The sequence below is a fragment of the Cyprinus carpio genome, chromosome B14 (genome assembly GCF_018340385.1).
Source record: "Cyprinus carpio isolate SPL01 chromosome B14, ASM1834038v1, whole genome shotgun sequence".
Taxonomy (NCBI): Eukaryota; Metazoa; Chordata; class Actinopteri; order Cypriniformes; family Cyprinidae; genus Cyprinus; species Cyprinus carpio.
The window spans coordinates 3,756,379-3,828,467 of record NC_056610.1 but is presented as its reverse complement, the minus strand read 5'-3'; positions in this window follow the sequence as shown (position 1 = coordinate 3,828,467).

The window sequence follows — 72,089 nt, the reverse complement described above, 5'->3', positions numbered from 1 at the left end:
GGGGTTAGAGTTGGGAAAAGTGTCCCTCTACCTTTAGCTTGTAGCAGTACTTGGCCTTTTTGATGCCCTCCTCACGTTAGCCCTGGATTTGCTGTAGGCCTGAGCATCATCTTATCTGAAGGCAGTGTTGCATACTTTCAGCAGGATAGCCCCTCCTTGTTCATCCATGGCTTTTGATTAGGGTACGTTTTGATCTGTTTTTCTGTTGTAGCACTGTCAATGGTGGTGTTGATGTAATCCAGTACAGAGGAGGTATAGCTATCAATGTCCGTGTGAGAGCCACAGGCAGCCTGAGAAGCAAACAAACTCCAGTCCGTCTATTGAAACCTCTCCTGAAGTAAAGAGTCTGCTCCAGTTGGCCACACTTTGATGGTCCTCACTGATGGCTTCACACAGTTGATGAGGGGTGAATACTTTGGGGTGAAAAACAAAGAAAGGTGATTAGACTGTCCCAGGTGGGGGAGGGGGTCGCGATGTAAGCTCCATCAATGTTTGTGTAAACATGATCCAAAGTTTTGTCTCCTCTAGTGTGGCAGGAGACTGGGGAGCACTGGCTTTAATTTGGAGTGATTAAAATCACCCGTGACAATAAAAAGCATCCTCCGGGTGAGCAGTCTGTTGTTTACTGGTGGTGTCATGGGGTTTTTTCATGTTTGGCTTGGCATTAGCATCCGGTGGAATATAGACTGCAGTTATAATGGTGGAAGTGAACTCCCATGGCAGAAAAAAAAAGGTCTACACTTAACCATGAGAAACTCTAGGTTGGCTGAGCAGTGTCTCCCAACAATGACAGTGTTTGTACACCAAGCTTTGTTAACATAAATGCATAATCTGCCACTTCTTGTCTTGCAGAGTAATCTGCTGTCCTATCTGCCTGGAGCATGTAGCTTCTGGCTAGCTCAATAGCATTATTGGGAACGTCGCTGTGTAGCCATGTTTCTGTGGAAAACCATGACATTCCAATCAAAAAGTTTTGTTCACCAGTGACCGCACATTAGCGAGGAAAATGCTGGGTAAAGAGAGCCGGAACGGTGTTAGCTTTAGCTTAGCTCTTAGACCTCTGCACTTCCCCCGCCTTTGTTTACAATCTCGACACCGCCTGAGAGCACTTACGCCCCGCCGGGTAGAGTGAGTAGCCTCGGTTGTTCTGGAGATCTCAGGGATGAGTCGAGGATTGGTGATAAAACTGTTGGGGGAAAGTGCACACCAATATCCAAAAGCTCCTGTCAGATGTAAGATGTTAAGGCAAAGCTGTCCAGTTCGAACAGACCTGAGACGGGCAGGAAAAATACTGCAAAATTGCAAAAAAACTGTAGAGACGCTGAGCCTTGCGATGTGTACGCACCGCCATCTTGGTCTATCATTTTATTACTTGGTCAATCATTAATATGAAGACCAATCATATTAATAAGCAATAACTAGAGCAATAGTTTGTTTTTTCAAATTTTTTCGGGCGCTACTTTAATTCACTTGTTTTTTCCATGTGCTAAAAGATCCGGAGCTCTGGAAGGGGTTTCTGATTTCCAAAAGTTTTTCCTGTCTATATACAAGATAACAGCACATTTCCCTTTAAATTTGCCCAAATCATGTGTTCATTTTGGTTTATTATAATCTATGCTATACCATTCTGGAATCTCTGTTTTTCTTTTTTCTATTTTCATATTTTGAATTTACATCTGAATAATGACACCTAGATCCCCAGATCGGTCTAATAAAATGATCTGCAAACTTTGAATTTCCCAAACATCCTAGACCTTCAGCTAAACAATATGGTCTAAAAAGTTCTACCAAATACAGCACATTTTAGATAATCATGTGGATTTGGTATGGCAATTACTTTGTTTAAAGGAGATTTGGAGCACAGCAAACAATTGGAAATTCCGTCTCTGTTTCCTCACAGGGTTCTTTTCTTGTTTCCTGTAAATAGATAGCTTTATGTAATGAAGTTAATTTCTTCATATAAGATCGAAGTTCCATTTGCAATTGCTCTAAAGAGGGGCTTTGTAGGGACCCCTACAATATGGCACAGGCATGGGTCAACCCGTAAGCATTTCATGCTGTGTTAAGTGCGTTTTTTTCTATTAGTCTGCATGCAATAACTCATTAGTGCAAGAGGTAAAGCATCAATCCAGTTTAGCTTAGTACTTTCACATATTTTAAGTTTTGCCTTGATGGTTCCATTTAATCTCTCTACCATCCCTTGTGATTGTGAATGGTAAATACATCCTAGTCTCTGGTTTATTCTCAATTGTTGCATTATTTGTTTTACAGTTTTTTGTATGAATCCATTACCTGAACTGATTTCTGATGGTATTCCAAATCTAGGAATTACTTCTCTTCTTCTAGAAATTGAATTACTGTTCCTGCTCCCTGATCTACTGATGGTACTGACTCCACCCATCAAATCTGTCTATGATCACCAACATGTACAGTACCTTTTGCCTTCTACTGTCTTTATCATATACACACAATCCACTACTAAATGATTGAATGGTCCTTCTGGTACTGGTATATTGGTGTTGTTATTCCTTTTCTCACATTGTTTTGGCACAGATTTCACATGTGGACAAAAATTCATCCACCATTGCACGTAAATAAGGAGACCAATAACCTTGCTGTTTCATTTTCGTTATCACTTCACCCCTTGCGCAGTGATCAAAACCATGCACATCTGATATGAGAATATTCAAAAGTCAAGTTGGGGCAACAATTTGTCCTTCATGTGTACGCCAAATATATTGCATGTCTTTTTTGGCTCCCATTTGGTGCCACATAGAATGTTCATAAGGGCCTGCTTGTTGTTGAATTCGAATAATTTCATCCAATTGAGGTTGAGGTTCTATAAGTACTACAGGTGCTAGTACTGCTACCTGACACCCTGAGGCTTTCTTAGCTTCCAAATCTGCTGCATTGTTTTCCCTTAACCCTCTGAGGTCTAGGGGATTTTGGGGGCCTGGAGAAGACATACAGAACATTTGTTCACAAGACTGTCAAACCTGGAGCTTGTAGCCTAGAATTTTTGCTTCAAAATGATGTGAAAATCATCTTGTTTACTCACTCACAGAAAACAATAGATTAAATTTTCTAAGAAACTTTTTGTTTGTAAAGGGCATATGCGAGTAGGCATCAACTATCATGCATATTTGTGTGATTCACACCTGAGAAGACAAAGGCTGCATAATGAGCCATTCAGTCAGATGTGTGACTGAGAGGGAAGAGTTACAAGAAAGAATGTGAGGACAAAATAAATTTTATATATTTTTTATGTTTGTAGTTTATTTATTTATAATATATTTAAATATCCAACAAAATAATTTGAGATTCACTTGCAAGTGCAGTTAAACAGTTTATTAGGAACAATCAAAACTGACTTTCAAAACTGATTTTTAGCATCATTACTCCAGTCACACGATCCTTCAGAAATTCTTCTAATATTCTGATTTTCTACTCAAAAAAAAAAAAAATATTATTATTATTATTATTAATGTTGAAAAGAGCTGAGAATATTTTTTCAGGTTTTTTTGATAAATTGGAAAAACTGAAGAAGCTATCTCCATCCTGCTTCAATGACTACCGTCCTGTTGCACTTACTCCCATCCTCATGAAGTGCTTTGAACAGCTACTCATGCACCACATCAAATCTGCCCTCCGAATTTGGACGTCCAAAAATTACATGAAAAAGACATCATTCCGACGTCACATTGCACAGTGGGATGGTCAATTGTCAGTTCTCTTGGTCGTCAGGTCGACTGATGTATGTTGCTGAACTGTATTCAAATGTTATAAATATAAAAACACCACATTTTGAAATTTAACTGCAGTATGTCAATTTAGTTTATTTGTGTGTGCTGCGCTCATAGACTTTAGAAAACGGTGCTCATTTGTTTGATTTCTCCTCGAGAAGCTGCGCAAGCCTCAAAAGTTTAAGGTCCTTGCACCCTGACTGAGTCCGAAACTGTCGTATTTGTTTTTTCATATTCGTTATTTGGTGGCTCTCAATTGTCAAAAACACCCCTCAAAATATTTGCTACGGATGCGAAAAATGCAGAAAATCGAACCATCCGAATTAATTTTTATGACGGACGGAAGTTTCAGAGGCTGCAACCTATAAAACGTGAGGTCGTATTTAGTTATATATATATCAGAATCAGAATATAGAATATAGGCTACAGTTAAAGCTGTAGCCTCTTCCAGTTTGCATATCGGTCCAACCGCTCGACCGATGATGCCATCGCCACTGCCCTCCACTCAGCACTCACACGTATAGACAAAAAGGACTCATACGTCAGAATGCTGTTCATAGACTTCAGTTCAGCATTCAACACAATCATCCCTCTACAGCTCATTCACAAACTGGTCGAGCTGGGGCTCAACAATTCGCTGTGCAACTGGCTGTTGGACTTTCTGACTGAAAGACCTCAGGCAGTATGGGTCAGCAGCAACACATCCAGCACCATCACACTGAACACTTGGGCCCCCCAAGGATGTGTGCTGAGCCCCCTCCTCTTCACTCTGTTGACCCACGACTGCACACCGTCACACAACTCCAACCTCTTTAAGTTTGCAGATGACATGACTGTGGTGGGTCTCATTAGCAACAGAGATGAGACAAACTACAGGAGTGAGGTGGGCTGCCTGGCCGGGTGGTTGCAGTGACAACAATCTCTCTCTGAATGTAGAAAAGATGAAGGAGATTGTTGTTGACTTCAGGAGGAGCGCACACTCAGCATGTTCCTCTGACCATCAACGGTGCGTCTGTGGAGAGAGTGAGTAGCACCAAGTTCCTGGGTGTGCACATCACAGAGGACCTCTCCTGGACTGACAACACCGCAGCACTAGTCAAGAAATCACAACAGCGTCTCTACTTCCTCCATATCATGTACACCTTTTACAGAGGCACCATCGAGAGCATTCTGACTAGCTGCATCACTGTGTGGTATGGCGCCTGCAACGCGTCCTGCCGGAAGACTCTGCAACGCATAGTGAGAGCAGCTGAGAAGATCATTGGTGTCTCTCTCCCCTCCCTCCAGGAAATTTACAGAATCCGTCTCACTCGCAAAGCCCTCTGCATCGCAGGTGACCCCATCCACCCATCACACAGCTTCTTCAGTCTGCTGCCATCAGGGAGGAGACTGCAGAGTCTCCAGGCAAGGACCAGCAGACTGAAGGACAGCTTCATCCATCAGGCTGTCAGGAAGCTGAACTCGCTCCCGAACTTGCCCCCCCCACCCCCCACCCCCGTCCCTCTCCTGCCCCAGGCACCACTAAACTATGAACCACAAAACACAATTTCGATTCTCTGTATGTATGTACTGTACATGTGGAAGAATTGACAATAAAGCAGACTTGACAAAAAAAAAAAAAAAAAAAAAAACGCAAGACTGGATGCTGAAAATTTAGCTCTGATCACAGGAATAAATTAAATTGTAAAATATATTCAAATAGAAAGCAGTTATTTTAAATAGTAAAAATATTGAACAATATTACTGCTTTAGCAAACTGGTATTGTGTAATGTTGAAATATATAAATGAACATCACTTAACTAGCATTTCCAAATTGTATATTTTTTATGTGCTCTCAAATAAACTAAATGATAAACTGCATTATTAACATTATTGTGATGGTCACTGATACTAGAAGTACAGGGGGATGCTGTGGCCTAATGGTTAGAGAGTTGGACTTGTAATGGGAAGGTTGCAGGTTCGAGTCTCGGTGCTGACGGGAGCTGTAGGTGGGTGGGAAGTGAATGAACAGCGCTCTCTTCCACCCTCAATACCCATGGCTGAAGTGCCCTTGAGCAAGGCACTGAATCCCCAGTTGCTCCCTGGGCATTGGATATATATATATATATATATATATATATATATATATATATATATATATATATATATATATATATAATATATATATATATATATATATATATTTTTTTTTTTTTTTTTTTTTTTTTTTTTTTTTTTTTTTAAGTAAACCCAACTTGGAACAATTTTTCTTAAAATAAACAAGATAATCTTTGTTATGTGAACTTAAATATTTGAGTTCACTCAACATTCTTTACTTCAAATTTTTTTGAGAATGTTGAGAATGCTGCACAAAGTGACTGGTGCATTTTTTTGAAATTCTTTACTTTAAATCATACTCTAGATTGAATACTGTCACATGGAATTGATGTTGATGGTGTTGAAATTATGCAGCTAAGCAATGATATCTCAGATCATTATTTAGTATTGTGCAAACTTCATATAGCTAAAACTGTAAATTCTACTTCTTGTTACAAGTATGGTAGAACCATCACTTCTACCACAAAAGACTGCTTTGTAAGTAATCTTCCTGGTGTATCCCAATTCCTTAGCATATCCAAAACCTCAGAACAACTTGATGATGTAACAGAAACTATGGACTCTCTCTTTTCTAGCATTTTAAATACAGTTGCTCCTTTACGCGGAAGGTTAAGGAAAACAGTCTGACACCGTGGTATAATGAGGACACTCGCACCCTAAAGAGAGCAGCCCGGAAAATGGAGCGCAGCTGGAGGAAAACAAAACTAGAGGTATTTCGTATTGCTTGGAGGGAAAGTAACCTATCTTACAGAAAAGCATTACAAACTGCTAAATCTGATTACTTTTCATCTCTTTTAGAAGAAAACAAACATAACCCAAGGTATTTATTCAATACAGTGGCTAAATTAACGAAAAATAAAGCATCAACAAGTGTTGACATTTCTCAACATTACAGCAGTAATGACTTTATGAACTACTTTACTTCTAAAGTCGATACTATTAGAGATAAAATTGTAATCATGCAGCCATCAGCTACAGTATCACATCAGACAGTGCACTATAGATCCCCTGAGGAACAGTTCCACTCATTCTCTACTATAGGAGAGGAAGAATTGTATAAACTTGTTAAATCATGTTAAACCCAACATGTATATGCTATTCCATCTAAGCTCCTAAAAGAGGTACTTCCAGAAGTTATAGATCCTCTTCTGACTATTATTAATTCCTCATTGTTATTAGGATATGTCCCCAAAACCTTCAAACTGGCTGTTATTAAGCCTCTCATCAAAAAACCACAACTTGACCCCAAAGAACTAGTTAATTATAGACCGATCTCGAATTTCCCTTTTCTGTCCAAGATACTAGAAAAGGTAGTATCCTCACAATTATATTGCTTCTTAGAGAAAAATGGCATCTGTGAGGATTTCCAGTCAGGATTTAGACGTATCATAGTACTGAGACTGCTCTCCTTAGAGTTACAAATGACCTGCTCTTATCATCTGATCATGGTTGTATCTCTCTATTAGTGCTATTGGATCTTAGTGCTGCGTTCGACACTATTGACCACACCATTCTTTTGCATAGACTAGAACACTTTGTTGGCATTAATGGAAGTGCATTAGCATGGTATCATATTGTTCACAAGTGCAGTTTGGAGTACCACAAGGCTCAGTACTAGGGCCATTACTCTTCACGCTTTACATGTTACCCTTGGGAAATATCATCAGGAAACATTGTGTTAGCTTTCACTGTTTTGCTGATGATTCTCAACTCTATATTTCTTCACGGCCCGGCGAAACATACCAATTTGAAAAACTAACGGAATGCATAGTCGATATAAAAAACTGGATGACGAGTAATTTCTTACTGCTAAATTCTGATAAAAACAGAGGTGTTAATTATAGGACCTAAAAACTATGCATGTAATAACCTAGAACGCTGTCTAAGACTTGATGGCTGCTCTTTCAATTCTTCGTCATCAGTTAGGAACCTAGGTGTGCTATTTGATAGCAACCTTTCCTTAGAAGCCACGTTTCTAGCATTTGTAAAACTGCATTTTTCCATCTCAAAAAATATATCTAAATTACGGCCTATGCTCTCAATGTCAAATGCAGAAATGTTAATCCATGTGTTTATGACCTCAAGGTTAGACTATTGTAATGCTCTATTGCAGGGGTTCTCAACCTTTTGCAAGCTGGGCCCCCCCAAAGCTGGTTCATTGCAGTTGGGGCCCCAGTGCCCCCACCTAACCCACCCCCACACCCCCATACCAGATAGATAGATAGATAGATAGATAGCCCTAGGCTATTATTTTTATGCCCACATTATTGTTATTATTATTTTTATTATTATTATTATTATTATTATTATCATCAGTAGCGGTAGGTAGGCCTATTATCATTACTAGGCTGTTGTTATAATTGGCAGTAGCACCAGACTTCTAATGTGAGCTTGCAGGCATTATTATTATTATTATTTTGAGTAGTAGTAGGCCTATCATCATTACTAAGCTATTGCTATATGTTGTTATTATTATTATTATTATTATTATTATTATTATTATTATTATTATTATTATTATTATTATCATCAGTAGGCCTATTATCATTACTAGGCTATTGCTATAATTGGGAATTGGCACCAGACCTCCGATATTAATTTATGGTTTATTATTATTATTACTAGGCCTAATAGTAGGCATCATCTGCAACTTTTTACAGAAGCTTGCAGGTAGGTGATGTTAATGTGAGACCTGAGCCTGCTTTGCCTTGCAAAGATCCTCAATTCTTGGCTCAATGTTTGATAAACATAGCCTCGAATCACCCTCGATTTGTGCATGATTGCGGTATTTTGTTTTGAGTGCAGTCAACAAAATACGACCTCACGTTTTATAGGTTGCAGCCTCTGAAACTTCCGTTCGTCATAAAAATTAATTCAGATGGTTCGATTTTCTGCATTTTTCGCATCCGTAGCAAATATTTTGAGGGGTGTTTTTGACAATTGAGAGCCACCAAATGACGAATATGAAAAAACGAATATGACAGTTTCGGACTCAGTCAGGGTGCAAGGTCATTTTGCAATGGTTGAACACTCGCGCGAAATGCCTGTCGTGTTGCCTCGGCCAATCAGAGTGGCGTTTACTGGGTGGGTTATGATGATGTGCTGCCTCGACCAATCAGAGTGATGTTGACTGTTTTTTGTCTCTTTGGTTGAAATCCAAAGCCCTTGATAGAGTGTTGTTCTCGTCTGTTCTTTAGCTGCTGTTGGTTCTTTTTAAATTAGAAATAAGGAGGATAGGCCTAATATATGCTACCATGAAATTATTTTCTGAACTATAATTTCCCACAAGTTGCATTTCCAAATAAATAAACAGATACATGCAAAAATACATGTATGCATAAAGAAATAACTTGATTAGGCTACTTTAAATAAACCAGTTAAAGAAAAACAGGAAAATGTAAAAAAAAAAAAAAAACATGGCCTGAATAAACAAATAGGCATTCACAAAATAAATTGTGTTTGTTTATAAAAAATATGTATGTGAAGAGTTCAGATGCAAAAGCCTCTAAGTGCCATCTGAAATTCTTCTAAAATGATAATTTCTATAAAGCCTGTATAGTTAGGTACTTTCACTTTAATGACAATTAATAGGTAATTTGCATTGCCATTTAAGTGAAATTATTGAACTTAAATATACAAGCTTGATAAATATGATCATTCTAGAAGAAAATTTCAGTTGGCACTTAGAGGCTTTTGCATCTGAGCTCTTCATGTATTGATCATGTTGATCGGCCCTATAAACAAATATTACATATTAATCATGTAAATTTCCTGCAGCTGTTATAGACGTCCAAATGACGTCCAAAAAAATTTCCCAGTTCAAAGGTCAAATGTTGAACGTCAAGATGACATCCAAGTTGGGTCATGATTGGACGTCCAAACTAGGTCCACAAATAGACGTTCAGAAATGGTCATGGACCGACGGACCTAATATAGAAATGATCTGCACATCTATCCGACGTCCAATGTTTAGTGGGATCACTTAATTTACCATCACTTCGCGACTGAAAATGTGAGACTGATATGACAGTTCAACAAACAAGTTAATATTAAGTCACTTATATTTTAGACGAAATAATGACTGTTTTGGTCTATTTTAGCAGCGAAAATAGATCCGATGAATCCAAACAAAGATCACAACATAGCGCATCTCACAGAAACACTCAATCGTGTTTTGAATGATTCAGTGTTTTGAACAAATCGTTTGATTCAAAGATTCAATGACCCATTCACAAACATCTGTCTCATACTTGATGAATCAGCCGTTTGAATGAATCGTTTAAAATGAACGTCTCAATGACTCGTTTAATAAAACCACTTATCACCTGCATTTACGCTCACTATCGACAAACCAAATTTGTTCAAAAGTTTTTTTTTTTAAATCAGTCCAAACACATTTTAATTTTTATTCAGGAGTTATGTATATACAAAACTATAACTTATGACAGTAGTTTAGGGATAAAGAAAATAGCATTATTTTTTGTTCAGTTTTTTTTCCCTTCCTGTAGCCTACTCGCGCCCCCACCGGTTGCGAACCAGTGCACTACACCATTCAAAAGCTTGGAGTCTGTATATATAGAAATTAAAACTTTTATTTAGCACACATGTGATGATAAATACATTTATTATGTTACAAACGATGCTGTTCTTCTGAACATCCTATTCATCAAAATAAAAAAATCTTCTCAGCTCTTTTCAACATAATAATAATAATAATAATAATAATAATAATAATAATAATAATAAATGTTTTTGGAGTAGCAAATCAGAATTTTAGAATGATCTCTGAAGGATCGTGTGTGAAACGAAACAAACTAATGATGCTAAAAATTCAAGTCAGCGTTGAATGTTCCTAATAAACGGTGTAACTGCACACGCAAGTGAATCTCAATTTGTTTTGTGGGATAATTAAATATAATCTAAATAAACTACAAACAAAAAATATATACATTTATTTTGTCCTCACATTCTTTCTTGCAATTCCTCCCTCTCACTCACACACCTGACTCTAAGGCTAATTATGCAGCTCATTATGCTGTAACGTATGGACTAGATCATGATAACACATTCATTCTAATATTCAGAAAGATTTTAAATCTACTGACTGACCTCATGTAAATCACAGCTTAGAGCCAATGAGTCTGCATCAAACTGTGCCATTGACACCTTTAGGGGCCTGTTTGAGCATCACCAGGAACACCTCTACATTCCTACTGTAGCTCGGACTCACAAGCTTCAAAGAGATCTTAATCAGCTTCAGTGGCCAAAGCATGCAGAGGAAAAGACCTCTCCATGCCGCTCGCACACACACACACACACACACACACACACAAACCTTCTTGCATTTAACTCAGGATATAGACCTCATTCCAAATGTATACGATATATTCCTGTGTGTTTGTATGTTTGCCAGCTCATATTAGCATAGTTATTGTTCTCTAGTCGTGTTAGTTGACCTCTAAGTGCCTATATTCAAGCATAAGAATGTATCTTTATGTTTCTATCTGTCTTGCATATCTTCCTTGGTACCTGATTAAACCTCTCGGTTTGCCTTAACTAAATATCTCTACTATGTGAGCCTAAAATGCATCATACTATTTGTACCATAGTTTGGGTTACCAGATAACCAGTTAAACACTCCATTAATAAATTATGCAAATCAGGTGTCATTGAGACAAAGAAACATTTTCCCGCTGAAACTATATGCCTTGTTATTGGTCAATCCAACCAAAAGGGGTGTTACTGGGAAACCAGATAAAACCTCTTCCACACCCAAAAGGTCTTTCTCTTAAGTCTCTTAACTTGCGGTTCCCTGGAGACATCCATCACCTTGGACACCTCGTGACTCCCCTTCCGGGGAGTCCGATCTTCTGGCAGTTTTCAGCAACTTTTTTGATTCACTTCGGAGCACTCAACCCCTGGATGAAATGACGAAGGTTTCACTCCTAACAGGATTCAACAGGAATCTACGCATTATACATGCACAGGGACACTTTACTCAGCAACTGCAGAACCAATGCAAGTAACCGCTTGTTGCGCTTCTAGGCTTTGACCCCTTTTAATTAAGGTGATGAAATTCTTTGATGGTTCTTAACAGGTTGTGATTTAGTTTATGAGTAAATACTGCCATGACTCTCCACTCTCTTGTGCATGAGAGCTCGCTCTCTCTCCATGCCTTCTTTGCATTGGCCTCTATGTTTAATGTGTGTATGTTTGTGTCTAGTCAGATGTTGCATGTTCCCCTGTAGTGTAGTTTAAAAAACATTCAGATGTATTCACACTTGGTTGTCTGTGTTTGCTGCTCACAGAACGAGGTCACTTTAACGTTGCGGTTTCGTTACATGCTCTGGGAGCAATGAATTAGTAGTAAAATTATTTTTCGTGGCCAGAGAAATAATTTTACTTAGTCAATAAACGATTTACACTGTCTGCCCTGCGGACGAACAAATCATTTTATTGTACTATTAATGCTACAAGTAATTCCTGAAGATGAATGTAGTTAATAACCTGTTATGATTATGTACATCTCACTTTGAGCTAATTTGTTACTGTTAAAATACAGAAGGGACGGAGACAGAAGATAACAGGTAAGGTGGTGTTTATTGACAATAGCAGAGTAAATATGGTAACGAGTGTTCTTGAGGTGAGGGATAAGAGAGAGTAAACTGAATACTGTCCTTGAGATGAAGTATGATGAAGGTCCAGGAGGAATCCGTGAATAGGAGATGTTACGGGAAGGAGAAACACACACACACACACACGGTTGACACAGGAGGTAACTTGTGAACGAGGAAGACAGGTAATAATCCAATGGAAGTCCTTACGATCGGCAGGTAGGTAATCCTATGTGCGAACGAGACTGGACAGTGACTGTGTGCGTGAGAGTGTCTTTTATGTGCTGGTTGATTGGCTGCTGACGAGGGGCAGGTGTGTGCGATCATTACTCAGGTGAGGGAGTGCGCTGTGATTGGACGGGGTTGGAGCCTGGCGTGTCTGTGACAGATGCCCCCCCACCCCCCACGGCCCGCTCCTGAGGGCCGAGGACCCCGGCGTCGTGGTGGTCTTCCTCGAGGGGCAGGTCTGTCAGGATGAGTAGCATGGAAGGTGTCCAGTAAGTTAGGGTCGAGTATGTCATTGCGTGGGACCCAGGAACGTTCCTCAGGACCATTACCTTCCCAGTCTACCAGGTATTCAAGTTGTCCACCACGTCGCCAAGAATCCAGGATTTCTTGGACCTCGTAAGCCATTCCGTCGTCCAGGATGAGTGGAAGGGGGGCTTCAGCTGCATCTACACCAGGCTCTGTGGAGAGAGGAACAGAAGGATGGTGAGGCTTCAACAGTGACACATGGAATGTGGGGTGAAAGCGATACTCAGGTGGGAGTTGAAGCCTGTAAGTGACGGGTTGATCTGCTCCGTGATGGTGAACGGGCTAATGAACCTGGGACTCAGCTTCCGGCATGGGAGACACAGGCGGATGTCCCTGGTTGACAGCCAGACCTTCTGTCCAAGCTGATATGTAGGAGCTTCAGAGCGGCGAAGGTTGGCTGTCATTCTGCGTCTCCGAAGGGCCCGTTGTAATTGGTGATGGGTTGAGTCCCAGACCCTCTCTCGGAACCAGTAGTCGACCGCTGGTATGGCCGAGGGCTCTCCTGACCAGGGGAATAGTGGCAGTTGGTAGCCGAGTACGCACTGAAACGGGGTAAGTCCGGTGGATGGTTGTCGCAGGGAATTCTGTGCGTACTCGGCCCACCCAAGGAACTGGTTCCAAGAGTCCTGGTGGCCATGACAGAAGGTACGGAGGAAGACAGAGGTATTGAGGTCCTCTGTCTGATACGATATCTTCAGGGATGCCAAAGTACCGGAAGATGTGATTGAACATGATTTCGGCAGTTTCCATGGCAGTCGGTAGTCCCTTGAGAGGAATCAAACGACAGGATTTAGAGAATCTATCCACTACCACGAATATACAGGTGCAGTTACCTGACATAGGGAGGTCGGTTACAAAGTCCACTCCTAGGTGTGACCATGGTCAGTTGGGAACAGGCAGAGGTAGGAGCTTGCCAGATGGTAGATGACGGGGGCTCTTCGAGATGGCACATTCCTTACATCCTTGCACGTACCTTCTGACCTCGGATGCCATGTTGGACCACCAGAAGCATTCTTTTAGCAACGAGAGGGTTTCATTGACCCCCGGGTGGCCAGTGCCTAGTGAGGTGTGAGCAGTGTGGATGAGTGGAGTGCGTCGTGTCCTGGTGATGTACTGTCGGTCAGGGGGGCAACCCGGCGGAGTACTGGCTGAGGCATTGGAGGAGGGTATGGTCTCAGCGGACCAGGTAATAGGGCTGACCAACAGTCCCTCTGGAAGTATAGTTTCCGGTTCCTCAGAGATGGTTTCAGGAGCATGACAACGGGAGAGGGCGTCTGCCTTGACATTTTTGGATCCGGGTCGGTAGGAAATGGTAAAGTTGAAACGGGTAAAGAATAAAGCCCACCGGGCTTGAGGGGGATTGAGTCTCTTTGCCATCTTCAGGTATTCCAGGTTCTTGTGGTCCGTGATGACCTGGAATGGATGCCTTGCTCCCTCCAACCAATGCCTCCATTCCTCTAATGCTAGCTTAATGGCCAGGAGTTTGCGGTTGCCGATGTCGTAATTTACCTCCGCCGGGTTGAGCTTGCGGGAAAAGGCACATGGATGGAGTCTGCAGGGATTCCCCTGCTGCTGAGATAGGACCGCTCCTACTCTGGTGGTGGATGTGTCCACTTCTACGATGAAGGGTTTGTTGGGATCAGGATGTACCAGGAGAGGAGTGGTAGTGAAGGCTTCCTTGAGGGTGGCTAATGCCTACGTGGCAGAAGGGGTCCAGGACAGAGACTTGGGCTTGTTACGGAGCAGGCTTGTAAGAGGACTGGTGACAGAGCTATAATCCTGTATGAAGCGGTGGTAGAAGTTGGAGAATCTGAGGAATCTTTGAAGTTCTTTGATGGTTGTAGGGGTTGGCCAGTTCCTTATAGCATCCACCTTCCCCTCGTCCATCCGGATGCCACTGCTATCGATGTTGTAACCAAGGAACTGAACTGAGGGCTGATGGAAGGAGCACTTCTCTGCTTTCAGGTAGAGCTGGTACTCCCTCAGGCGTTTCAGGACCTCCGCAACGTGGTGACGGTGTTCAGTCAGGCTGCGGGAGTAAATCAGGATATCAACGATGTAAACCAGGACGAACTTATGGAGGAACTCCCGGAGCACCTCATGTATGAAGTCCTGGAATACGGAGGGGGCGTTGACTAGTCCATACGGCATCACGAGGTACTCGTAGTGTCCAGTGGGTGTGATGAAGGCTGTCTTCCACTCGTCCCTCTCGCGTATCCAGATGAGGTTATACGCGCTGCGGAGGTCCAACTTGGTGAAGACAGTGGCACCACGGAGGTGTTCCAGGGCTTCTGGGATGAGAGGAAGGGGATATCTGAATTTGACAGTAATCTGGTTGAGGTTTCGGTAGTCAATGCAGGGCCGCAAGCCTCCGTCCTTTTTCTCCACGAAGAAGCTCGAAGAGGATGGACGGATGTAGCCTTGAGCCAGAGCCTCCTCGATGTATCCCTCCATGGCCTTCTCCTCCAGGATGGAAAGGGGATAGATCCTTCCCCTTGGCACTGACTCACCCGGTAGCAGATCAATGGCACAGTCCCATGGCCGATGTGGGGGCAGCTTAGAGGCTCTCTTTGGGCAGAAAACATCACTGAAGGGGGCATAACAAGGCGGTATGTCCACAGAGTGTTTCTCCAGAAGGCTCTCAATGGACATTGCACAGACTGAGAGTGGTTGATGGAGCTGAGAGGACGGAACCGGTACCTCGGGAAAACAGTCCATGAAACAAGTTTCGCCCCACTTCAGGATTTTCTAGTACTCCAGGATAATACGGGGTTATGCTGCTCCAACCACGGGCACCCTAGGACCACGTCAGCGGTGGATTCCTCCAGAACCAGCAGATGGATCATTTCTTTGTGAAGAAAGCCGACTTGCAGTTGTATAGGCCCGACCCTACGGCGAACCCGTCTCCTGCTCAGCGGCTTTCCCCTTATTGAGTGCATCTGGTAGGATGATTGCGTGGCCATGGTCGGGAGGTGGAGCTGACGGCAGAGGGAGCCAGAGATGAAGTTGCCGCCTGACCCAGAATCGAGGAGTGCATTGACTGGAAGGTCAAGTCAAGTCATCTTTATTTATATAGCGCTTTAAACAAAAAAAGATTGCGTCAAAGCAACTGAACAACATTAATTAGGAAAACAGTGTGTCAATAATGCAAAATGACAGTTAAAGGCAGTTCATCATTGAATTCAGTGATGTCATCATGCATCAGTTCAGTTTAAATGGTATCTGTGCAATAATTTGCAATCAAGTCAACGAGATTGCTGTAAATGAAGTGTCCCCAACTAAGCAAGCCAGAGGCGACAGCGGCAAGGAACCAAAACTCCATCAGTGAGAGAATGGAGAAAAAAAACCTTGGGAGAAACCAGGCTCAGTTGGGGGGCCAGTTCTCCTCTGACCAGACGAAACCAGCAGTTCAATTCCAGGCTGCAGCAAAGTCATTGTACAGAAGAATCATCTGTTTCCTGTGGTCTTGTCCCGGTGGTCATCTGAGACAAGGTCTTTACAGGGGATCTGTCTCTGGGGCTCTAGTCCTGGTCTCCGCTGTCTTTCAGGGCTGTAGAGGTCCTTTCTAGGTGCTAATCCACCATCTGGGCTGGATACATACTGGATCCGGGTGACTGCAGTGACCCTCTGATCTGGATACAGACTGGATCTGGTGGCTACGGTGACCTCGGAATAAGAGAGAAACAGACATATGAGCGTAGATGCCATTCTTCTAACGATGTAGCAAGTACATCGGGTGTTATGGGAAGTGTTCCCGGTTCACCTAAATTAATGCAGCCTAAAAATCCTTTAATGGATTTGGATATTAGAAGTGTATTAGTATGTTATGTGTAAGCCAGGTTAAAGAGATGGGTCTTTAATCTAGATTTAAACTGCAAGAGTGTTACTGCCTCCCGAACAATGTTAGGTAGGTTGTTCCAGAGTTTGGGCGCTAAATAGGAGAAGGATCTGCCGCCCGCAGTTGACTTTGATATTCTAGGTATTATCAGATTGCCAGAGTTTTGAGAACGGAGCGGACGTGGAGGACTATAATGTAACAAGAGCTCATTCAAATACTGAGGTGCTAAACCATTCAGGGCTTTATAAGTAATAAGCAAGATTTTAAAATCTATACGATGTTTTGATAGGGAGCCAGTGCAGTGTTGACAGGACCGGGCTAATATGATCATACTTCCTGGTTCTAGTAAGAACTCTAGCTGCTGCATTTTGGACTAACTGGAGTTTGTTTAAGCGTGCAGAACAACCACCCAATAGAGCATTACAATAGTCTAGCCTTGAGGTCATAAACACATGGATTAACATTTCTGCATTTGACATTGAGAGCATAGGCCGTAATTTAGATATATTTGAGATGGAAAAATGCAGTTTTACAAATGCTAGAAACATGGCTTTCTAAGGAAAGGTTGCTATCAAATAGCACACCTAGGTTCCTAACTGATGACGAAGAATTTACAGAGCAGCCATCAAGGCTTAGACAGCGTTCTAGGTCATTACATGCAGAGTTTAGGCCCTATAATTTACACCTCTGTTTTTTCAGAATTTAGCAGTAAGAAATTACTCGTCATCCAGTTTTTCATATCGACTATGCATTCTGTTAGTTTTTCAGATTGGTATGTTTCGCCAGGCCGCGAAGAAATATAGAGCTGAGTATCATCAGCATAACAGTGAAAGCTAACACCGTGTTTCCTGATGATATCTCCCAAGGGTAACATCTAAAGCGTGAAGAGTAATGGCCCTAGTACTGAGCCTTGCGGTACTTCATACTGCAATTGTGAACGATATGATACCTCTTCATTCACTGCTACGAATTGATGGCGGTCATATAAGTACGATTTAAAACAATGCTAATGCACTTCCATTAATGCCAACAAAGTGTTCTAGTCTATGCAAAAGAATAGTGTGGTCAATAGTGTCGAACGCAGCACTAAGATCCAATAGCACTAAGAGAGATACAACCACGATCAGATGATAAGAGCAGGTCATTTGTAACTCTAAGGAGAGCAGTCTCAGTACTATGATACGGTCTAAATCCTGACTGGAAATCCTCACAGATGCCATTTTTCTCTAAGAAGGAACATAATTGTGAGGATACTACCTTTTCTAATATCTTTGAAAGAAAAGGGAGATTTGAGATCGGTCTATAATTAACTAGTTCTTTGGGGTCAAGTTGTGTTTTTTTTTTGATGAGAGGCTTATATCAGCAGCAGTGAGTGTCACAATAGTGGTGAGTGGTTTCATCTGATTAGTGGTAGGAAAGATGGCACTCACCAGGGAACGAGGAGGACGGATGGGGCATGTGGAGAGGATATGCCCCGGAGATCTGCAGTACAGACATAGATTCTGGGTCAGCCTTCTCTGCCATTCAGCCCCAGACAGGCGAGTGGAATCCAACTGCATGGGTTCCTGGGCTGGTTCTGGAGGGCTGACGGGCTCTGGTCGGCAGAGTGAGATGTTGTGCTGCGGCTGGCCCTGGTGCTCTTCGAGACAGGACTGCATACGAGTGGCGAAGTGGATGGAGAGTTGGATGAAGCGTTCGAGCCCGATGGTATCCTCGTATGCAGCGAGATGGAACCGCACACGGGGATCCAATCCTTGTCGATATGTTGTTATCAGAGCTTGTTCGTTCCACCCACTTGTGGCCGCGAGCGTCCGAAACTGCAGAGCATATTCATTCACAGACATTTTGCCTTGTTTTAATTTTTAAAGCTTTCCACCGATGGATGAATCCCAGGTGGGTTTACCGAAAAATTCCCTGAAGTGGTCAACAAAGCTGGTATATGATTGAATGACAGGATTATTCTGGGTCCACATGGAATCGGCCCATTGAAGTGCTTTACCTTTCAACTGTGAGATGGAGAAGGCCACTTTGGATTGCTCAGTGGGAAATACGTGCAGTTGCATCTCCAGGACCAGCGAACATTGCAGGAGAAATCCGCTGCAATCCTCCGCCGAACCAGAGAAGGGTGCTGGTTTGGCCATGGGACTGGAAGGTACGGATGGTGAGGTGGTGGTGGTGTCATTCCCGGAAGTGCCCGCTGGTGGTGAAGGTGCTGATGGGACATTGACTGTGCGACGCAACGTCCCCCCCCCCCCCCCCCAGCAAAGTACCAAAACAAAAATAAACGAACAAAATAAACAACAAATAATATGCACAAACGAGTATCCACAGTAGCACGGCACCACAGTAGCACGCTCGCTGACTTGGTAAATAAGCCACTCATTCTGAGCCTGGCCTCCCTTCTTATAGGCCAGGCTCCACCCCGTATCTGGAGGGTACCATTAGCAGGTAAGTATTTAATCTTACACTCCCATTTTAAACCATAAACTTCACATAAAACATCAATCATATGATAACACAAAAACCATTAACCCATTATTAAAATATATACTAATAACACAAATAATTAACATTCAATATATTTTCCCTTTTCCTCCACACAGTTCCCCACACAAAAACAACAATGGTTTTGTCGGACTACAATCGCATTGCGCCGGCGTGGCGTGGGCAGTGGCGTCAAAAGCAGGCACTGCTTGTTTGTTTGGTTTGGCCGGTGCAACGCAGAAGTCCCACTACTCCCAACACATACACATACACATACACAAGACAAGATGAACTAAAAATAAAACTTTAAACTAACAACAGAGCGTCTATGTGATTGATCCGGGGTATGTATACTGTAAAGGGGATGAAGAGAGTGTGAAATGTCCGTGTGCCATTCTGATTACGTGTGCACCCACTCTCCGATGGCTAAACAGCCGGGGTAGGAATGAGGTATGTGTGTATGTATATGTATTTAAATGTGTGTGCCAGTACTGCCGTTCCCAACAGTGAAGATCAACTCTCCACACAAATTTTGAGTGTTCTTACCACTAAGGGCAGACCAGGCGAACAACACTTAGTACTTAAATACACCTTGCAGTGCAACCTGGACACATTGTCAGTGATGCTCCTGGGGTCATAGTGTGTTTCGGGTCTTACAGTAGGTAGACATCCAAAACGTCACTTCTACCGCCGCTCGTACCGCCGCCGCGGCGTCTGCAAAGTGCATTTGCAGCTTTTGACCGCTGAGTGGCGCTTTAATCACAAATTTAAAACAAGCGCATCAAAGCACATTTTCGCAAATAGACGTCAGTTTTGCCTCGCTGATGTGTTACATTTGACGGCTGCAGTCAGGGAAAATGAAAGAAAAACACTATAGTTAAAATATTTAATATTCACAGATGAAAGTTTGGTGATTATGAAGTTATTTGAGTTTCTTTGAGCGTATTGATGTGTGATAGATGCCATCTCTGTGCCTGAGCCTGTGCTTATATTTTCTCTAAGCTACACAGTATTACACCATATTTTAGATTTGACACATTTAATAGGTGTGCAGTATTATTTATATAATATAAATTATGTGTTATATTATTCTAAAGAAATTGTGGTTTACTTTGCATCAGAGCATTAAAAGTGGCTATTTTAGTGAGCTAGGCTACATGGATCTATATGCAAAATGTCAATATTCTCATATATTAGGCCTATATTTTAATTTATATTTTAAAATTCCTTTAATAAAACAACATGCATTTTTGTTATTCGTTACCTGTCCTTTATTTTGACAGACAACTTCTTGGGAAAACATATTTGTCTGTAAGAAATTGTTGCGTGTTTTATAAATTATTTTCTTTATTTTTAGTAAAACGTGAGGCACTGTATAATTTCGTTCCTACTATTTAGTCCTAATTAAAACAAAAAACGAATAAATTAAACCTGCACGATTTAGCTAAATCATTGAAATTCTAAAGAATGGACGGATTAATAAAACTTCCTCACGATTAAACTCAAGTTCTCTCATTATAATCACCAAAGTGCAAATTATGTAAAAAAGAGCTTCATTAATAGACAACTTCAGTGATTTTAAAGCGTTACTTGCTTACATAGAATTTAAGTTAAAAAAAAAAAAAATTGCAGCCGCATTTAAATGCATGTATTTAAAATGCTCTGCGTGCAAGAGTGATGCTGAGTGCATGCGCAGCATTTATTCTCATTTGTTTTATCTTCATTACAAATCTTGTTTGGTTTTATTTTGGATAATTGCATGTAAAAAAATAATTTACGTTGTAATGCACATGCAAAATATGAATAATTATTCATATTTAAGTGTTTGTGCGAAAATTATTAATGCGCATGCAGGACAAGGAGGCGCCCTCTAGATCACTTGAATTTTTTTTCCTGATAATGAATTAACTTAAAATTGTGGTGTCTCACATACATGATAAATATATCTACAGAAAGCTTGAAATGTCTTTTAAACAAATCAATTCAGAACGAAAGCATTATGTAATCTGTGACGGTTGTATTTCTCTTTAAATGCGCGTTCATGTGGAGAGAGTCAGCACTGTGAATTTCATCTTGCAGCCAACAAGAAAAACATTTGTTTATTAATAAATAATTAAAATGTCTCCTTTTTTTACAATTATTGGGCTACTTCTGCTAATGCATGTGCTTGAGCGCGAAATATATTAAGGTTCATTATGGATTGTAGATGTAAATGTAGTATAATCCTGCGATTAGTTGAATAATGACAAATGAACGACTAGTAACTAGAAAAATCTTACATGGGAGGCAGACCTATTAAATAGCCTCTAGACATCTCTGGTAAAGTTTTTAAAGCATTTTATACGCGTTTGCACAAATTTTTCTTCCAGAACGGTCTTTAATGGAGAGATGCTTTAACACTGATTTTTCCTCTAAAACACACAAAAACGAAAATTGAAATAAAATTGATTCCTTCTCTGCAGATATTGTTGCCTCTGGTTTGTGCATTGTAAATAGGCTATAAAAAAAAAAAAAAAAAAAAAAAAATTTATATATAATAATAATAATAATAATAATAATAATAATAATAATAATAATGTCTCCAAAAACTCCAAAATGTTTTTTTGTCATGTCTGTAACGCATGTGTATTCCCAAATCTAAAAAAGCCTATAAAACATCAGACGGATCATACTGATGTCTGGACTCTGTTTAGGATTTAGAAAAACATAAAGAGATGGTTCAATATATTGGTTATAGGCTACATTCTGTGAGAATTTATATTTCATAGTCTAAAAAAAATATTGTTTAGACGAAACAAAATAAAATTAACGCAACAGTTTGCGAATTTATTTATTTATTTATTTTTGAGTTAAGGCAACTTTCTCTGAAGTTATAATAACTAATAAACTATATTGCGCTATACATTAGTCAACAATTGAAGTGGATCAAAACCTTTCTTCAAAGTTGCCCTAAAACCAAAATGACGAGTCCTATCTAAACCTGTTCTGCAAGTTTGATACCCTCATAAGACACTGTCCATATGAAAGAACAAGAGATTCACACATTTATATCAACCCCCACAAGTTATACAGAACTACCCCAACCCCCTCCAGCTGAACTGAATTCGGTCTGTTTGTTGGCTGTGAGGAACGGTGTGTTGTCATGTTACTGTGTTGAAACATGCCTGCACTCACAGCAGCCCTACTCTTTTTATTCATTATTTTTCCGCAGCCCATATTATTGTTTTCACAAGACCATAATAATAACAAATTATCAATTGATAATTAATCATTATTTTACGAAAATCATTGTTATTTGTGAACGTAGCGGTTGCGGAAGGCTTTAAGACCAAGCGGAGTCCTCCATCAGCTGCTCCCGCTTCACAGTGAGCGCGAGCTCTAACTGACCCACCAGCTTCAAAGTCCGCAAGTAGCAAGACAGAAAAACATTCAGTCTACCTGGAGGAAGACGTATTTCATTGTAAATTAATGCTGTTAAATAGAGAGTTAAATAGACAGAGAGAGAGAGAGCGAGAGAGAGCGAGAGAGAGAAAGAAAGAAAAAAAAAAACCGTGTTGGCTATTCCTAAACTTGGAGCTCATTACTGAAGTACAAATCCAAACACCAGAAGCAAACTCTCAGTGTTCTTTCATTGAAAAGTCATTTTGTTTATTCACAGGCTATATGGTTGAAATAATATTTTAGTTCAAAATTTTAAGTGCCATTGTTTAAAAATAACATTGTTATAAAATGCTTTATTGGCTAACGTTTCATAGACCTTCAGTTGTTATGCTTTAATATCCCATAACATTTGTAATTTCAAAGTATTTTCACCTCCTAAATCACTAACCTTTAAAGTCACAATTCTATAACGGTCAAATTTACTCAGGCCGATGGCACTTTTAATGACATTATTATTTTTTTTTTTTTAAACTGTTTTTAGAATAATTGTAGCTTACATAAATAGGTGAAGCAAAACAAATATGAATAATATTTGGATCGTCCCTTATTTTTTCCCTTATTTTCTTTAAAGAATAAACACTTATTTTTCTACAAAATAAACATGATAACATATTATTAATTCATAGAAATAATTTAAGCAATTAAAACCTGAATAACATATTATTAATTCATAGAAATAATTTAAGCATTTAAAACCTTTTTTTAAAAACTTGAACTTCAATACTATTTAAACTGACTTTAAAATCTCAAGGAGTTTATCAGAAGGAGTTTAAGTTTAAAAAGGGTTAAAATGTCACAGTGCATGTTAAATAGCCTAATTAGGCTGAACTTGTGTTAACCAATATAATTAGAACTAAACAATATAAATTAGATTTTTTTTTTTTTTTTAATGAAACAATTCTGATATAAATGGGACAGCAACCTTTATATCAAACATTTTTAAATTCAGAAATCCACAGCTGAGCAACGCGCGAGGCAGGTTTAGCGTGCGAAGTGAATGTGCTGCACAAAGTCAATTTTCAGATGCAATGAAAATAAAAAATTAAAAACACTGGATAGCCTAAGATTAGGCACAGACTCTGTTCCTAAGTATATAATAATTATAATTAACCCACAGTAACAAATTTTAACCGATTAATCGCCTATTTTTCGTTTGCTGCATGTTATTTTATTTATTTTTTTTTTTTTTTTTAAAAAACAGGCTAAAAAATAAATTAAGTTTTGTGAGAGGAAAAAAATATATATAACGTCATGTATAAGTTGCAATTTTATTACAATCAGAAATAATAACGGCTGGCCTAATGTGCCACGGTGGGATATTTTTAGTTCTCTTCACTTTACAACAAATCTTTAAATGTAACAAATTTATCAGAACAGAACAATAATTACAAATATATAATTCTAATGGATAAATAAAATTGCAGTATATAATAAATAGGCTTAACTATAAACAAACAAACAAAAAATAAATGAATAATTATTTAAAGCGAACCATAAGGTAAGGTAAGGCTCTTTCGTGAGCTCCCAAACGTTTCCATATTCATCGGGAGAAAATCTCAAAAGTTTCCATATTCGTGATGCTGCTTAGTTTCAAGGTCAACTATTATCATTAGGAAAAAAATAGGCTTTGTAGTTCAGGCGTTTTTCAGTATCGACGAAAAAAAAAAAAAAAAAATCCTAATTAACAAAAATATGCCAAAGTGGACCGCTGCTCGCGCTGGATGGCACTGTGAACGGCTACTGTTTTATTTCCAATGAATGTGCGCGAGGCCCCAGCGCGATCAAACAGCTGAACAGAAAATACAAATTTTTGGTCACACAGTAAAGGCATAATTGAAAAATGCAAAAGTGTTAGCAGTTTTGAAAAATCAAGAATAATAACGAATTAATCATAATTATTGCTAATGCTGGACCGTTCTCATTTCTATCTGCAAATGGAACCTGAAGGATTTTTTTTTTAAACCCAAGAATGAACGAAAGAAAACATTAGCTTTTTATCCGTATATATAGGCCTTATTATTTAATGACTGTTTAACACACAATAGCAAGCATAAATCCTTTGTTGGTAAAGGTCTTCTTTTAATTTTTTGATGACGGTAGACTGTAAGACTATCCTAAATTTTGAAATTAACTCACTGTACATTTTTTAATGGTTTTTTTTAAGATGGTACAATGTTATACTCATAATGTTATGTTGTTTTACCTCCTCCTTTTATCTGCATTTACAATACATTCAGTTCGCAATCCGTCCCTTTGCGCCACCTGGCGGTAGTTTCGCGAATGAATTTACACCACGACTGACCTTTGCAGTTAACGCCGCGGCCCTGCGGCGGCGGTACGCGCGGCGGCATTACTCATTTTGGTTGTCTACCATCTGTACATCAGACACTCTCACCCGGGCGACCCAGCCGGGGGTGATCAGGCCCTGACTTGTGTCCAGGTAGTGCCCTATGCCACGTGCTCTTTACCAGCCCACTGTGTGCCTTCTTCAGCAGCTCCCAGAGCATGTTCTTGGCTCCCCTCTTAGACCCAGGCCCTATGTTCTAGCAGAGTTGGCAAGCAGGTCCCTAGGCATCCACCAGGCCCCAGGTGTAGAGACATGGTTCAGCAGGCTCACACGCGGGGAGCTACCAGATCAGCATACTTGGCCCTCTTCTTTCCTTTGCTGTCCTCCATACGTCCTTCCCAGGTGACCGTAAGTTCAAGTAGCACCACCGCTTTTTACTTGGGGACAAGACCAGGGGGGGGGTGTCTGTCGGAGTGTGATGTGACTGCAATGGTTGTCTCCTCAATTGACTCCCTAGGTCCACAAGGAGGTGCCAGTCTCTTGCTGTTGCGAGCAAGCCCCCTAGGGTATTTTTAGGGGGCTGCGGCTTCTCGCCTGTTCGAACAAAGGCAATTACAGACTTGTTTGGATGATGCTGTTTGCTGATATTAATGCCAGTGCAGATGGCCCTACTGCTTCAGGATCTGGTCATGGTGCCAATGATAACAGCTATCTCCTAAGGCTTTTGAGCAGCAGCTGAGGATATGCTCTAATGATCCTCTTTTCTAGCAGAGTTGGCAAGCAGGTGAATCCACCAGGCCCCAGGTGAACAGGTTGGCAGGACTAGGGAGGACATCCTACACTGACGGACCAAGAACTTAAAATGGTGTGGTTCCGCCTTCCAGATTCTGCCAAGTGCTCTTGCGGCCCTTCCCCCTCTGGCCCCCCTTGACATGTAGCATGGCTGAAGGAGCTTCCTCCACCTCGGCCCAATAAGAATTCCGCTTTCTCCTTCCCCCCGTAGCCCAGCCCGCGTAGCCCCACCAGGGTGCTATGCCGCAGCCTTGCCTCTGCCCGTTCCACTGCATCCTGGGCAAGCCACTTTCTTCCTGTTCTGACCTCTACCCCTGCTGTGGAGACCTTGGTGTCAACTGAGTCTCGATAGAGCAGGACTTCTCTGGCTCATGTGACCTTGAACTCCTCTGTCAGACTGCTAAAGGGAAGCTGTAGCTTGGTGTTATGGCCAAAGAGAGCAATGCTGCTTAGGCTCCGTGGCAAGCCCAGCCACCTGCGCAGAAATCTGCTGACCTTCTGCTCGAAGCCCTCCACGGTGGTAATTGGGATTTCATAGATCAGCAGTGGCCAGAGGAGACAAGGAAGAATGCCATGCTGGTAAATCCAGCCCTTGAACCTACCAGGAAGTCCTGACTTATCCACTGCCGAGAGCTATGTGTCCAGGTCATCACTGGTACCCTGCCGTGCAGCGGTGTCCTTCAGGTTATAAGTGAAGGGTTTGCCCAGGCTCTTCACTGGCTTTTCCGACACTGATGGAATTCTGGTGTCTCCCAACATAAAGAGGAACTGATCACCTACTTTTCCTTTGCACTTAACTAATTATATAAGCAAAATCTTTTTACTTTATTGTTTAGTGGCCACCATGTTGCTTGTCAAGCCAGCCCAAAGTGGTCTTCCACCCCTTCTCCTTTCCAGCCCCATGTTGGCCACCAATTGTGGTGACACCTGCCGTTTCTATGAAGAATTACTTTTGAAGTCTTGGGGTTTTGATGCCAGAAAAATATACTTTTTATTCTCAGAAAGACAAATCAGTGTAAAGATGATCTGCAGAAGATCTGCCAAGTCCGTGGCTGACCAGTCTTTTATACAGTTTTTTTTTCTTTTAAGGCGTGTCATACATTTAGTACATCCTGTCATTGTTGACCTTTTTTTTTGGCTCCAATCTGTTTCCTGCAAGCAGACAGGAGCTCCCAGTTTATGTTACATTAAAGGAAGAGGCTCCATCATATATATCAGGGCTCCACACTGCATCCAAATGGTCGGATTTTGTGACAATTTTTTCTGCCGTTGCGACTAATTTTTGTGAACGGTTGCACTGGCATGACCACCGCGTTGTCCAAGTCCAACTCATAAGTACTGATGTTGCATTTGAGAAACATCAAATGGCAAACGAAACGAGAGCGAAACTAAACAAACAAACTTGTCCGAACTCAGAACAGCTTTACACGGGAGCCAAAGCTGATTTCGCAACACTGTTACTGCACAGATGCAACTGTGCTGCGAGATCCAGTGAGAAGCGTTTGAATTCGTCGCACAGTGACAAGGTTGCTGCGAGATCTAGTAAGAATCATTCAAATTCTGCAAAGAATTCTCTGTCATGAACAGCACTGACATACGTCAGGAAACCAGAAGCGGTAACGCTAACTGCAAGCATGGTGTTGTGGTAGAAATAGTCGAATTCATTACATCATTCATTTCGGTGTTTGTACAACCTTTTGAGTGAGCAATTCAAGCACTTTTTTAGTGACTTTCAAGCATTTCACACAACTAATTCCAGCACTTTAAATCTCTAAAATGGTCCAGTTTGAAAGTCAATTTTAATGAGATGATCAAAATATACTTTTAAACAAACACTTATGTAAAATAAAATAAAAATACATCAAAACACAATTATAACCAGTAGACGGTAGCAGAAGAGTACTTATTGGCTTATAAGCCAGTCATTTCTACTTTTCAAATCATCAGATTTTGTCAGAATTTTACTCTTTTTTGTGTATGAAGTAAGAAAAGTCACAGTGCCTTGAAAAACAAACTTTTCTTCAATTTGCTACTAAATTAAATATAATCCCTGAAGTCGGTCAGTTCCATATACTAAAAAAAAAATATTGGTACATTTAATAAGAATGGAATATATAAATTTTCAACCTGTTACTGTTGTTAATAAAAGTACATTTTGTATGTATTAAATTAAGCTTAGTGATTTACTATCAAATCTGTATAAACAATAAACAAAAGAAAAATAAACAAGAAATGAACATGTATTATTATTAGTAACTGCACTTATTATAGCAAAACCATAGTAATTTTATGATAAAATGATCTATATATTAATACTTCCGCACACCACCCCCAGCGCTACCAAAGCTGCTCCTGGCGCCACCATCTGTAGAACTTAGTGGCGCATGTACCGCTGCTCTTAAATGTTAGTCTGGAGTCATATATATATATATATATATATATATATATATATATATATATATATATATATATAATTTTTTTGCCTCATGCCAAAACAGGATGTGCCGCTTTACCATAAACCGTATGTCTGCACATTCCATTCTCAACTTAACCATATGTAAGCACATTACATCCTCATGCAGGGTTCTGTACACACAGGCAAGTACATGATTATAATAGTAAAATACCTTGATACATAAATGATTATATTCACGATTATACTTGAATAATTCATATTTTGACCAATAAAAATCTTCCACAGAGCACATTCCATTTGTTCCTTCCAAAAAGTCCAAACTTAACATCCAAATAAGGGAAATCAGTAATTATCACAGTTGCTAAACTGCAAAATGTGTTTGATAATAAAAAGTGTTAGTAAAAGCACATTAAAAGGTGTTACATTTGAGTACTTATGCTCTGAATATTTTTAGACCTTCCTGAATAAATAATTTATTCAAAATATAAACATGTTAATTCTGTTCTAAATATAAATCTATTGAAGGTGTCGTATGATGCGATTTCATATTTTCCTTTCTCTTTGGCGCGTTACAAGCTCTTGGTGCATAAAGAAGATCTGTAAAGTTGCAAAGACTAAAGTCTCAAATCCAAAGAGATATTCTTTATAAAAGTTAAGTCTTGTCCACGCCCTCTTAAAACGCCTCGTTTAAACACACCCCCACATGTCTACGTCACTGTGTGGGAAGATTTGCATAAGAAGTCTACGCAAAGAAAGAAGGCGTAACTTTTATTCTTGCTGTAGTATTGTTGTTGCTGCTGCCGCCATGTTGTGAAGATGCTGTGTGTTTCATTGTGGAAGCGAAACTACTTTCTTTGGCCTTCCAAAAGAGGATGATATCCGCTTCGTCATGCCTAGAGCTGACCTTGCTGGTCGCTGAGGAAATACATCAACTTCGCGCTGTGGATCGCTGGATCGGCTTTCACCGTGGACGATGCAGAGTCCAGCCCGGGGCCATCACATGTGGTTGCCACATACCCGCCGGCTGCTCCTTTGTCAAATCAGCCGGCCGTGCCATTCTGAAGTCAGCCAGCCGTTCCTCACTCAAGCCCGCCGGTTGCCACTCACTCTAGCCTGCTGGCTGTTCCTCACTCAAGCCCGCAGTGTGTGACGCTGTGTGAAGAATTTAATGGAGAACTGTTTCCTGAACCTCCAGAGTAGCCTACAATGGGTCTGTGCTCAAAAGCTGTTCTATAAAGTGGGGCAGTTCCAACTTTGCAAGGACAGTCTGGCACTTCTGACACACAGCCTGTAAGTAATTTTTTTATATTTAAAGAATTTGCCACTGAGTATTCAAACAAAAATTTTAAGCAATGTAGAGTAACGCTTGTTGTTTGCCATTTCTCCAATCACAAATGCAGACATGGTTTTATGTTTACGCGGCACGTTACGCAATGCAACGCTTAAAAACACAGTATAAGGATGCAAGAAATGCCTCATTTGTAATGGGTTTTATTGGTTTTGTCTTGTCGTGCCGGGGGACGGCATTACAATATGTTAAGGGGCGTAACATTTCCGTCAAATGCTTGAGGTATTCAGCCAATCACAACACAATGGATAGCTGGCCAATCAGCGTACACCTTGCTTTTCAGAACGATGAACTTTGTAGAAAAAAATTGATGCATTTCATAAAGACCGGGCAAAGAGGAACAACAATAATGTACATTATATGGAATTTTTTTTTTTTTTTAACCTTAAACTGCATAAACACATTGCATTACACCAAATACACAACATTATGTTCTTTTAAGCAACATCGTATAACCCCTTTAAGAATATATACATGTACATATATATATATATATATATATATATATATAAATATATATTTATATATATATATATATATATATATATATATATATATATATATATAATATATATATATATATATACATACATATAAAATCACAAAATCCATCACAAAATCCATCAAATAAACATATTTTTTGTTAATTCTAATCTGAAATAAAACAAATCAGCAAACCGATACCACCACATTTTATCTTTGATTGCTAATGTCCTTTCAGAGTTGAAGAAAAAAAATGGCCAAATAAATTCTGGCAGCAATGTTTAAATATATATATATATATATATTTAATGGTAAAGATGGCAAATTTTGTAAATGCCAGGGTGTATGAAAAGTTCTGAGGCTAGAAATATACTAAGAAAACTCTATTTAAATTTTTTTTTTTTTTAGAGCACACAGCACAGTGTGAGCAGGGTTTGCACTTAAGTGGGGCTGTGCTTAATGAAATGCAAAACCTGTGCAGCTAACAATTGGAGGCTTTTGTAGCAGCTTAGCCTGTTGGTCCAAGGCTATTCGTCATAATCAGCGGCACTTTTCTCATTAGTAAAAATCCATTACTCGTTGACTATCAGCCACCCAATGTTATCGGCGCAGCAGCAGCAATCCTTGCATGCAGTGCAGGGGATGAAAGGTGTCCCTGTGTGCCTTAATAAGGCTAGTGTTTCAGAAGTCCTCGGTCAAGTTAGCTGCGTTGCATCAATTCTCACCCACTGGTACAACAGGCTTACAAATTGAGGAGAAAATGTTCACAGTAGGCCGCTATCAAGCACAAAGCAATTCAACTGTCCTACCGTTCTGTGTATTTAGTATTTAGAGGCCCAAAGATGGAGTTTATTGTTAGGCTGTCAAGAAGACAAGTGAGGTCCCACCATGACACCACTGGGACGATGCCACTTAAACAATTTAAGCTGAGCTGACCAGTGTCAGTTAAACGATCGCAAATCAGACAAGAATTTCTGCCTACTCTCAGGCAGCAATTTTGTACATAATAATAATAATAATCCAACAATACTCCCAACTGATGTTCTGCATCAAGAGTTTTCAGCTTTTACATTTTAGTAATATCCATCACATTGATTTCATGAAAATATTTTCATATTATTATTATTATTATTATTATTATTATTATTATTATTATTATTATTATTATTATGTGTTTATAGTTTATTGGTTTATGTTTATGGTCTTTAAAATGGGGTAGCCATCATTAGAAAACATTTGATATACATGAATATGGTAAAATGTGAATGTTATTGTAAGTCAGCAATCCTTAATTTTATAGTAATATGTATCTGAGGTCTCACTGAAAAAAAAAAGTTATTAAAAATGGTAAGATATAAATTATCTTGTTTTATTTGTAAAATATTAATATTGCTGAATCAACCTATATTAGCATGCTGCTTTACATGATTTAATCTTGTAGTGATATCTCTTTAAAGTAACAATTGAAGTTTACTACTTTTTTCGTTGCTGATCCATTCACATATGTTTTGACTCATGTTAGTATAAAGCCCTTGCTAGCATGCGCTTCTAAATGGATGGTCATGAATGTGGCACAATGCTCAGTATGTACATCTAACCGGTGCTCCGTGATTTCACACCTTGATTATAACACATGCACTCATGCGCCAACGTGCTCAGAGGTCATTATGGCATGGCTGAGCAGTTTGTAGGCATGTAATTAATACTGTAGTGTTAACATTTCAGCCGTGCTGGCCATGGTGGTGAGTGAGTTAATCACCAGGAGAGCCAGTGCTATGAAATGACTCTCCACTTTTTACGAATGGCTCCCCATCTCTCCTCTTAATCTGTATTTTACGAGTGAGAAACTTTGCATTATGCAAATCGGTGGATGGGAACAGGTGACATTTCAACGGAGAACACGAGCAACAGCCCAGTCTGGTCTGGGACGCTGATTTAGACATTAGTATCTGTCATCGCTGAGTGCCCAAGCCTTGATCTGCACAGCAGAAAAAAAAAAAAAAATCTTGTTTAATCTATCAGATTTAAGGTGGAAATGGCATGAATGTGTTAAAATTTATATATATATATATATATATATATATATATATATATATATATATATATATATATATATATATATATATATATATATATATATATATATATGTGTATAATTAAGCAAATAAATCTCATCAAAAAAAAAAAAAACAAAAAAATAGTATTTTATTATTATTATTATTTGTTGTGAGGAGAACAAAAAAGGAGGTTGAATTGGTCTAGTTTTTTTTTCTGATAATGAAGTGTTGTTGATGGATGTTCTTGCCCAAGTATATTTTAGAAATCAGAAATGAGTATCATATGTATTCTATATATTTCTGAATTCTAAATATATTTTAATGTAACCACAAATTTTGAATAATTTAAAACCAAGAAAAAGCAGTCCTAAAAAAGGCACTGCAATTACTGTTATAAACCCATGTTTTAAAGGCACAATATCCCTGTTGAAAAAAAACAGCATATGCTGGTTAGGTATATTTTGAAGATGGGATGCTGGTTTCAGCTGTTTTAAGTTGGTCATTGCTGGTTTATGCTGGTCCTTTGCTGGTCTTAAGCTGGTCGGACCAGTTTAGGGCCAGCACATGACCAGCTTAAACCAGCAAAGAGCTGGTCGGACCAGTTTAGGTGCCCATGAGCAAGGCACCGAACCCCCAATGCTCCCCGGGCGCCGCAGCATAAAATGGCTGCCCACTGCTCCGGTTGTGTGTTCACAGTGTGTTGTGTGTGTTTCACTGCTCTGTGTGTGTGCACTTCGGATGGGTTAAATGCAGAGCACGAATTCTGAGTATGGGTCACCATACTTGGCTGAATGTCACGTCACTTTCACTTTTCACTTTCACTTTCAAATCTGAGTATGGGTCACCATACTTGGATGATTGTAGCTTTAAAACATACCTAACTAGCATATTCTGTTTTTTTTTTTTTTTTTTTTTTTTCAACAGGGATGTCATTTATTTACTGATAGAGAGCGTATTCAGAACAAGTTTGCCAAGTGGAAGTCATAGGAGTTGTCGTCTTCATCCCCACAGCTGTTGCACTCCAACTGGACTTGGTCAGAAATCATGTTCATGGATGAGCTAATGATTTATTAACATAGTAGAATGAAGCAGGGTGAGGCTGAAAGCCGTCGAAGCAAAACGAGGCCACTGAATTAGCGGGACATGGCTCAAAAACAGCGGATCTTTTACTATGCCACAGTCGACCGCTTCCGCTCCTTCAGGTCGTGAGTATGTGGGAGAAAAAGCAGCGCTGTTTTATCATACTAGATACATTTGAAAGTTCTGTTATAATGCTACTCATTCCAGTCATCACCGGTCTATTAAAACGCATAACATATTAAAGTGTCTTTGGTGTTTCCATGTTTTCTACAAAACAAAACCGGAAATCGAGGGGTTATGACATCATTGACAGGTGACACAGTGACACTATGGACACGGTCTGTGTCACTAGTTAAAATCTCTTATTTCTCTGGATTTAAACATTCTTCAAAACATTTAAGATAATGTAAGTACACAAGTCAGCAAAATATATTACACTGTTCTAGTGGTTTTTGGATATTTTAATAGAAAATCTTACATATTGTGCCTTTAAGTACCAAGTAAACAGTATGTGTTGTGAATCTGTCGGCAGAGATCCTTTATCTCCACTACCACCCTCTTCACATTGCATGAAACATGTATAGGCTCTGTTCCACCTTAAATGAGAGCATCAGCACAAGCTTGGCTGCCCCTGGCTAATGTTTGCATCCAATAAAGAACAAATCAGCACCCAACTTGGCTCATCTTATCATGCAGTCATAACTGATGATCAAAGAAGTCATAAAGATCCCATTTAATCTTTCGCCTATCTATCACACTGATGTCTTCATCGTCTTTGTGCAGCGGTAATATCAGCCCATTACCAAAGCAAAATAGATCTGGCATGCATACAAGGCGAATGAAGTGCTCACTTTGATGTGACAGCGTGATCAGTGAGAGCGGTAATCTGCAGGAATAAAAAAAGATCTCAATTATTCGCTGAGTATAATGTGGGAGAGCAGCTTTACGCACGCACATCTGCTTTCATATATTGTGACACGCACTGATAAAACATCCTTGACAATTTATACTCTCTCTGCTTGACTAATCTCGAACAGCTCCCAGCACCTCTAATCACTCCATCAGCCGCCAGAGTCCACATGCAAAAAAGAGAGCTTTCCAAATAGAGAGCTATTCAAGTGCTACCTAAATAAGAGGGATATTGGAAGACTATCCTCAATTCAAATTACATTTGTAAATGAGGCAAGCTCTTTTAATACAGAGGCATTAGGGATTTTTATCTTTCAGCCCGCAAATATAAAGGGACATTACAGGGATGACCATGTTGGCTGTTAATTAAAAGCTCAGGTAAATTACAGCAAATTCAGCCAAGAGGAGATGTTTGCTGTGGATCATTGCACCAGTGGAGACCATTATTGCAATAACTTATCTGTGCTGCACCATCAAAATGCATAAAATAACTGACAAAACAAACTTTTCAGATACTGCATGTTCAGAGGGGCACCTCAGCTGATGAGGCCAGAGGGGCAGTGACTCTAGCCACCAGGCCACCACCTTGTACACGTCCTTGCAGAACAAACACATACAAAATGTACAGAGCAGTAGGTCCCCAGGACTGCAGTATTATATCAAAACTTTGTTTTAAATTTTTTCTTAATCCTAAAACTCTCAGCTTGTATCCATGATTTTATATATATATATATATATATATATATATATATATATATATATATATATAAATATATATTTTTTTTTTTTTTTTTTTAATGGTGTGGTCTCAGTTGTTTGGACTGTAAGTCAGCCAGGGAAAAACCACAACTAAACAAGACAGAATCAATTATCACCAGAAGACTTAAAGGATTCATGCACTATAATATTCTGAGCATTAATTAATATCAGCACATGAGACTGTTTTATAATTACTTTTTTATATTTTATAATTACTCCTGCAGGCTAGGGAACAGCCCCTCAAGCAACTACCATTACCCCAATTATCATAAATTTCCCTATGCACCAATTAACAATATGGGAGGGCAGTGCTGCATGTATTTTAAGTGTTATAATTAAGCCAGGCTCTTTTGTTAATTAGCCTGTTCTGACTCTTTGCATTTATGCTACTGGTCTACTCATTACCAGAGTCATTTAATTCTATTAGCACCTTAATTAGATGAACAGCCATGTTCTGATGTTACAAGTCTTGTTGGAGAAGCACAGCATGATTAGCAAAGACAAACATGGCATGCAAATCGTGGATGTCACTGCTGGAGATGGAATGGAGCTATGGAGATGAGCCAGATCACCCAAAGTAACAGCAAGAGACAATAATGAACACAAATATAAATGGCTTTAATTACTTTACCAATACTGACAAACATCATTGACAAAATGGTTTAAATTTATGTGAAAATAAATGGAAAACTGTTTCAGATGCCGTAACAGATTGACACTTCTTTTAAATTGCACCATATTTAATTACTTTGTTGCAGTTAACTCAAAAGAATAGTTCACCCATTTAAATTTTTCTTGCAACCTGGGATCACTGGAAAAATGTACATGTGGCAACTTTTCGGCACAACAAAATTATGTTGTTTTATGCACATTTTGCAACACTTTTAAAGTGAAATGTTAGTGTCAGTTTTTCTGAAACATGAACGTGAATCTGACAACATTTTATTACAGTGGTTTTTGTTATGTATCATGGCAGTTCAGAAATGAAATGTCCACTGAGTGGCGCTAAAAGGTTAATGCTCTATCACAGTGGTTCACCAATACAGTCCTGGGGACCCACTGCTCTGCACATTTTGTATGACATTTTGGAATGATGTTTTGGAATTAGCAACAGAGATGTTGGATGAGATGCTTAAGATATAAATCCTACTCAAAATAGCATGTTAAGGACAAAACTGGAATAATGACTTGAAATATATCATCTGATCATCTGATCTGAGGTGTGGTAAGCATAGTATTAGCGGAATAATTGACTCCACTCCTTTGAATTATTAGAAAATAATGCACACCCGAGGAATAATGCACACTCCGCTTTGCATCGTGGCCGCATCACTACCTCGGGAGTGCATTATTTTTCTAATAATTGAATGGCCCATCGTCAATTATTCCGTACATAATCTGATCCTATAATAATTTGAAAAGGTATAAAAGTTGTTGGTTTTCTGTTGCCTCTAGTTTGTTTAAATTGGAACATGCAGTGAATTGTAGGTACAGGTACATTTTTGGAGTTTAGCAAAAAAATGTAAGTTGAAGCATGTTCTTTCAATAAGCTGATGTTGTATTATTCACTATGCACAGATCTCTGAAATACATGTTGCTGATTGGTCAGTTGTGGCATTCTAAAATGTGTTATTCCCTGATAACAACCATCATCAAAAGCAACTCTGAATAACCTACCGCTCATCCGGGTATCTTTCTTGATTCATTTAAATACAGATGCTGCAATCTTTTATAGTTTTTGATGTACTGAAAATGAAGTCAGAGCACCTCAGTATTAATAGTACTTTTATATTGTTTATGGGTTCATCTTCTTTCATGGATGATTTCTTTTTTTTTCTTTTTTTTTTTTGTATACTGTAATGCATTATTAGATAATAAACAGCTAAGATTTAAATAATTTTATCTCAAACCTATATCTCTTGTTCCTACAATTATTTATTTGGTGAAAAGCTATGTAATAAGTGGCATGACTGGCATGACTGGCAGAGCCTTCAGCAGACTACACATGGGTGACATGAGGGCCCAAATGGTATTTGCCAGAGAACACCAGAACTGGTGCAGTGGGCCCTGTGTTATTCCTGGTGCATGTGGCCAAAGTGTGCAGGCAATATCTGGATGACAAAGGTATTGACTCCACTGACTGGCCCTCGTGTTCCCTAGACCTGAATCCAATTGAGAACCTCTGGGACATTATGTATCAGAGCATCCAAAACCATGAAGTAGCACCACAGACTATTTAGGAGCTCAGTGATGCTCTGATCCAGGTCTGGGAGGAGATTTTCCAGGTCACCATCCGCCATCTCACTAGGAGCATACCAAGACATTGTTGGGAGTACACACAGGCACGTGGGGAAAATGTACACTTCTGATTTTCTTTGATACAATTCATGCGAGTTGGATCAGCCTGTAATATTTATTTATTTATTTATTTATTTTACTTTGATTTTCAGTGTGAATGCAACCCTCAGTTGACGATTTTGATTTCCATTGACCAATATCACATAATTTTGTTCTCAACGAGTTACACAATATATAAAGTAAAGATTTTTTACTTAATTTTTTCAATCTTTGAGATCCAGTTCAAGGCTTGATTTTATTTTTATTTTTTTGACATAATTTTCCTGAATATATCATGTAAAACCTAAATGATTTAATCTTTAACACAATTAATTTAATAGTATTAATGAAATGTGCTTGTTTGTTTTAAGTTGATTCTCAAAAGTCTGAGATTTTAAGTAAGGCCTGTTTGTATTTGACTTTGAGTTATTTTTTACAATTAAAAGACTGTATACAGCCAGGCAGCTCAAATAAGAAAAAACTTTACTGCACTAGCATTAGCAAAGCAACTGCTCATTGAACAAAGCATCAAGCCTCTTAGTGGTAGTATGTAGTCATCCATAACCAAGCTCTACTCTTCTGCACAATGGTAATGACAAAAACATCAACATAACTGAAACTCTTTCAAATGTCAAACATAACTGAAAATTAAACATTAATAGGCGTTTCCCTTTACTCAAAAACACATAAAGTAGCACTTAATTTCAATATTTACTCTCCATATACAGCCATATACAAAGCATGCTGTTGTAAGGATGACTGACTCGGTTGAGTATTTGAATCCATTTGCGGAGATGTTTATTGTGGAGAAAACCACACACAAGGATAAGGCAGATAATCGTGGTCAAATAACAAGCAAGGTCAATATCACAGCAAGCAGTCCGTACAGCAAACAAATCCAAATCGTAATCCAACAAACAAGGTCAAGAACAGGCAAAGAACATACACGAGGCAATCAATGTGGCAATGAGGGAAAACGCTTGGTAGAGACAGGGGGTTAGCTGGCAATACTTCGCAATCTGTTGTACAACTGAGCTGGATTTAAACAGGAAGCTACAGGAAGTGGAGGAAGAAGAAGAGCACAGTCAGTAATGAGGAGATTGCGCCCTCTGGCGGCTGGATGAATGGATGGTTGATGTTACAGATTCCTCCCCCCTAGGAACACCTCCTGGTGTTCTTCGTGGACGTCCCCTTGGTCGAGGTGCTGGACGATCCGGATGTGCATGATGGAAATCCCGTGTCAATGATGGGTCTAATATGTCCTTGGCGGCCACCCAAGATCTTTCTTCTGGGCCGTAGCCCTCCCAGTCCACTAGGTATTGTAGCCTGCCCCCCCGACGTCTGGAATCTATGATATCCTTGACCAGGTAAGCCGGAGCTCCATCAACATCCAGTGGTGGGGGGGGCTCCCTCTCCTCGGAGGCAGGACCGGAAGCAGGATGAGCGGGTTTTAACAGAGATACATGAAATGAAGGAGAAATGCGATAATGAGCTGGGAGCTCGAACCTGTATGTTACTGGATTAATTTGCTTTATTATCCGAAATGGGCCTACATACCGTGGACTGAGCTTCTTGCAGGGTAGCCGTAACCGTAGATCTCGAGTCGATAACCATACCCTCTGACCCGGCTGATAGTTTGGGTGGGGACTTCTCCTACGATCTGCTTGGGTTTTCTGGGCTCTGATTGCCCTCTGTAGCCTCACATGAGCGCTGTCCCAGACTCTTTCGCTTCTTCTGACCCAGTCATCCACTGCCGGAACTTCTGAAGGTTCACCCGACCAAGGGAACATGGGGGGTTGATATCCTAAAACACACTTGAAGGGGGTGAGTCCTGTAGATGAGTGAGTAAGGGAGTTTCTTGCATATTCTGCCCAGGGTAGGAATTCATTCCAACGTTCCTGTTCTTGACTACAGTAGGATCTAAGATATCGCCCAATTTCTTGGTTTACTCTTTCCACCTGTCCATTTGCTTGAGGGTGATAACCTGATGTTAAACTGACATTTATGTCTAATTGTTTGCAGAAGGCTTGCCATACTCGGGACGTGAATTGTGGGCCTCTGTCAGAAACAATATCCTCTGGTATGCCATAAATTCGAAAAACATGTTGAAATAAAGCTTGTGCTGTCTCCATAGCTGTGGGTAATGCTTTTAGTGGAACCAGACGACAGGACTTAGAAAATCTATCAACAATTACCAGTATGGGGGTGTGCCCGTTAGAGCTGGGTAGATCTGTGATGAAATCCACTGCCAGATGAGACCAGGGCCGCCGAGGGATAGGCAAGGGTTCCAAGAGACCAGCTGGAAGTTTTCGTGGTGTTTTTGACTGTGCACACATGCTGCAAAGATTTGACATACAAAGAGACATCCTTTGTTAAATTAGGCCACCAAAATGAATTGCGTACCAGTTCCTCTGTCCGCTGAATGCCAGGATGTCCGGAGCTCAGAGATGTATGAACCCATTGCATGATGCGCTGCCGAAGAGATCCTTGAACGTATTGGCGGTTAGGGGGGGCAACCTGATGGTGTGGGTTCTGTTAGTTGTTTTCTTTGAATTTCCTCCATTATATCCCAACGAATAGGTGCCAAAATGACTGATGGGGGTAGAATTGGTCCTTGGCAGCAAGAAGTTTCCTCTGACTCATATATTCGTGACAACGCGTCGGCTTTACCATTCTTGCTTCCTGGGCGATATGTTACTGTGAAATGAAATCTTGTGAAGAATAATGACCACCGAGCCTGCCTCGGGTTCAGACGTTTAGCACTCTTGATATACTCAAAATTTTTGTGATCTGTAATCACCTGAAATGGATGACGTGCTCCCTCCAACCAGTGTCTCCACTCAGACAGTGCTTCCTTGATGGAAAGTAGTTCCTTGTTTCCTACATCATAGTTTTTTCTCTGCTGTGGTTAATTTTCTGGAAAAGAAAGCACATGGAAAAACTTTACCAGGGTTTCCTGGTCTCTGGGATAGAACTGCTCCGATGCCGACGTCAGAAGCATCTACTTCCACTATGAATGGTAGGTCAGGGTTTGGGTGTTTCAGAATTGGAGCAGTGGTAAAGCTTGTCTTCAGGGTATCAAATGCGGTCTGGGCAAGCGTTGTCCATGATAGTTTCCTTGGTTTCCCCTTAAGCAAAGCAGTGAGTTGTGCTGCAATGGTACTGTAGTCTCTGATGAATCTCCTGTAAAAGTTAGCAAATCCTAAGAATCTCTGTATTTCCTTTACCGTAGTGGGACGTGGCCACTCTGTAACTGCCTCAACCTTCCTTGCGTCCCATCTCCACTCCATGATGACTGATCTTGTAGCCTAAAAAAGTGGTATGTGAGACATGAAATTCACATTTCTCAGTTTTAACATATAAGTGGTTTGCCAGTAATCGAGACAGAACATCTTTCACATGTTGGATATGTTGCTCACGTGTCTTTGAATATATTAGAATGTCATCAATGTAGGCGATAATGTGGTCATTTAGAATGTCCCGAAAGATCTCATTGATAAATGATTGAAACACAGATGGTTAATTGGATAGGCCGTACGGCATTACCAAGTATTCATAGTGCCCCCTGGTGGTGATAAATGCTGTTTTCCATTCATCACCTTCTCTGATCCTGATTAAATTATAGGCACTTCGTAGATCAAGCTTAGTAAAAATCTTGGCTTCCCGTAATTGTTCTAAGGCTGAGGGAACTAATGGGAGTGGGTACCTGTTCTTGATAGTGATGGAGTTTAGACCACGATAATCGATACAGGGGCGTAGGCCACCATCTTTTTTTTTCCACAAAAAAAAAATCCAGATGCTGCGGGTGATGTGGATGGGCGGATAAATAAAGCCTGACTCCAGAGCTTCTTCAATGTATTGTTCCATGGCCTGCGTTTCTGGTATAGTTAATGGATATACCTTGCGTTTTAGGAGGTGCTGTGTTTTAGGTAATAGGTCTATGGCACAGTCCCAATGGCGGTGTGGAGGTAACGTAGCAGCTTTGGCTTTGAATTGAAGACTCTTCCCGGTATTGGATTCAATGTTACTCTGGGGGAATCTTAACTGCTTCGTTAGTTATTGGACTTTCAACCCTTGTGGGAGACATGCTGGGGGGTTTTACTAAGCTTGATCTACGAAGTGCCTGATACCTTTAATTTAATCAGGATCAGAGAAGGTGATGAATGGAAAATCCAGCATTTATCACCACCAGTGGGCACTATGAATACTGGTGGTAATGCCGTACATTGATGCCTATCCAATTCACCATCTGTGTTTCAATCATTTATCAATGAGCCATAGCAGTTGTGGCAGACATTGAAGTTGTTAGGGGGCAGGTGGGATGGTTACGTATCAGATTATCAATACGGATCGTGGTGGTTATAAGTTGCTGTAAGTCCATATCCATGTCCTTACAAGCAATCTCTGATTGTAATTTGTGGTGAAGACCTCGCTTAAAGATTGGTTTAAGCGCGGCCTCATTCCAGCCACTTTGCGCTGCTATGGTGCGAAAATCTACTGCGTATTCTGCAGCAGTACGATTTCCTTGACACAAATCCAACAACTGCATAGATACATCTCTCCCTCCAGCTGGGTACTGAAAAACCTCAGTAATCTGCTTCGAAAAATAATCGAATGAGGTCCGTATCATATCATCTTGATCCCACACAGCAGATGCCCATTCGAGAGCTTTGCCAGTAAACAGGGACATCATAAATGAACATTTAGTGGTATCACGTAGAAAGGCCTCAGGCTGGTTCTCAAAATAAATGGAACATTGACCAAGAAACCCCTTGCACCTTTCCGCTGTGCCAGCAAATTTATCTGGTAAAGAAAATCTTACCGCCTCAGGTCGAGTCGCTGGGAGAGATTGTATGTAGCGGGTGAGATGTTTCATTAGCGGCTCGCAGAGATGAAAGTTGAGCTTGGAACTCCGTAATCCTCTCATTTTGATAAGCAAAGGCGGCCTGAAGATGTGAAATCTCCGCTGGATTCTGGTCAGGCGAAGTATTCTGTAAGGATGACTGACTCGGTTGAGTATTTGAATCCATTTGCGGAGATGTTTATTGTGGAGAAAACCACACACAAGGATAAGGCAGATAATCGTGGTCAAATAACAAGCAAGGTCAATATCACAGCAAGCAGTCCGTACAGCAAACAAATCCAAATCGTAATCCAACAAACAAGGTCAAGAACAGGCAAAGAACATACACGAGGCAATCAATGTGGCAATGAGAAAACGCTTGGTAGAGACAGGGGTTAGCTGGCAATACTTCGCAATCTGTTGTACAACTGAGCTGGATTTAAACAGGAAGCTACAGGAAGTGGAGGAAGAAGAAGAGCACAGTCAGTAATGAGGAGATGGCGCCCTCTGGCGGCTGGATGAATGGATGGTTGATGTTACAGATTCCTCCCCCCTAGGAACACCTCCAGGTGTTCTTCGTGGACGTCCCCTTGGTCGAGGTGCTGGACGATCCGGATGTGCATGATGGAAATCCCGGGTCAATGATGGGTCTAATATGTCCTTGGCGGCCACCCAAGATCTTTCTTCTGGGCCGTAGCCCTCCCAGTCCACTAGGTATTGTAGCCTGCCCCCCTGACGTCTGGAATCTATGATATCCTTGACCAGGTAAGCCGGAGCTCCATCAACATCCAGTGGTGGGGGGGGCTCCCTCTCCTCGGAGGCAGGACCGGAAGCAGGATGAGCGGGTTTTAACAGAGATACATGAAATGAAGGAGAAATGCGATAATGAGCTGGGAGCTCTAACCTGTATGTTACTGGATTAATTTGCTTTATTATCCGAAATGGGCCTACATACCGTGGACTGAGCTTCTTGCAGGGTAGCCGTAACCGTAGATCTCGAGTCGATAACCATACCCTCTGACCCGGCTGATAGTTTGGGTGGGGACTTCTCCTACGATCTGCTTGGGTTTTTCTGGGCTCTGATTGCCCTCTGTAGCCTCACATGAGCGCTGTCCCAGACTCTTTCGCTTCTTCTGACCCAGTCATCCACTGCCGGAACTTCTGAAGGTTCACCCGACCAAGGGAACATGGGGGGTTGATATCCTAAAACACACTTGAAGGGGGTTAGTCCTGTAGATGAGTGAGTAAGGGAGTTTCTTGCATATTCTGCCCAGGGTAGGAATTCATTCCAACGTTCCTGTTCTTGACTACAGTAGGATCTAAGATATCGCCCAATTTCTTGGTTTACTCTTTCCACCTGTCCATTTGCTTGAGGGTGATAACCTGATGTTAAACTGACATTTATGTCTAATTGTTTGCAGAAGGCTTGCCATACTCGGGACGTGAATTGTGGGCCTCTGTCAGAAACAATATACTCTGGTATGCCATAAATTCGAAAAAAACATGTTGAAATAAAGCTTGTGCTGTCTCCATAGCTGTGGGTAATGCTTTTAGTGGAACCAGACGACAGGACTTAGAAAAATCTATCAACAATTACCAGTATGGTGGTGCAGCCGTTAGAGCTGGGTAGATCTGTGATGAAATCCACTGCCAGATGAGACCAGGGCCGCCGAGGGATAGGCAAGGGTTCCAAGAGACCAGCTGGAAGTTTTCGTGGTGTTTTTGACTGTGCACACATGCTGCAAGATTTGACATACAAAGAGACATCCTTTGTTAAATTAGGCCACCAAAATGAATTGCGTACCAGTTCCTCTGTCCGCTGAATGCCAGGATGTCCGGAGCTCAGAGATGTATGAACCCATTGCATGATGCGCTGCCGAAGAGATCCTGGAACGTATTGGCGGTTAGGGGGGCAACCTGATGGTGTGGGTTCTGTTAGTTGTTTTCTTTGAATTTCCTCCATTATATCCCAACGAATAGGTGCCAAAATGACTGATGGGGGGTAGAATTGGTCCTTGGCAGCAAGAAGTTTCCTCTGACTCATATATTCGTGACAACGCGTCGGCTTTACCATTCTTGCTTCCTGGGCGATATGTTACTGTGAAATGAAATCTTGTGAAGAATAATGACCACCGAGCCTGCCTCGGGTTCAGACGTTTAGCACTCTTGATATACTCCAAATTTTTGTGATCTGTAATCACCTGAAATGGATGACGTGCTCCCTCCAACCAGTGTCTCCACTCAGACAGTGCTTCCTTGATGGAAAGTAGTTCCTTGTTTCCTACATCATAGTTTTTCTCTGCTGTGGTTAATTTTCTGGAAAAGAAAGCACATGGAAAAACTTTACCAGGGGTTTCCTTGTCTCTGGGATAGACCTGCTCCGATGCCGACGTCAGAAGCATCTACTTCCACTATGAATGGTAGGTCAGGGTTTGGGTGTTTCAGAATTGGAGCAGTGGTAAAGCTTGTCTTCAGGGTATCAAATGCGGTCTGGGCAAGCGTTGTCCATGATAGTTTCCTTGGTTTCCCCTTAAGCAAAGCAGTGAGTGGTGCTGCAATGGTACTGTAGTCTCTGATGAATCTCCTGTAAAAGTTAGCAAATCCTAAGAATCTCTGTAGTTTTCCTTTACCGTAGTGGGACGTGGCCACTCTGTAACTGCCTCAACCTTCCTTGCGTCCATCTCCACTCCATGATGACTGATCTTGTAGCCTAAAAAAGTGGTATGTGAGACATGAAATTCACATTTCTCAGTTTTAACATATAAGTGGTTTGCCAGTAATCGAGACAGAACATCTTTCACATGTTGGATATGTTGCTCACGTGTCTTTGAATATATTAGAATGTCATCAATGTAGGCGATAATGTGGTCATTTAGAATGTCCCGAAAGATCTCATTGATAAATGATTGAAACACAGATGGTGAATTGGATAGGCCGTACGGCATTACCAAGTATTCATAGTGCCCCCTGGTGGTGATAAATGCTGTCTTCCATTCATCACCTTCTCTGATCCTGATTAAATTATAGGCACTTCGTAGATCAAGCTTAGTAAAAATCTTGGCTTCCCGTAATTGTTCTAAGGCTGAGGGAACTAATGGGAGTGGGTACCTGTACTTGATAGTGATGGAGTTTAGACCACGATAATCGATACAGGGGCGTAGGCCACCATCCTTTTTTTCCACAAAAAAAAATCCAGATGCTGCGGGTGATGTGGATGGGCGGATAAAGCCTGACTCCAGAGCTTCTTCAATGTATTGTTCCATGGCCTGCGTTTCTGGTATAGTTAATGGATATACCTTGCTTTTAGGAGGTGCTGTGTTAGGTAATAGGTCTATGGCACAGTCCCAATGGCGGTGTGGAGGTAACGTAGCAGCTTTGGCTTTGCTGAAGACTTCCTGGAATTCAATGTACTCTGGGGAATCTTAACTGCTTCGTTAGTTATTGGACTTTCAACCCTTGTGGTTAGACATGGAAGGGGTATATGACCTTTTGACTGTATGCGGTGACCATTTGGTAAGTTCTCTGGAACCCCAAGAAATCTGTGGGTCGTGAATGGTGCCTATGCTGGGGTGTAGTTGTAAATCAGGATCAGAGAGTGATGGTTTGAGGTGACCTTTGCCAAAGTGTTGATGGCGGTGATGTGAATCGGTGGTATGCAAAACAGGGATGTTTGAGTTATAGCCACCAATTCCAGTGCCGATCCTGGCACTACATTGTACTTAACTTGCATAAGTGATGGTAACGAGAGTCAAGCACGATTACCTGAAGGCACTTTAGATGGTGTGGGCTTGTTGGGGCAGTGACCATTGATGACCTGGTTTAAAAAACATAGTCTCTGTAGACGCCGTCGTTCATCCTCCAGTGAGATTTTGGTAAGGCCGATTTGCAGTGGTTCAACAGGTTCCAGGCCACTAGCAGTTGTGGCAGACATTGAAGTTGTTAGGGGGCAGGTGGGATGGTTACGTATCAGATTATCAATACGGATCGTGGTGGTTATAAGTTGCTGTAAGTCCATATCCATGTCCTTACAAGCAATCTCTGATTGTAATTTGTGGTGAAGACCTCGCTTTAAAGATTGGTTTAAGCGCGGCCTCATTCCAGCCACTTTGCGCTGGTATGGTGCGAAAATCTACTGCGTATTCTGCAGCAGTACGATTTCCTTGACACAAATCCAACAACTGCATAGATACATCTCTCCCTCCAGCTGGGTACTGAAAAACCTCAGTAATCTGCTTCGAAAAATAATCGAATGAGGTCCGTATCATATCATCTTGATCCCACACAGCAGATGCCCATTCGAGAGCTTTGCCAGTAAACAGTGACATCATAAATGAACATTTAGTGGTATCACGTAGAAAGGCCTCAGGCTGGTTCTCAAAATAAATGGAACATTGACCAAGAAACCCCTTGCACCTTTCCGCTGTGCCAGCAAATTTATCTGGTAAAGAAAATCTTACCGCCTCAGGTCGAGTCGCTGGGAGAGATTGTATGTAGCGGGTGAGATGTTCATTAGCGGCTCGCAGAGATGAAAGTTGAGCTTGGAACTCCGTAATCCTCTCATTTTGATAAGCAAAGGCGGCCTGAAGATGTGAAATCTCCGCTGGATTCTGGTCAGGCGAAGTATTCTGTAAGGATGACTGACTCGGTTGAGTATTTGAATCCATTTGCGGAGATGTTTTATTGTGGAGAAAACCACACACAAGGATAAGGCAGATAATCGTGGTCAAATAACAAGCAAGGTCAATATCACAGCAAGCAGTCCGTACAGCAAACAAATCCAAATCGTAATCCAACAAACAAGGTCAAGAAAAGGCAAAGAACATACACGAGGCAATCAATGTGGCAATGAGAAAACGCTTGGTAGAGACAGGGGTTAGCTGGCAATACTTCGCAATCTGTTGTACAACTGAGCTGGATTTAAACAGGAAGCTACAGGAAGTGGAGGAAGAAGAAGAGCACAGTCAGTAATGAGGAGATGGCGCCCTCTGGCGGCTGGATGAATGGATGGTTGATGTTACAGCTGTCAACTAACAATCACTGTCAAAATAAATTGCAAAACTGAGGTAATTGAGCTAATTCTCTTAAAATAAATAGGAAGCCTTCTTTACTTTTTTCAGTTTTATCAGTTACTTAATTCAAGCCTCAAATCTGCTTAAGTTTCCTTTAAAAAATGAAGAAATCATATCTCTTGGTTTTATTGGTGAAAAGTTCTCAATATTTTCTATACAACACTGAACCACAATTTCTATAATAAAATATACACACTATTTTTAATTATCACCTTAATTTTTTTTATGAAAATTATAAGACCCATGATTCTTTTCTTTCTTTTTTACAGTGTTCAGAAAAAAAAAAAAAAAAAAAAAAAACTTTATTTGATCAATTTTGATCAAGTTTTTTGCACACATTTTCCAACTTGTGCTGCTTGGGGACAAAAAAATAAATTAAAAATAATTAAGCCCTGTTAACAAAATACTATTACTTTTTCAGAATATTAAGTAGGAAAATGGACACATTAGCGCTACAGTTGCGGCTTGCCATATTAGCCCAGCACTGAGACTGACATGTAAGATTAAGAGTAAGGGATTGGAGCAGAGGTAGTCTACTCTCACATCCCTGTTGACTACGATAAGAAAGCCCATTCGATGACATGGAGGGACAAACTCAATTAACTATAATGGAGAGAGGCCATTTCAGCCCTCTGTTGATGGATGACTACAGAATTCAGTTTTCTTGCTCAGAGAGATCTTAAAACCCGCTGAAAGAAGGAAGACAACAGGGACAAGCTGAATCAAAAGCTATCAATGAGAAATATCCTAATCTGTGTATTAAATGCCTTTTGGCCACAGTTTAATTTGAAGTGGTATACAAACCATTTCGGCAGAGTAACTCAAGCTGTTTTGTTGAGTGAAAGGATAAAGAGAGTAGGCCGGATAAAGAAGGCAGGCCAAGCTGGAAGAACGCTGGGAAAACATGTAGTGCTACAGGCAGTCATCACTGATCAGCAGTGTGAAGTGGATAATCAGAGGTAGATGGCATGTGCTCAAAACCCACTGGTGTCAAACATCTTCAACAAAGCCTTGTCCAATGCAACATATCAGCTGAAAAATAAAATCTGTTGCACTTCCTTATAATACATCTTATTTTAAATGTCAGTGCTTCTAAATAACTATTCTCAAGGAAGCTCATATTATTGCATTAACCTGTTGCTGAACATACATGTAATAAAAAAAGTACTGGTAATTTTCTGCCAGGACATTATCTAGTAATTTTATGGATATTTCCTTTGACCCTAAAACATATTGCTAGTGCAAAAGTGAAAAATTCCAAATACAGGTATAACACACCTGTAAAAAAAAAAAAAAAAAAAAAAAAAAAAAATCAGTAAGGAATATTAGTTAATATTGAAATACTACATTTTGGCCTATTTTATAGTGTATCAACTGTAAAATATTTTATGTATTAAATTTCAATCACATATTAATTTTTTATTTGAACATTACCGTTCAAAAGTCTAGGGTCAGAAAGATTTTTTAATGTTTTTGAATTAAACTTTATGCATTTATTTGATCAAAATACAGCAGTAATATTGTGAAATATGATTACAATTTAAAATAACTTTGCTATTTTTATATATTTATATTTTATTTAATGATGATACATTTGTTGATGATAAAGATACATTTTTACAGTCAATACTCAGTTCTTAAATGTTGCATTATCTTTTAGAAATCATTCAGAAATATGCTGATTTATTCTTATTATTATCAATGTTGAAAAGAGTTGTGATGGGTTGTGTGTGTGAATATAAATTTATACACATACTATATAAAATACACATACTATAATTTCCCCTGAGTATCTGAAATATTAAATAAAATGACCAGTTGTCCCCATTTTGAACTTAAGAACACTGTTAATGTTTGTGGGTATACTATTAAAATATAATGAGATTGTTATGAAGAGATTTATATATTTATTTATTTTTAAATTGGTTAACAAATTAATTCCAGGCATAGAAATTCTGCTTGCAGTAATATATGATCAGATAGTCAAAGCATTTAATTTAAGCATTTTAGTTAGAGTTTGTGTGACCATACTATCAGAATAGAGAGCATAACATTAACTCATAATAATTAAAGATGGCAAATTCTATGGAGATTTAAGCTCACGTGATTAGTCTGAAAATGCACTTTGAGGAAAAGATGATTTCTCACTTCATTAGATGCTGAAAAGAAAGCATAATCCCAATTTTCTTGTAGCCAATTTCTTCAAATAAAACTTTTGACACCATTTTAACATTGTAAACCTCTTTAAATATCGCAACAATCCTTAGAAGACATACCATAGTATTTATCAAAGCTATTGCTGAAACCTAACCTGAATGAAACAGCTCCAAATACTGTTCTTTCAAAATGGCATTATTCACTTTTTCTATTAATGACTGTGATTGTTTATTCAAATACTGTACACATTAAGCCACAAAGAAGTCTCCACAGGTATGACTAGACTTTTTCCAGTAGCTATAAAAGACAGAAAATTACTGATTTACTTTTTAAAAATCCTGTTAATCTAGCTGGCTTCTAAAATCTTTGGTAACACTTTATAATAACTGCACACTATTAATCATTAATTAAGCATTGGTAAACAGATAATTCATAATTTATAAAGCATTAATAGACATTAATAAGCAGTTTATAAATACAGATATAAATGCTTTATTCTTGATTTAAAAGCATATCTATAATGTGTTTAATAATTTTATTGTCATACTTTATTCATGATCAATTTATCATTTCTCAATGAAGTATAGCATTATTTACAAGCCAGTTATTTAGGAGTTGCCAGTGATTCATAAGATCACAAGAAATTGTAAGTAAATGTAGTAAATTCAGGTAGTTATAAAGCATTTAGTAGTGGTCAGTTAACTATTTATGTGAGCTCATCTAAAGTGAGGACTAGTTATGCCTTGTAAAGCATTTATAAAGGATATTTAAAGTCTCAGTTATCTTCTAAACAGGAAAAGGAAACAAACACAAACACACAGTGATACAGAACATAGAAATATTAACAGCCTTTAAATCTCATTTGTAAAAGCTTTACAAGGCATAAATAGTGCTCACTTTAGATGAGCTCACATAAATAGTTAACTAACAACTACATATGTTTTACAACTACCTGAATTAACCCTGAATTACAGTAGAAATAGATGCTAATAAACCATTTATTAACACTCTAAGTAACTATTACTATATGTCTGAATAATAAGATGTATGAATGCACATTTAAATAGTTTATTAATAATTTACTTACAATTTCTAAGTGATCTTATGAACCACTGACAACTCCTTAATAACTGGTGTGTAAATAATGCTATACTTAATTTAGAAATGATAAATTGATCATTAATAAAGTATGAAAAAAAACAATTATTAAATACATTATAAATATGCTTTTAAATAAAGTATAAAGCATTTATATCTGTATTTATAAACTGCTTATTAATGTCTATTAATGCTTTATAAATGATGAATTAACTGTTTCCTAATGCTTAACTAATGATTAATAGCATGCAGTTATTATAAAGTGTTACCAAATCTTTTAAATCCTACAGATTCAGTCTTGAGTAAAAAGCTTTGGCGTGTGTTTTTACAACCTGCCTATGTGACAACTCCATATGTAAGATGAACATCGTCAATTAAGAGCATGGGGTTGATTTATTACAAGTAATCCAATTCAAAGCTTCATCATTTTAAATCCAGAAAATGTCCAGGCAACTGGCACAGACATGGACACTGCGCCACTTTATATATATATAAAAAAAATGTTTTCACTGGCCACAGAGAATAGAGTAAAAGAAAAGAAAAAAAATACATGTTAATTTTATTTAATTCAGAGTTAAAGTTTTATATTTACATATATTCACAACTGTAATTACTAAATTATAGCATATACATGAACAAAAACATGAAACATTGTTTTTAATTATAATAATTAAAAATGTTTTTTATTTATTATTTATAGCAATAATAAATTATTATAATTAATAATTATTCATTTTTTCCCATTTACTCATAAAGTGCTAAGTTTTCTTTACAACGAAAATGTACATAGTAAGCCGGCTCAAAACCGGGGCCAGTGGGTGATTCATAAAGCTGAGCTCTGCTTATTTGTTTACCATTTGCTATTGAGAGAAATGCTATTAAAGATCCATTAGTTCAAATCAAAATCCACAAATGCATTAAAATGTCTGCTTTTCAAGTAAGTACTGCTTCACATACTGATGTTAGTAAAGAGTATGCCTGCTCTGCAAATTGTAATCCTCTTTAACTAACCCATAATACTTCAAGGACAAGCTGTTTTCCTATGCCAGCGTTGATTAGATTTCTACCACTACTTTAAAATGATTACTCTCACTTAAGGTAAGCCATCTGATTGTTAACTGGTTGTGAAATTCCTCCCTTTAATTAATTAGTGTAATAATCACGTTAATGGGAAGACATAAATGGTAGTCTGTGTGTCTAAGTGCTTAAATTACAGCACTTTAGTGATCTTTAAACACAATTCATGGAGTGATGTAGGAACAAATGAACCTTGAGATTGTTTAGCCTTAATTTGGAAGGGCTTCAGTTTAGGAAGTAGGTGTGAATTTCCCTAGTTTTTTTTTTTTTTTTTTTTTTTTTTTTGGTGAAGGCAAACCAAAATTCTATAGATGTTTTGACATGCACTGGAATAAAATCAACTATAAATCCATTTTTGTGCTCATCTTTCAGTCTCAGAGAAAAAATCAAAAATAAAACAAACAGGGCCAGAGATGTCCTATCCACTCCAGCCTTAAGAAACAAATCAGCCATATTATTGACACTCCCAGTGGAATGATTACAAGAATAAAGGGATCTTCATACCACCACCATCCGGACAGCCTTCCCAGACGAAAAAGGCTGACTGTCAAAACAGCTAAACAATAGAGTGGGCTTGTAAGTATCCTGCTTGTATCAACTGATAAATGGGCCACTCTTTAAGGAACTTATCTCTTTAGGACTTGCAGCATGAGGAATGGCATCATTTGTACTGTTTGCCTGGCTGGACGAGTCAAGCTGGATCCATTTAAAAGATAGTGAGATACTGTCGACAGCAATAGACAGGGTAATTGCAGAGCCACTACTGTGGTATAAATTACATCACTCCAAATGGCAGAAGGGCCCGCAGAGAGCGGGAAAAAAATCTGACAATTCACTCCACCTGCCACCCTACCATCGCTTATCATTGCTTAACAGAGAAAAAAGAGGCAGGTGAAAAAAAATTAAGTATTGATCAAATTAACAGTTTTAGCAATCTATTTAAGCTGGGTGGGGGCAAAGTAGATGGAGCAATTAAATTTCCCAGACAATATAATGTCTGGGGATAACTCTCAACCTCCGGAGGAATATCTACCCATGAACGACTCAAAGGTATAGCCCTGCAAAACTAAAAAAGAACAACAGCCTGTTTGAAGACAATACTAATAACATAAGATACAAAAGCTAGAGCATAGGGTTTGAGAAAAAAAAAAAAATCTAAATGCTGGAGTTCAGAGCATATTAATTAACAAGTCAATGAAGAATATGTGAAGGCCCTTTGGTTGCTTACAGTCAGAAGTACAGTCAAATCATAATTACAATAAAGCATATTATGCAATTTACAACATAATATACAAATAGACAACAAAACATAAGTCTTTTGGAGCAAGTCCACATTGCTGAGGCCAAACATATTAATATTTATACTTTAACTTTGCAAAAATTGGTCTTTATGATATTTTGTTCTCTGAATATGACTTGGCTCTTTCCTTCAAGTCTAATATGCAGGGTAGGGAGTTTGTTCAAATCCAATAGTGATTGCCTTATAAGACGTTCATCTTTATTTTTTCAGACACGCAATCTAAATTCACAAACCAGCTGGCTACAACCAAGGCTCACAACCCAGATGTGTCTGACCTTCGTGGCAGAAAGATAAAACATATTAGGTTATTATTTTTCCGCCCCATAAAATAATAAGTAAAAGCCAGCAATTAGTGATGAGCCATAAATCAAAATATTCTGATGTGTATTTCAAACATGAATTGTTGCCACCATCTATATGCATCTCCAGAGATCCTTTATTTGGATGAGCTATATAATACTTCTCATTTTAAACATTTTCTTTATCATCGTTCCAAAGAGAGGTCCTCATCTCCCACAAAGGGGCTACAGGACGATTTGTGTTCTGCATGGTGGTTTTATGCATCACCTGCTTGATTTCAATTAACATGTATGTCCTAGGTTATAGTTATATTCATTTGACTGAGGTAGTTAAATCAATGAAGTACAGTGTAACCTTCCCTGCCAAGAATGGTGACACATTATGACGCATTAAAATAGACCCTTGTGGCACTGGGCAAAGGTAAATAAAAGGCTTGTTTTCCATTTTTTTAATTTGTTTTGACCTGAGCTCTTCAGAATCAGAGGGAGCAGCACAAGCTATGCTATTTTTTCTGCTCATTTTATCTGCTTAACCACATTCAGTATTGCCATTGCCATCATTTTTTATTTTATAAGGGAGATTGGTTGGTTAGTTAGGATTTCACATTTTTGGAATATATGTAGAATACGATAACACATAAGAAATGCAGACACATACAGTACAAATATAAAAATAAATTTTTTTATATATAACTTAAATCCATGGCAAACAAACAGATTTATTTCAAATGATGATATAAATCAAAAGTTTTCAAATCACAGTCTGTTCTATGAACATTCAGGCACATTTGTCACACTAGAAACAGCATTATCACAGTGTTGTCTCTTCTAGCCATTTCTGGAATGGCTATTTCTCAAAAAAAAAAAAAAAAAAAAAAACATTTTTCTAAACACAATAACATATTTTCAGATAGGATGCCTTTCCTTCACTGCTTAATGCCTTCAACAAAAATCCCAGATCTGTGTTGTAAAAGGTCTATCTCCCTGGCTGGCTGAACTGCTTTAATTCCCAGACACCTAATAGTGATGGCTTCAATTTCCGGGGCTTTTGATAAAATCGCGCAGTCTCTCGTGTATTGGGATTGAGCATCCCGCTATGGACACCGTTTAATGAAGTGTCAAAGTTTCAGTGCCTAGTGTTTGACATAACCTCATTCAGTGCACTTGTGATAAATGTGAGCCTGGCAATCATAAAATATATAGCTATCATTGTATTAATATGACTTAAAATACCACCCATTTGTACCATTCGATTGTGCTGTCTTTTGCCTTCCTGCTGACAAAACAATTCATTATTGTTCCCCTTTAGATTCCTTTCTTATTCACCCCATGTTGTAACTGCGAACTAATTTATTAAAATAAATGATATTATAGATATTATATAGATATACAATATTAAAGATATTATAGATACTAAATTAATTATTATAGAGATTTAGAGGTTTCATTTCATTAGTATCACTAGAATTTGTCAAAAAAAATCATTGCAAACTGTTCTGTACTCATTCAGTGAGACTATCACAGACACGTGCGCTATGACTTGACTTATACGATGAAATGGATGTAGCGCTAGATCTTTTCTTTGTGACATACGTCCAGCAGGGGCATGTCCAAAGGATTTGCATGGGGTAGCTCCCCATGATCTCTAAATTGCCTCTGTGAAAATCAAACGTAAGCCACATTATTTTGAACACTAACTACGGTAAAGGACCACTTTCCTTGTTGAGATCTTCCTTCAAAAGTATAATTTAAATATTGATCCTTCATGTTAAAATATATTCATAAGTTTGCTTTTTAATCAGCCATTATCAAGCAATCAATTAATAACATTTCTGAATTAAATCCCCACCTTTAAAGGATCATTATTCAGGTTATGAATCTTAAGAAAATGTAAACTGAAGTGTACTCCCACAAAATTATCATGGACAAAAATAAATGGTACAAAAAGTATCAATTTAGAAGTTTTTTTTTTTTTTTTTTTTTTTTTTTTAAAGATTTTTCTAAAGATAAAACTTGAAACGAATATGAATTAATTTATTGCAATGTTTCAAATATTAAGCACAACAACAGAACACTATATACTGTATAATATGCTACATGTGTGAACAAGAAGTGACACCACTGATCAATATTGAAAAATGTTTGTTTATGATTATGGTTTATACAGTTTCTTGCTTAATTTGACATTCAGTAACAATAACAATCTATAGAAGTATTTATGGAAGCAAGAAAGAAATAAACTTTACTTGGAAACTTCTGTTTGGTGCTGCTATAGCCATGCAGAAATTGACACTTTTCAGAATTTGCTCAAACATAAACCAATATAACATTAAAATGCAATTAATGAATGCTGGTTCAATACTACATTGTGGTGCATTGTATACATATTACAAATATCGACATCCATTAGCCATGACTGTATTAACAATATAGAATGGCCTCTCTTATATCATTGTTTAAAATACATTATGTACTGCATTTCATATTAAGCAGCCATCAGAGAAAAACAGGTGATTTCATCTGAGAGCTCAAAATAATTACTTTCCTGTTCTAAAACTCCCTCAAGCAGGCTGATATCTGCTTGTTTATTTTGTAGCTGGTAGATGACCATTGTGTGAGCCCCTTTTGTGGTGGAGGTGCCAAAGGATTCACAGGTCACATCATTCGAAGGAGGTTGATGACTCGGTTAGATCTCCATCACACTCCACTCAAGCGGAGAATATGTCCCTAGCAGAAGTACACTGTTTAGATGGTGATAGGATAGGGAACAGGTGACAGGCCACTGACAGCCATTTCCTAGGGAGAAGCCTCTATTAGTCCCGTGTTACCTCTTAACTTATGTTTGCATTGCTGCAGTCATGATACTTTCAGCCTAACTATGTCAATGCGTCATCATGCACCATAACCAGAGCTGGTAAGATTCCCTTACACATGCGGTGTATCAGAGAAAGAAGCATCGCTCGATTTGGCCTTTACATAAAATGTTTGCGCATAGTGCACACTTTGCTCACTACTTCTGTTCTGAAAGACAAGGCAGATGAAACTTTGCAAAAATAGATTTGTTGATATGTCTTTTCATTCAACCTTTAAAATCAACATGAAATGGCACACAAACCAGTTTAGTCCTTTTTCAAGCAGAACACTAAACACCACCTCTAAACTTGTAAGGTTGTAAGAAATTCATATGAATTAGTCAAAAATTTGTGGAAACATAAAATAGTGATTTCATTGAGCAAAAGCAAACAGCGCTAATGAAACAATCCCTCCTGTACTATTTTTCTTTGCTTTAATAGTCAGTTAGCACAAGAAACTCTTCTTTGCGGCTTTAGGTGTTTCAAGAGATGTCTGACATAGTGATGACCACAGTTCTCTGAGACAGAGCCAAATAATCCTGACAACTTCATAAAGTGCTGAGGTGAAGAGGTTATTCACTTAGTGCACTGGTCGGCTGTAATTTAAATCAACTAGCCCTTAAATTTCTGTCTGCTTTCCCCCCCCCAACCTTCATGGGTTTCCCTTAGCGAAAGTTTTCAGCAGGACATTACACACTAGAGCAGGCAGCAGATTGTGTGAGATTACGACAACATCCAGGAGCAGCGTCAGCTCTGTAATATCTCCATGTTTGCAGTCATGGCCTGTCACCCTAGCTGACCAGTGGGGACGCCCGGTGGGTCATGCCCATGCCTCAATCAACTTCAAGTGTTATTAAATAGTGACCTCCATAAAGAAAAGTACAATATAATGATAGCTTAAACAAACACAATTTATCATCCTCATGCTGACATTACTTTACCCTACCAAACCCAGCCAAGCAGGCACAGTGCAATTGGCTGTGTGGCCAGTCTCTGACCCAAAAAGAGGCTCCCACATTTCTCTGTCCACAGTTCAGTTGTGTCTATTTCCTCAAATAAAAAACAAGGATTCAGACAAATTTTTGGCATAAATGCTATATAAATATACTATTTAAATATTATACACTATATAAATATTTGAAATATTTTCCAAAAAGTAATAGTAAATGCGACTGGAAACATTGGTGAATACAAGACAGAAGTGTTACTAAATTCTGCTATAGCAATAAGATCTCATGAAAAATTTGATTCGTCAAAGGTCTTGCTCTCTTTTACAGCTCCAGACACTCCAAGTGTATAGCATTGTTCCTTATTGTTTGTCATTTAATTATCAACTTTGTCTCAGATAATTTCATATTATCATATTAATCATATTGAATGTATTTATGATAATATATTAATCTGAATAATTTTAAGTCATCTTGAAAGTTTGCTGGGGCCCCTTGAAGTGGGATCCAGGGTCCTGATTAAGAACCTCTGACCTACATACATGTAGGAATCTACTACTAGCACAGAGACAGCATACCATTCTGCCTTTCATAACAGCATAAAGCAAATACTACTACTACTACTACTAATAATAATAATAAATTACAATACAATTTCCAAGACTGCTCTGTTAATAACACAAACTTTTGCTACTTCCAACTGTGTAGCTGGAGTTTTATAACTTTACTACCATAATCATTACAGGTATAAAAAGTTTGCTTTATCAGTTAACTAATAAAGGCATTGTGTTGGTCAGACCCATGAAACAGGTCATTCGGGAAATGATGTGCCAAGTGGATTTTTACGAGTATATATTCCAGTGTAGTATATGCTGCGGGTCAATGCTAAGCTGAAGTTGCTTGACACTTCATCTATGGTACTATGATTTTTTTATAAACACTATTGACTTGGCCTTTATTGATTTGTGTGAATGTTTCACACAAATCATTTTGCACCAAATCAATAAAGAAACCTTGCGGAAAATTTTTATTAAAAGACCTTTGTTTGCCTAAGTGAGTTTTAGACAGGCACACTGAATGCTTTGCTGATTAATTGAATTAGTTTACATTTGGGCATGGCAAGCCTATTAAACAATGCATTCTTAAATCATGCACTGCCATGTATGATTGAAATGAGATTTTCAGCACAAGATGCTGCTAAATAAATCATATATGCATTTTACACAGTCAAAGAAAAGGAACATAACTCTTATGAAGCAGCGTATTTCAATCTTTACGTTTAACACTTACTGATGGATATTTGCCTGCAGTGGTGCCAATTGCTTCTTGCTTATAAGAACATTTGAGGCTTCATAGAAATTTACATAAACAAAAAACTGATCTGCACAGAATGGATCTGTACAGAAAGTACTGGGGAAACTAAGTTATCTTTAAGTACTACAATTGTCGATTTATTTAAAATGTAATATGAGCAAAACATTGATCTGTTTTAGGTAAAATAAATAAATAAACAATTTCAGGTCAAATATTTCTGTATTACTGTACCTCTATAATTATGAAAAAGCTGCTTTTTTATAAACAGAAACAAACAAGAAGCAATAGTTATTTAGAGAGGGAAAACAAGTTAGTACTTTTTTAATCTTCTTATTTCATAAATATCTAATATTAACTCAATTAATAATAATATATTTAAGTCATCCTGCAGCTCCCTTGGAAGTCTGCTGAAGTCCCCTAGTTAAGAACACTAGGGCGTTTAGTGCTACTGTTGATGCAGAAATCACACACTTTACACACCTTTAAGTTAATCAGAAATTTGTGGCACAATTAGAATTGTTTATTTTTAAATCACAGTGTTATCATATTTTTATATCTTTCTTTATTTATATAGCGCTTTAAACAAAAAAGATTGCGTCAAAGCAACTGAACAACATTAATTAGGAAAACAGTGTCAATAATGCAAAATGACAGTTAAAGGTAGTTCATCATTGAATTCAGTGATGTCATCATGCAGCTCAGTTCAGTTTAAATGGTATCTGTGCAATAATTTTGCAATCAAGTCAATGATATCGCTGTAAATGAAGTGTCCCCAACTAAGCAAGCCAGAGGCGACAGCGGCAAGGAACCAAAACTCCATCAGTGACAGAATGGAGAAAAAGAAAGCATTGGGAGAAACCAGGCTCAGTTGAGGGGCCAGTTCTCCTCTGACCAGATGGATCCAGCAGTTCAATTCCAGGCTGCAGCAAAGTCAGATTGTGCAGAAGAATCATCTGTTTCCTGTGGTCTGTCCCGGTGGTCGTCTGAGACAAGGTCTTTACAGGGGATCCGTCTCTGGTGCTATAGTCCTGGTCTCCGCTGTCTTTCAGGGCTGTAGAGGTCCTTTCTAGGTGCTGATCCACCATCTGGGCTGGATACATACTGGATCCGGGTGACTGCAGTGACTCTCTGACTTGGATACAGACTGGATCTGGTGGCTACGGTGACCTCGGAATAAGAGAGAAACAGACTAATATGAGCGTAGATGCCATTCTTCTACTGATGTAGCAAGTACATCGGGTGTTATGGGAAGTGTTCCCGGTTCCGGTTTACCTAATTAATGCAGCCTAAAAATCATTTAACGGATTTGGATATTAGAAGTGTATTAGTATGTTATGTGTAAGCTAGGTTAAAGAGATGAGTCTTTAATCTAGATTTAAACTGCAAGAGTGTGTCTGCCTCCCGAACAATGTTAGGTAGTTTATTCCAGAGTTTGGGCGCTAAATAGGAGAAGGATCTGCCGGCCGCAGTTGACTTTGATATTCTAGGTATTATCAAATTGCCAGAGTTTTGAGAACGGAGCGGACATGGAGGACTATAATGTAACAAGAGCTCGTTCAAATACTGGCACACAATCTTAAAAGTACTTAGTCAAAACTCTATTCTAGCAATTGTTAAAAATGTCTTAATTTTGTGTAAAATGTCTTTGATCTAGTCGTGTGGAGGAAATGTCTCATTTTAGTGAATTGAAGGACCGCTGAAGGAGGGCACTTTTGTTTTTTTATGACTATCAGTTGATCATTGCTGTTTAATTATGTCAGGTGGATTTTGGAGTAGATAACATGCTGTTATCTCCCAGTGAAAGGGCTAGAAAGGAAATCAGAAAGATAAGTCCTATTCCAGCACACACGGTTGCTGTTCAAATATTGTAATGTTCTTTTATCTTTCAAAATATTTAATCTTCTGCCAAACTGATGCAGAAGAACACTCAAAAAAAGTATGAAAAAAATGTTTTGATAACTGTCTATGTGGCATATTTTTGTGTGTCTATAACCACAGGTGCACTTACTCTTCAAACAGATACAGCCAATGATGAAATAAGGGGTGGGGGTAGAGGAGAGGCTCATGGCAATAATAATAGCCTAAAGGGATTAAAAGATCACATAAGTCAAGAGGTGTGTTAAACACCATAAAATGCAGAAATGATTAGGCTAGATATACCTCATGCAGCACTCCACACGTAAATGAGAGCTATAATATGATATTCAGGACAGGGCCATTCGATGTTCTGCAGTGCCTTTTGAACTCCTTGGATTTACACAAATATGCAATTGACAGCTAACTGAAATTTATATATATATATATATATATATATATATATATATATTCATACTGATTCTGTAATTTTTAAGGTGGAATGTTATAAAGAGACACTATCAGCTGACAAAAAAAAACAAAAAACACAAAATTCATTAATTCATTTGCTGACACTTACTAATGATTAAGTACTGTTGTTTTTCCTCAAAAATGATGTTGCTTACTTGAAGGTGATGTTATGAAGAAACTGGATTTTGTTTATAAAAGTCAAACAGGAAGTATGTATGGAGACAGATTAGTCTCAAATATAATTCACGCAGAAAACACGATTAACACATGCGTAGACAATTTCACATGCATGAAACCTAATTCATGTACACACAAAAAAAATTCACGTGCGTGAAAAAAAATATATATTCACAAAAAGCAATTCACATGCGCAAAATAAAATTATATATTCAGAAAATACATTTTACAAATGCAAAACACAATTCGTAGATATACAACTGTGCACAAAAACCTTTGAATGTTTAAAATGTACGAGTGTCTGAATGTACAAATCGTCATTTACTACGAATCCACTCGGATTTGTGTGTGTGTGTTTTTGAGACTTTCCTGGCAGAGCTCTCTTCCCACGTGGGTCTGTCATACTCTTTAGCCAATCAGATGGGAGCTTACCATTCAACCAATCATATCATGCTTTTTGTGAATATATATTTTTTTCACGCACATGAATTTTTTTTGTGTGTACGTGAATTAGGTTTCATGCATGTGAAATTGTCTACGCATGTGTGGATCGTGTTTTTTGCGTGAATTATATTTGAGACTAATCTGCTTCCATAGTATGGGCATGTTAAAAGGAAAAAATACAAATGGATACATTGAAAAAAAATAATTAGAAAAAAATACCAAACTGGTCATAAAATATTCTTAAGAAAATAGCAGTTAAGAAGACTTTTTCTTATTTTCTAACTTAAGAATAAGGCTAAGTATACTTTTATTCGCGAAAACATTTTTTTTCTTAAGCTTGTTCTAAAGAAAAAACATTGTTTTAAAAGGCGAAGAAAGAAGAATTAACATTCTTGAAAAAAATGTTCTAAAAAAATCAATGTAAATAATGTCTTAAAGTTAGAATAACCTGCAACTTGTCTTAAATCCCCAAAGGTAAGATGTTAATTGTATTCACTGTTGTTTTAAATATTAAGCATTATATCATTATTATGATTATTATGGTAATCTGCAGTCTGCATAGAGGAACTTTGAGGTGTCTGTCATGATCAGCGAGACTTCTGCAAGACCCACAAACACCAAAACCTTTTTATTCTTAAGAAAACATCTGAGAGGGATTTGCACTTAGAAACTTTCTTAAAAACATCTTACATTTTATCTTTAGAAATGTTATTATCTTATAAAACATCCACTCAAACCAAAATAGTGAAATAATTTCAAAATCACCCCATGTTCACCTAACTGTGATAAACTATTACAATGGTTCTCCCTCTTAAAAGTGTTTAGCTTAATATAATTGTATATTATATAATTACATAGAATTATATATAAATATTGAATAAATTATTAAAAGTATATATATATAAATACATACGTAGGTACACACACACACACACATTTCTTGTCATGAAATGTACTGCATATTAGTAAAGACCCCCAGACAATGGATACACTTGGAGCTACTGAAATGACACCATTATTATTGTGATGAAATGTTTACAAAACATATCATTATTATAAAACTGGAACAGACAATAACAAACAGTTCTATGACTTGCCTTCAAAACTTTGCAGTCAAGTGTTACATTCACAGCCTGTCGTTACAAATCTGTCAGAATCTGTCCATTCTATAAAGAAACAATGTTAGTGTCTCAAACTTAAAAGTCTAATAAAATACTATCATCTAATTATTATACAATAACAAATATCAATATCAAAAATAACAACAATAACAATATAAAAAAATAATAAACTCACATTGCTAAAATAATTCAATACTAAAAAAGCCATGGAAAACAAATATATCTTAAAATGAGATTTAAGGATTAGGATGGATTAAGTGTGCAAGTTTAAAGCAACCAAAGGAAATGTCAAATGACACAATAAAAAAAACTATGCATCCACAAACATTTTCACTACTTCCCGAGGGAGTAAATGGCAACAGAAGTACACATGAGCTATTGGAATGGGAAATTGGATGCTCCATTAGTAGCGGATTTATTCAATCATCTAGCTCACCTCTTAATTAAAGGAACTAATTATGGTATCGAAAGACTTCTTGGCTGGTGGCTCCAAAAGTGGGTTGGCTGGCACGCCATCCCCCTCTTACCTCGCTGAAGGTGATGACCTTGTGATAACCCTTGTGTTCATCAGTCAAATTACTGTCCCCAGTAATGGTAGTGCCAAAGCACTGGAACACTGGGGCCAACTAATCTGTATTCAAATTACATGCCACCAAACAGTAAGGTGGGCCATGCAGCCATAACTCAGCCACCGTGCATGCTGGGGAGGGAGCCCAACAATGGCCACAGCCTCCTCCCTGCCAATCAGATATTATCATACATTTCCCAGGTGTATGACAGGCCTTCTGGGGAGCAAATGATATTGGGAAAATTCATCATAAGTCTCCCTTGCAGCTGTAATGGTCAATTTAAATTAATTACAAGTGAAAGGCTGTGTGGGACGGGTCAGTCTGTGCAGCACTCCTGCATGGGTAAAGCCACACAAAGAAACTGCTTAAATTGTTAGAATATGTTTCTGAATTTATTTAGACTGGTGCTTGCAAACATTGTTTATGGTGTAATATTGTGTAAGGGCGTGTGTTTGGGTTCACTATTTTGGAGTAGGCCTAATATCTTCATCGTATCGCTTAACAAATAAGTTAATGCACATTTAAATAGTTGTTATGTAAACCTTTAATGGATAGTAGTATATTTAATATATATTTATATTAATTATAAATATATATTAAATTTGACTCTTCGACTCTTCCACGATGACTAATTAGCCAGCATGAACGTAAAATGAAAAATGAATGTATTTTCTGATTAGAAAAGGTTTCATTTACATTTGCTGCCATATTTCATCTGCATGAGGCTCAAGCAAACAACGATGAAAAACCAAGCTAAAACAAATATCTCGTTAACAAAAAATAATTATTATAGTCGTAAGTAAATTTCCATAAACAGCGTGAATTTACATGCGGTACAAATGCCGGTATTTCTTATTCCATTTCTCGATTATTCATATCCTTTTTTTCGTTAAGGAACACTACATAAAAACACTTTAAAGAGTGAACAAGAGGACGGGTGTATTAAACAACCTGCATTTAATGATCAACGTTCATGATGTTTTGTCACCACCTTTCGGTTATACTAGATACAACCGCACGTCATAAAGCTCTAGGATAAAAATGGTCTGAACCTGAAATTCATTTTAACAAATGCTTTATATGTAATCAAACGTCCGTGACATTCTATGGCGATCTGCTCTTTAAACCATTTTATAATCCCCCATTCCTCGAATACATCATAAACAACTTTACATTTCACAGGTAAATAATGAACAGATTTCATTACAAATTTCACTACCATGTCATTTGGATGTAAATATTCGAATACTTTATTGAGTTTAGGATTGGATAATTATTACAGTGATTAACATGTTTCTGGCATGTTATATGTTTAGCAAAAATTATTTTAACCCTAAATGATGCCTGGTGTAGCTTTTTACTTCCCAAACAAACATGTTGGAAGACATTAAGTATACAAGTACATATTCCAGGATGACAATGCCGAGATTAACATGAGGAATCTTTTACTTGTATGAATTGGCCATCACAGAGTCTTGCGCTTAACTCTATTAGTCTTTAGGATGTGATGGAGACAGCTTTACAGGGTGGTTTGACTCTCCCATTGTCAATACAAGATCTTGGCCAAAAATGAATGCATCTCTTGATGGAAATAAATGCTGTGATGTTGCATGTTGATAATGTACAATGAATGCATAATATAATCAAAGCTAAAGTCAAAGTTTGTTTGTTTGTTTGTTTTACACTGCAGTTATTTTCTGGCCTTGGTATAATAGACAATGTGTATCATGCATTTAGTACACATGACTTAATAAATCTGTAGTTGAAGTCTCTATCAAACTCCACAATTACTTTGGCAATGAAGAAAAAAAAAAATACGCAAGTAAATGAATAATTTTACCATTTTCACAGTTTATTTAGAAAGGCATCAACAGTAACATTTTATTTTATTTTTTTTATCTGAGGGTAAACAGTTTTTCACAGAAAATATGAATACTACACATGTAAGATTCAGTGCTGATCTTCACATACTACAGGATTCCCTCAACTTATTGCTGTCTGGTAAGAAACCTGAACTGTTTGGTTGGCCATCCGGTTAAATCCTTAGAACAAATTTAACAACATATATCTGAATGAATAACTGATCTGTTGGTGGGTCAGTAAACACATTCATATTTGCTCTGGTCACCTGATTAAGGTTCAGATTTAGTAAAACAATGCAGCACTGGGAGTTTCCGGCTCGAGTTGCTGTGTATCCACAGGCCCAGCCACTCCTGCTGAGCCACAGCCAAGTAGGACTCAGGTGGGGAGGAGGACAGAAGCTCAGGGGTCACTGAGCTCTCAGCTTGTGTCAGGGCCTGATGGCATGCTGCCTGTATATACTCTCCAGATTATTAAGACTCCCTGCTGCCTGATCCATGACCTGTGCACTGCTTGCACCTGAGGAAACACGACACACAGGTATTAACATAAAGCTGCTGATGTCTGTTCACACAAAGCCAAGACTCATTTGACTGAAGTTTTATTTTTATTAGACTTGGGTAACCTGTCACATGATAAGCTGAATACTACTCACTTTTTATCCTGCTAAGCCTGCTATTGTTAGACACTTTGCCTCGAAGCAAAAGTTAATCCTGGCTGATGGCAAATAACACTGCTACAATACTGTTTGTTACTGTAACTTTCGCTTTCGGGTTGATGCAATAATCATGCCACTAGCTGTCAGTATACAGTAAATCAAGCATTATATTGCCCAGTGCAATAAATGACAGAGTGCACCTTGAGATAAGATGACTCTTTAGTTTATTAGACTATTAACCAGTCTATTGAATAATGTTGTATATTAACTCTATTAACTTTGCTCAAAAGTAGTAGTCTAAAACTAAACATAAAATCAAGATTTAAATATAATAGTTATAAAAGATGTTTTTATTTATGCCATCTCTCTGTTTGTTTGTTAAAGGGGCATGAATTGAGAAATCAACTTTGACTTGCTCATTTGACATGTAGAGGTCATTGTACTATAAAGACATCCTTTAAGTTTCAGAACTGAAAACTTACTTGTTTGTCCAAAAACAGCTATTATTGAAACCAAGCTCAGAAAATGACTGTTTCAGATTTTGTCACATTATGACATAACAGTGTGACGAAAGACCGCCTCTGCAGAATCAGATCAAGTCCTACTTTTACATCATTGCATCTTTGTCTCCACCAAAGAAGATGAGCAGGAGAGCAGAGCAGCACAGGATTGTACTGAATTTTCAATTGCATTTTCCATATGTGGATGCACAAATTGTGACATAATCCAAACACAATTGCAAATCTTGCATTATCGCTTGCATTTTCGCTTTCGCCAATGTACTGTGACTGCTAAATTTTAAATGCAAAAGCAAAGTCTATTTGCAACTGTATTCACCATGTAACCTGCCAAAACTCCGAATCGTATTTCCATTTGAATTTCTGATGCCTTGCACAAAAACCTTTCAATCACTGTCAGGGGTGGGTGGGACTATACTATGGGCAGTGTTTGTATTGGGAAGTGAGGTCACTCACAGATGATTGTGCCGAATTTTTAGAAAAATGGAGGTCATTGGTAAAGGCTCTGCTAAAGGCAGCTGCCAATCCGATAGATGCAACAGACAGTGCAACCTGAGTCTCCTTATATTCTTGGCACCTTGTACATAAAAAAATTGCACTGTTTTTACCCCAAATGAAGCGACTATCCCCTGCCAACAGCAGGAGCCACAACTGTATGCACAACAGGTCATTAACCAAATGCATATGAGCAAACAGACAGTGCAAATCTACACTTATTATATTTTATTTCTCTCTTTTAATCCGTAACAGAGCGCACATGCAATGGCACTTAAGTGTTGCAACTGCCTAAACATCTCTCACTGTTTACATTCCGATTGATGCATGTGACTATACTGAAATTGCCTGCCCCAGATGACATTTCACTAGTCAGATCTAGGCGCTGCTGTCACAGAACATGCCACGAGCCAAGGTAAGTTAACTTGATATTAAAAATCATCATTCATCAAAAATGCATCAACTGCAGTGTCCGGTGCCTGTAAACAGCGAGAGATCTTGAGGCAGCCATGATGCTTAGGTGCCACAGGACACAAGCTCCAGAACGGATTAAAATGGCTGAGTAAAATATAAGAAAACATGGTAAATGGGGGGAGTGTATATTTGCATGGTCTGTTTGCTTACTGCATCAATTGGAGTGCAAACAGTAAAAGATTTTCAGGAAGGCACAACGCTTAGGTTCCCTTTCAGTCGGTCACTCTCAATGTCACGTCATTGACCGACTAATTGGGATATCACTTCGACAGACCAATCTACTTTGAGTGTAAACTAAACGAGCCAATGCACACCGGCATGCAATTATTGCATCCAGCTGCCGCTGATCACAGTGTGAGTATAATAAGGCAGCAGGTGCAATGCATAAAACCAAGTTAGTATCGTTCTGGTCAACTGTGTCTGCTGTGAACTACGAGTTCAGCATGCTCTCGGATGCTTCGTGTGTTGGTGAGACAGTGCTTCAGCAGTTGTCGTTCCTGAGTTGAGTGGGTTGCGCACTTCAGGCTGCACTACCCCCTGTCGTGTTGCAAGCGGCCAATTCTCCTGTGTGCCTCAGCACTAAAAGAACATTTCCTAAAGAGCAAATTTCTCTAAAAGAGCTTCATGGGTGGGTCTTTGCAAAGACGATGGATTGTCTTTATAAGGATGCTGTTTCACCCGTGCGTTTCTGGGTGAGGTCGTTACCTGGCAACAGGTGATGGTCACGATCGCTGTCTCACGTGTCTAGGCATTAAACATGCTGAGGTGGTCAGCAGCTCTTTATCAATGAGAAGGTGGTATACATGTATGACTGCATGTTCAGTGCACACCTTTGGGGCCTTAAAAGTTCAGTTCTGTTTCTGAGCTTCAACGTGGGGTCTATCAAAGAGTTAGAGGTGACCTAAAAGTTGGGTTTACTTCAGTGTCACCGGAGCTCCAAGTCTCGCCTTGTTTTCCAACATTCTGTTTCCTGGTTGCCCCCCTTTTCAATTGGGTTCCTCATGAGTCTTGATACCAGGTTTGTGTGATGACCTGTATGCTGACAGGTGTTGGATCATCCTGGATGTGCAGCCATCAGCTGAAGTGGCTGGGTGATGCCATTACTTGGTGATGGAATGGCCATGTGTGTATTTTGGCCTGTAGTGGGTGGTCAGCCGTCTACTGATGTGCTGTCTGGGTGCCATGACTGTCTGGCTTTAGGATGAATATCTCTGTGGCGAGAGACTGTTGGCTGAGATCTGGGCATTTCTCTTAGAAGGAGGGCATTCTGGTAGGTTGTTTGTTTCTCATGCTGCTCATAGTTAAAAGGACTCTGCTGGTCTGATCATGTTTGTCCTGCTGGTGAGGCCACTCTCAGGATCAGCTCCTTTAATGTCCTCAGGATCTTTTCATGCTGGCCCTTGTGCTCTCCAGAGTCAGTTCTGGTACTGTGCGGAGATAGATAGGATTTTAACAGTCTCTATGGAAGCAGCGCTGTGTTCTCTGTAGGCCAACGTACTTCGGGTGGAGGGAAGGTTCTGGAGTTGAAACCTTCCTCCCTTGTTTCCTATTCTGTCATCTGCTGTAGACTCGTTGTAGTAGACTCGTAGTTGTAGTTTTTTTAATCCGCTTTGACACTTTCAGTCTGCTGGTACAGGATGTTGTGTGCCTCGAGGCTGGGGGTGATCCTGAGCAGATAATCTGTCTTGTGCAGTCACATTGGCAGAGTTCAAGCATAAAAGTCACCGTTTTGCAAGTAGGCAAGTGTTGTGGCCTTTTTCAGTATTTAGGTCGACAATTGTAATGTCTGGCCAGCTTGTTGGGGTATGTGGCTCCACGTGGTGTGTGTCTGCAGTGATCTTCTGGAGCTTCTCTGGCTTCTATCCCAGCTGCTTTCTATACTCAGTGTCTGTGCAGGTTTTGTAAAGGCCTCTTGAAGCTTTCCACTTCCTCCTGTAGCTCCTTGTCCTCTTCATCTGCTGTCACTTGCTTGTCCAGTTGGTCTGGCAGTTCTGCGCACGCTTCCAGTCCTCCGGCCTCCTTGTGGGCATTTTCCATTTCCTTTTAACTGGATGATGCAGCTGTGGGCAAGAGCACCGATGATCCTGGCTGTCCCTCTGTAGCTGTAGCCTTGGTTTGATCATGGTCTGTCTGCCAGTTCAGGTTGTCGTCCAGCTGTTTCGCTTGGGTACCACAAATCAGGAGTAGTCCCGGACCGGGGGTGGCGTCTGTTGCATCGCTCAGAGGTTGCTGGCTGATCAGGTGGGTGGCAGGGCTGGATGATCAGGACACAGGTATAAGACAGGTGGAGAGGGAAAAGCGCAGAAAGCCAATGCAAGTATGTACAGATTTAGTGAGCTAAAATGTCTGTGTTGCATGGTTAACTGGTGTGATCAGTTAGTGACGCACACTAAACGTGTAGATATAGTGGCCGAAGTGAGCACCTGAAAATTATGAGTAACACTGTTGGTGGGCGATAACCTAGGGGGTCATTTAATGACTTAGAATATTCAGTTTATCAACATTATTACCAAGTATTCTCTGATGGTTCAGACAGGTTCAATCACTATGAAGGTATCAACTAAACAAACTGAAATAAAATCAGGAAGAGACAGAGGGAGGGCTTTCCTTATTTAGTTTAGGAGATATGATTAAGCAGTTATCACTTGTTAAAGTAATGCAGCATGGTCATAAAACCTAGGGAGATTGTTAGCTGCGCTAGCAGGGACACATCAAACACCTCAAGGTAATAAACAGAAACAACAGGAAGTGTTTCTAGTCGGCTCAGGGGCCTGGTGTAAAGAAGGTAATAGACAGGAAATTAGGTTACTAAAACCTGTATCATTCATTACGGGGACAACAGTTGCTAGAACTGCTCTTACCTATACCGAAAGGGAAGATGGTGATGGTCAAATAACTAAAATAAGGTAAAGTTAAAATTAAAATGTCCTAATAGCTTTAGGAAAATAAAAGAAATAAAAAATAAACAAATTGATTTAATTAAATCACAGATTTAATTCAAATCAACTTAGCTGAATCTGTACCTTTAAGCTAAAAATAAATGAATGAAATGAAATCATAGAGAGGTAGAATAAAGTAAAAAAATTAAAATAAATAAAAAAAACACAAAAAGAACCAACGTATGTGAGGAGGGGGAAACCTAACTGAGTCTATACAGAAGGTTATAGTATAAACAAGAAGTGAAACCAGGAGTGAGAGAGAGAGAGAGAGGAGTGGTTCACACTTTAGACTCTCACAGTGTCAGTTAGTCGGATGCTAACAGCTAACAGTTAAGTTAACTTTGGCTACACTTGTTTGTTTACACAAGGGTGTGTGAAGTGGGTGCTGTTATTAGATTGAACCAGAAGAGGCTGCTCTCAACTTCCGGGATCAGATGTTGCTAAGAGACCGCTGCAAGCCCACAACACTTGCAAGTGGAGCAGAACTTGTACTGTTGTAAATCTGCATGGGAAACTCAGGCGCCGTCAGTTATGACGTATCGCATATAACTTAATTCACAAATCAAAACAGCACATTCACTTCACAGACAATGGCAAGTTACTAGTTAGCTAGACTAGAATTAAACCATTACTTTGCTATTCAATTGCATCACTACAATGATATGCGATGGTTAAAGGAAAGCTTTAATTTAGGGAGATGAGGAACATCGCTCAAATCACTAATAAAAGCAAATATACTGCAGCGAGATTTCTTCGTCACCCAGTTTTAATATCACTGCCAGTGGGATTTCTTCGCCATGCAGTTCAATTTATGCAGCTAATCTGAAGTTTCTTCATCAGACTTAAGACTTATGCATTTAAAACTGAAAGTGGGGGGTTTCTTCGACCAATATCAAATAAATTTAGTATAAAACTATTTGTACATGCTGCCTCTGGGATTTCTTCGCCAGATAAATGGGACTTATGCGGTTGTTGCAACAATTTTGATTGAGATTTTAAGACTCCCCATTATCATTAATCCAACACTGACCTGCAGTATTCTAAGATTAATTTTTGCTCCGTGAACGGGCAAGAGGGCACACATTAGTTAGCTATGCTAATGGTTAAACCCACGGGAGTAATAGTCTAGTTATATGGCATCAATCTAGCTATACATAACTTAAGGCATTAATTTTAAGATACGCAAGGAACATCGCTTGCTATCTTCTTCACGCTAAAAGAGGGTTTCTTCACTCAATTTAGGGTGGTTAAAATTGCATTGAGACACACTATAAAAGGTTTAGCCGTTTTACAGGGTCAAATTTTATAAACTGCAGTTAACTAGTCATCAACAGAGGCTGGTTTCTCAGTGAGGAACTCAGGAACTGTTAAGGCTCGGAACATGCACGTGTATAGCCTACACATTCATTCAGAAAAACACGCGTTTGGATAGTAGTCTTGTTTTGAATGCACACACATAAGAAACACACCACGGTTACTGAGTCTGCTCACAGAACTAGGTTTAAAACGTTGCCCTAAATTCTCCACCAATAATGTAACAAATTAGCTCAAAGTGAGATGTACATAATTAATCATAATGGGTTATTATTAACTACATTCATCTTAAGGAATTACTTGTAGCATTATATCATTAATAGTACAATAAAATGATTTGTTTGTCTGCAGGGTGGACAGTGTAAATCGTTTATTGACTCTAAGTAAAATAATTTCTCTGGCCACAAAAAATAATTTTACTACTAATACATTGCTCCCAGAGCATGTAACAAAACCGGAATGTTAAAGTGACCTCGTCCTGTGAGCAGCAAACACAGACAACCAAGTGTGAATACATATGGGTATTAAACTACACTACAGGGGAACATGCAACATCTGACTAGACACAAACATACACACATTAAACATAGATGCCAACGCAAGGAAGGCATGGATAGAGAGAGAGAGCACGCACTACAGAGAGTGAGAGTGAGAGCGAGCGCTCACGCGCAAGATAGTTGAGAGTCATGGCAGTATTTACTCAAACTAAATCACAACCTGTCAGAACCATCAAAGAATCTCATCACCTTAATTAAAAGGGGTCAAAGCCTAGAAGCGCATCTAAATAGTTAACAAGCGGTTACTTGCATTGGTTGTTGTTGAGTTAATTGTAAGGGTTCATGTATTATGCGTAGATTCCTGTTGAATCCTGTTAGGGGTGAAACCTTCGTCATTTCATCCATGGGTTGACTGCTCCGAAGTGAATCAACAAAGTTGCTGAAAACTCCCCGGAAGGGGAGTCGCAAGGTGTCCAGGGTGATGGGTGTCTCCAGGGAACCGCAAGTTAAGAGAAGAAACGG